General features: G+C 43.9%; 6 protein-coding genes across 8 annotated transcripts in view; 3 read left to right on the top strand and 3 right to left on the bottom strand.

Moving 5' to 3' along the window:
• The window catches only part of LOC106576334 (netrin-4), a 43,250-nt gene extending 16,817 nt beyond the window's left edge, over positions 1-26,433 (bottom strand). The window contains exons 1-3 of the mRNA XM_045699908.2: positions 25,958-26,433; positions 24,709-25,250; positions 2,102-2,374 (exon numbers count right to left, since the gene is read on the bottom strand). Of these exons, the coding sequence (XP_045555864.2) occupies positions 2,102-2,374; positions 24,709-25,250; positions 25,958-26,015 (873 nt within the window). The 5' untranslated portion in view covers positions 26,016-26,433. The remainder of the gene's footprint in view (positions 1-2,101; positions 2,375-24,708; positions 25,251-25,957) is intronic.
• A 4,149-nt stretch (positions 26,434-30,582) lies between these two features.
• LOC106576293 (small nuclear ribonucleoprotein F) lies at positions 30,583-32,403 on the top strand. The gene is made up of 4 exons (XM_014153383.3): positions 30,583-30,710; positions 31,011-31,136; positions 31,552-31,616; positions 32,113-32,403. Exons 1-4 carry the CDS (start codon positions 30,708-30,710, stop codon positions 32,177-32,179), a joined length of 261 nt encoding a protein of 86 aa, XP_014008858.1. The 5' UTR covers positions 30,583-30,707; the 3' UTR covers positions 32,180-32,403.
• A 180-nt stretch (positions 32,404-32,583) lies between these two features.
• Positions 32,584-39,586, top strand: LOC106576292 (putative imidazolonepropionase). The gene is made up of 3 exons (XM_045699907.2): positions 32,584-33,642; positions 33,921-34,790; positions 35,935-39,586. Exons 2-3 carry the CDS (start codon positions 34,632-34,634, stop codon positions 36,097-36,099), a joined length of 324 nt encoding a protein of 107 aa, XP_045555863.1. The 5' UTR covers positions 32,584-33,642; positions 33,921-34,631; the 3' UTR covers positions 36,100-39,586.
• On the bottom strand, positions 39,580-45,498 carry tsn9 (Tetraspanin-9). Of its 2 annotated transcripts, XM_082963280.1 has the most exons (9): positions 45,256-45,498; positions 44,631-44,680; positions 43,394-43,473; positions 43,117-43,308; positions 42,944-43,018; positions 42,728-42,829; positions 41,139-41,270; positions 40,921-41,004; positions 39,580-40,832 (listed from the first exon to the last, which is right to left on the bottom strand). In XM_082963280.1, the coding sequence occupies exons 3-9, from the start codon at positions 43,454-43,456 to the stop codon at positions 40,761-40,763; spliced, it is 720 nt and encodes a 239-aa protein (XP_082819406.1). In that variant the 5' UTR covers positions 43,457-43,473; positions 44,631-44,680; positions 45,256-45,498; the 3' UTR covers positions 39,580-40,760.
• A 143-nt stretch (positions 45,499-45,641) lies between these two features.
• LOC106576290 (endosome/lysosome-associated apoptosis and autophagy regulator family member 2) lies at positions 45,642-59,199 on the bottom strand. 2 transcript variants are annotated; one of them, XM_014153380.3, is made up of 22 exons: positions 58,978-59,199; positions 56,527-56,647; positions 54,214-54,403; positions 53,641-53,788; positions 52,889-52,978; positions 52,678-52,783; positions 52,315-52,464; positions 52,025-52,113; positions 51,679-51,859; positions 51,308-51,436; positions 50,757-50,847; positions 50,514-50,616; positions 49,654-49,791; positions 49,239-49,508; positions 48,761-48,934; positions 48,455-48,644; positions 48,188-48,284; positions 47,665-47,766; positions 47,384-47,510; positions 47,023-47,201; positions 46,555-46,717; positions 45,642-46,352 (listed from the first exon to the last, which is right to left on the bottom strand). In XM_014153380.3, exons 1-22 carry the CDS (start codon positions 59,080-59,082, stop codon positions 46,281-46,283), a joined length of 3,015 nt encoding a protein of 1,004 aa, XP_014008855.1. In that variant the 5' UTR covers positions 59,083-59,199; the 3' UTR covers positions 45,642-46,280. The 2 variants fall into 2 exon arrangements, with proteins under 2 accessions (XP_014008855.1, XP_014008856.1); XM_014153381.3 differs by having other exon boundaries at positions 45,642-46,349.
• Positions 59,200-67,448: 8,249 nt separating this feature from the next.
• On the top strand, positions 67,449-71,052 carry LOC106576288 (kelch-like protein 42). The gene is made up of 3 exons (XM_014153378.3): positions 67,449-68,691; positions 68,836-69,029; positions 69,216-71,052. Exons 1-3 carry the CDS (start codon positions 67,928-67,930, stop codon positions 69,665-69,667), a joined length of 1,410 nt encoding a protein of 469 aa, XP_014008853.1. The 5' UTR covers positions 67,449-67,927; the 3' UTR covers positions 69,668-71,052.
• Positions 71,053-72,089: the final 1,037 nt, after the last annotated feature.

Below are 72,089 nucleotides of genomic sequence, written 5' to 3'. Positions count from 1 at the left end.
TGTCCGGGAGGATGCTGTTGATGTGAGCCATGACCATCCTTTCAAAGTACTTCATGGCTACCGACGTGAGTGATACGGGGCGGTAATCATTTAGGCAGGTTACCTTCGCTTCCTTGGGCACAGGGACTATGGTGGTCTGCTTGAAACATGTAGGTATTACAGACTCGGTCAGGGAGAGGTTGAAAATGTCAGTGAAGACGCTTGACAGTTGTTCTGCGCATGCTTTGAGTGCATGTCCTGGTAATCCGTCTGGTCCAGTGGCTTTGTGAATGTTGACCTGTTTAAAGGTTTGTTCACATCGGCTACCGAGAGCTTTTCCCAAGAGTGTGCAAAGCTGGCATCAAGGCAAAGGGTGGTTAGTTTGAACAATCTCAAATATAAAATATATTTTGATTTGTTTAACACTTTTGGTTATTACATGATTCCATATGTGTTATTTCATAGTTTTGATGTCTTCACTACTATTCTACAATGTAGAAAATAGTACAAATGAAGAAAAACCCTTGAATGAGTAGGTGTTTCCAAACTTTTGACTGGTACTGTATGTGCTGACATATCACCAAGCAGAGCGTGGTGGAATGCGAATGCGCCTCAACCAATGAAAACGTGTGGTGGGCGGGGCCGGTACAGGCCCGACCCCGCCCACAACCGACCCCGCCCCGTTCCATGGCGAGGGGGGTACTTGGAATTTTCAGGACTTTTTGGCGAGTAAAAATATATTCCCATTCAAAATCCTATTTTCCCTTAACCTAACCTAAACCTCAAACCCCTAACCCTAACTCCTAACCTAAAACCCGACCCTAACCGTAACCCTGACCTTAGCCCCAAACACTAAACCTAACCCTTAAGCCTAAAATAGCAATTTAACAAATTCAGAACATGAACAAATTCCTGACTTTTCAAAAGGTTTCTTGTTTTCCTACCTTGTTAGGACATTCTGGTTCTGATTAGGTAGGAAAACATGTACACAAACTCACACCCTCCCGTCTTGTTTGAGTGTGTTTACAGGCTTCTAATCTCTCCTCACTGTCTTGCCGTGATCTGGTTGTTTGGGTTTGGTAGATATGACCGTCCTGGGTCGAAACAGAGACAGAAAACAAACTGCTGATAGAAACAGCAAGAGAGAGAGAGAGAGAGAGAGAGAGAGAGAGAGAGAGAGAGAGAGGGAAAGTACTTATATAACCTCATACCGTCCCATGTCTCAATGCTTGTTTACCCAACTCTCCCTCATATCACACGACACACCGACGTTCCTACAACGTTAGGTCATGTTATGTTGTGATATCACCTAATGTTTTGAATATCAACATTAAAAAGCTTAAAACACATTCTGAGGATGCTTTTGTAGCCTAGATAGAGTCAAGTCCAAACTAAGTTAACTAGGTGTAGCCCACTGGGTTACTAGATAAGCCAGTGATATTATGGGGGAGGATGACAGACAGACACCTCTGATTACAATGGGCTCACACAGAAGAGACAGACTGACCGGCTGCAGCCATACAAGCTCCTAGATACTGTAATACTGCCACAGACACTGCTATTGTGGGCTTAACGCTCATACACAAAGTTATAGTTACCCACAGTCAGACAGACTCTGTGTGTCTATGTCTCTGTCTCTGTGTCTCCAGTGTAAAGGTTCTGTTGTCACACTCATCACACTCACTTTCCCTGCTCTCTGGGCCTGCTGATTGCAATAGAATAGGCGCTCTGCTTCAAAAGGCGTCGGGCGGAACTGCTTGTGGAGACGGCAGAGATAGACGTTCCACAGGCAGTCTGGAAACGCTCGCTGCATCTCTAATGTCCATCTACACACTGTGAATCAGCCATGTCCATTCACACCTTTATCAGCACACACTTTTTGAGACTTCAACGCCATCATTAGCCCAGTGCTGAATCCATATCAACATTTCCTTTGTAATCTGGATCACAGGAAAGGCAGCTCTTTATCTACCCAGACAGAGCAAGCCCAGCACAGGATGTGGGACAGAGAAAGGTGATAGCCCTCATGACTATGCTAATGACTGATACACAAAACGCATGCATGCACACAGACAGTCAGATACACAGACAGAAACACAGACACACACACACACACACTCACCACGTGGTTAGTTCTGTCCCTGACAGGGCGGTAGCCGGGCGCGGGGACACACTGCTCGGCGTGCCCGTTGCAGAAGCAGCTGCCCTTCACGATGAGGTCATAAATGGCGAAGTGCTGGGTGGGCGGGGCTCCAACGGTGGGATCTTTGGCCTGGCAGGGACAGGATTGGCGCTCCAGCAGACGTATGCGCACGTTGGTCACCCTCAGCTGCTCCTGGCCTGCCACGCCATACGGGTCAAGAGATTCCCATTGGGGGAGGGCACGGTAGATCACCTGTCAATCAACCAGTCCAACAGTCAGTCAAAATGATACGAATTAGTGGCACTATGTTATTATGCAAGACTTGGTGACAACACATCTTCTTTTCTGCACCTCTCTCTCGGTTTCTCTTTCTTTCTCCCTCTCTGAGTCTTGCATCCCTAAATTGATGATCCCTTCATATTACCCCCCAGCCCAAGCACAACTGCCATCACCCTGGTGACTGCTCCTATGGCAACCCCTGTATGGCATCCCCTGTGTTCCTGAGAGGGCTGTGTGTTTCTGCCACAGATATCACTGGGGCAGAAGTGTGTTTGTTTAAGGGGAGTTAGTTGTCATTGAGGGAAGTGTGTGATGCTGGGAGGGAGTGTTATTGGAGGAGAGTATGTATTTATTTTTTTATTTTTTTATTTCACCTTTACTTTTACCAGGTAGGCTAGTTGAGAACAAGTTATCATTTACAACTGCGACCTGGCCAAGATAAAGCAAAGCAGTTCGACACATACAACAACACAGAGTTACACATGGAATAAACAAACATACAATCAATAATACAGTAGAGAAATCTATATACAGCATGTGCAAATGAGGTAGGATAAGAGAAGTAAGGCAATAAATAGGCCATGGTGGTGAAGTAATTACAAAATAGCAATTAAACACTGGATTGGTAGAATGTGCAGAAGATGAATGTGCAAGTAGAGATAGTGGGGTGCAAAGGAGCAAGATAAATAAATAAATACAGTATGGGGATGAGGTAGATTGGATGGGCTACTTACAGATGAGCTATGTACAGGTGCAGTGATCTGTGAGCTTGTTCTGACAGCTGGTGCTTAAAGCTAGTGAGGGCGGTAAGAGTCTCCAGCTTTAGTGATTTTTGTAGTTCGTTCCAGTCATTGGCAGCAGAGAACTGGAAGGAGAGGGGGCCAAAGGAAGAATTGGCTTTGGGGGTGACCAGTGAGATATACCTGCTGGAGCGCATGCTACGGGTGGGTGCTGCTATGGTGACCAGTGAGCTGAGATTTTATTTTATTTGACCTTTATTTAACTAGGCAAGTCAGTTAAGAATTCTTATTTTCAATGATGGCCTAGGAACAGTGGGTTAACTGCCTTGTTCAGGGGCAGAACAACAGATTTGTACCTTGTCAGCTCGGGGATTCAAACTTGCAACCTTTCGGTTACTAGCCCAACGCTCTAACCACTAGGCTACACTGCCGCCCCAGATAAGGTGGGGCTTTACCTAGCAGAGACTTGTAGATGACCTGGAGCCAGTGGGTTTGGCGACGAGTATGAAGTGAGGGCCAGCCAACGAGAACGTATAGGTCGCAGTGGTGGGTAGTATATGGGGCTTTGGTGATAAAACGGATGGCACTGTGATAGACTGCATCCAATTTGTTGAGTAGAGTGTTGGAGGCTATTTTGTAAATGACATCGCTGAAGTCGAGGATCGGTAGGATGGTCAGTTTTACGAGGGTATGTTTGGCAACATGAGTGAAGGATGCTTTGTTGCGAAATAGGAAGCCGATTCTAGATTTAATTTTGGATTGGAGATGTTAAATGTGAGTCTGGAAGGAGAGTTTACACTCTAGCCAGACACCTAGGTATTTGTACTTGTCCACATATTCTAAGTCAGAACCGTCCAGTAGTGATGCTGGACGGGCGGGCAGGTGTGGGCAGCGATCGGTTGAAGAGCATGCATTTAGTTTTACTTGCATTTAAGAGCAGTTGGAGGCCACAGAAGGAGAGTTGTATGGCATTGAAGCTCGTCTGGAGGTTAGTGAACACTGTGTCCAAAGAAGGGCCAGAGGTATACAGAATGGTGTCGTCTGCGTAGAGGTGGATCAGAGAATCACCAGCAGCAAGAGCAACATCATTGATGTATACAGAGAAGTATCCCTGACATAGATATCATTGGGTGAGGGGTGTGTGTGTGTGTGTTTTCTGGGGGGTTGACTGTGTGAGTCGAGCCCATGCTGTGTCCCCATTGGCTGTATGGCTGGCCTGGGGTGCGATGGGAGGAGCACTATTAAGTTCCCTGTTGTTGGAATAGGTTACAGAGTCACGGCATTGTGTTCCGCAATTAAGGGAACACAACAAATAGGGCAAGGGGCGCCAGTCCGCGGGAGAGGAGGACGAGACAAAGAGCGGGCGAGAGATGCAGCCCCACATAACTCAGCCCTGGACAAAGGCTCTGCGATAGCCCGGCGACACCGCAGCCACACTGTCCCACACACACACACACCCCACACACAAACACATCCCCAATGGACAATCCCAAACTCCACACACAACATCCAATGAACATTCCCAACTACACACACACTTACCCAATCAACATTCCCAAACCCTGCAAAAATTCCACAAGAGGCCTTCTGGATGCTCCAGCTGCAGGCAGTGGGCACAGACTTCATGCAACCCACACAACGAATGCAAACTCTAACCCACATACAAACAAACAAATCAAGACTCTCATTAAAGTTTTTCGTGCATACGAAATGTCAAGTCATTGTCTGGGTATGCTCTCTCTGTCAAACTATAGAAACAGAGAGAGCAGTCCCACAGAAACCTTAGTCAGGGGAGAGGGTGGCATTTCTACGCTCATAACCTTTTCTTCCTGTTACAGTCTGAAAAACAGTGTAAGACTGGCTTTAACAGCCCTAATTCCATCAAAGCGCTGTGGACTGTATTCTGGTAAACGGGAACAATGGGCATTGATGGAGGGAGAGAGAGAGAGAGAGAGAGAGAGAGAGAGAGAGAGAGAGAGAGAGAGATCGCGAGAGGAGGGGGATGGGCCGTCTCACCTGCAGGACCAACTTCCATCAGGGCAAAGGGCACTTCCTCCCTGACAGACAGACAGAGAGAGAGGGGTGTGTGTGGGGCTGTGTTTGGACGGCTCCCTCCCTAAGAAGATCACAGTCTCTATAACAACTAACACACATTCCTCCAGCCCAGCTGACCTCATAAATAACACAAGGAGCCCTGAGCTCTCCAACAGAGAGACTAACTAGACCTCTTCAGTTAGTACCTCAACTCACAAGCCTCCCTGGTTTCCCCCCATTCAGATGAACATGTTCAGCTCTCAGCACAAGAGATGACATGCTTTTTAATGTTCATCAGATAAAGGAGGGGGAAGCTGAGAATACCTGCTCCCTCACAGTATCGCTCCAAGCTAAGACACACCTCCTCCCTCCTTGCTATCCATCACAGCTAAACACTTATCTGACTAAACACTTAACACTGACTAAACACACACACGCGTGTATATACACACAGACACAAACACACAGTCACCTACTCGACACATAACTGTCACACCAGTTAAGCTCAAACATTCAATACGTAAACACACAGTCACAAACACACAGTCACACAGTCACAAACACACAGTCACACAGTCACATAGTCACAAACACACAGTCACACAGTCACATAGTCACAAACACACAGTCACACAGTCACATAGTCACAAACACACAGTCACACATTCACAAACACACAGTCACACAGTCACATAGTCACAAACACACAGTCACACATTCACAAACACACAGTCACACAGTCACATAGTCACAAACACACAGTCACAAACACACAGTCACACAGTCACATAGTCACAAACACACAGTCACACAGTCACATAGTCACAAACACACAGTCACACAGTCACAAACACACAGTCACAAACACACAGTCACACAGTCACAAACACACAGTCACACAGTCACAAACACACAGTCACAAACACACAGTCACACAGTCGCATAGTCACAAACACACAGTCACACAGTCACAAACACACAGTCACACAGTCACATAGTCACAAACACACAGTCACACAGTCACACAGACACAAACACACAGTCACACAGACACATAGTCACAAACACACAGTCACAAACACACAGTCACACAGTCACATAGTCACAGTCACACAGTCACACAAACACACAGTCACACAGTCACACATTCACACAGTCACACAGCCACAAACACACAGTCACACAGTCACACAGTCACATAGTCACAAACACACAGTCACACAGACACACAGTCACACAGTCACACAGACACAAACACATAGTCACACAGACACAAACAAACAGTCACACAGACACAAACACACAGTCACACAGACACAAACACACAGTCACACAGACACAAACACACAGTCACACAGTCACACAGACACAAACACACAGTCACACAGTCACACAGTCACATAGTCACACAGTCACAAACACACAGTCACACAGACACACAGTCACACAGTCACACAGCCACAAACACACAGTCACATAGTCACAAACACACAGTCACACAGTCACACAGTCACACAGACACACAGTCACACAAACACAAACACATAGTCACACAGACACAAACACACAGTCACACAGACACAAACACACAGTCACACAGACACAAACACACAGTCACACAGTCACACAGACACAAACACACAGTCACACAGTCACACAGTCACACAGTCACAAACACACAGTCACACAGTCACACAGTCACACAGCCACAAACACACAGTCACACAGTCACACAGACACACAGTCACACAGTCACACAGACACAAACACATAGTCACACAGACACAAACACACAGTCACACAGACACAGACACACAGTCACACAGACACAAACACACAGTCACACAGACACAAACACACAGTCACACAGTCACACAGACACAAACACACAGTCACACAGACACAAACACACAGTCACACAGACACAAACACAAACACACAGTCACACAGACACAAACACACAGTCACACAGTCACACAGTCACATAGTCACATAGTCACAAACACACAGTCACACAGTCACACAGTCACAAACACACAGTCACACAGTCACACAGTCACACAGCCACAAACACACAGTCACACAGTCACACAGACACACAGTCACACAGTCACACAGACACAAACACATAGTCACACAGACACAAACACACAGTCACACAGACACAGACACACAGTCACACAGACACAAACACACAGTCACACAGACACAAACACACAGTCACACAGTCACACAGACACAAACACACAGTCACACAGACACAAACACACAGTCACACAGACACAAACACAAACACACAGTCACACAGACACAAACACACAGTCACACAGTCACACAGTCACATAGTCACATAGTCACAAACACACAGTCACACAGTCACACAGTCACATAGTCACAAACACACAGTCACACAGACACACAGTCACACAGTCACACAAACACACAGTCACACAGTCACACAGACACACAGTCACACAGACACAAACACATAGTCACACAGACACAAACACACAGTCACACAGTCAAACAGACACAAACACACAGTCACACAGACACAAACACACAGTCACACAGTCACACAGACACAAACACAAACACACAGTGACACAGACACACAGTCACACAGTCACACAGTCACACAGTCACACAGTCACACAAACACACAGTCATACAGACACAAACACACAGTCACACAGTCACACAGTCACATAGTCACAAACACACAGTCACACAGTCACACAGTCACAGAGTCACATAGTCACAAACACACAGTCACACAGTCACACAGTCATACAGACACACAGTCACACAGTCACACAGTCACACAGACACACAGTCACACAGTCACACAGACACAAACATATAGTCACACAGACACAAACACACAGTCACACAGACACAAACACACAGTTACACAGACACAAACACACAGTCACACAGACACAAACACACAGTCACACAGTCACACAGACACAAACACACAGTCACACAGACACAAACACACAGTCACACAGTCACACAGACACACAGTCACACAGTCACACAAACACACAGTCACACAGACACAAACACACAGTCACACAGACACAAACACACAGTCACACAGTCACACAGACACAAACACAAACACACAGTCACACAGACACAAACACACAGTCACACACTCACACAGTCACATAGTCACAAACACACAGTCACACAGTCACACAGTCACACAGTCACACAGTCACAAACACACAGTCACACAGTCACACAGTCACACAGACACACAGTCACACAGTCACACAGCCACAAACACACAGTCACACAGTCACACAGACACACAGTCACACAGTCACACAGACACAAATACATAGTCACACAGACACAAACACACAGTCACACAGACACAAACACACAGTCACACAGACACAAACACACAGTCACACAGACACAAACACACAGTCACACAGACACAAACACACAGTCACACAGACACAAACACACAGACACACAGTCACACAGACACAAACACAAACACACAGTCACACAGACACAAAGTCACACAGTCACACAGTCACATAGTCACATAGTCACAAACACACAGTCACACAGTCACACAGTCACATAGTCACAAACACACAGTCACACAGTCACACAGACACACAGTCACACAGTCACACAGACACAAACACATAGTCACACAGACACAAACACACAGTCACACAGACACAAACACACAGTCACACAGACACACAGTCACACAGTCACATAGTCACAAACACACAGTCACACAGACACACAGTCACACAGTCACACAGACACAAACACATAGTCACACAGACACAAACACACAGTCACACAGACACAAACACACAGTCACACAGACACAAACACACAGTCACACAGACACAAACACACAGTCACACAGTCACACAGACACAAACACACAGTCACACAGACACAAACACACAGACACACAGTCACACAGACACAAACACAAACACACAGTCACACAGACACAAAGTCACACAGTCACACAGTCACATAGTCACATAGTCACAAACACACAGTCACACAGTCACACAGTCACATAGTCACAAACACACAGTCACACAGTCACACAGACACACAGTCACACAGTCACACAGACACAAACACATAGTCACACAGACACAAACACACAGTCACACAGACACAAACACACAGTCACACAGACACACAGTCACACAGTCACATAGTCACAAACACACAGTCACACAGACACACAGTCACACAGTCACACAGACACAAACACATAGTCACACAGACACAAACACACAGTCACACAGACACAAACACACAGTCACACAGACACAAACACACAGTCACACAGTCACACAGACACAAACACACAGTCACACAGACACAAACACACAGTCACACAGTCACATAGTCACAAACACACAGTCACACAGTCACACAGTCACACAGTCACAAACACACAGTCACACAGTCACACAGTCACAAACACACAGTCACACAGTCACACAGACACACAGTCCCACAGTCACACAGACACAAACACATAGTCACACAGACACAAACACACAGTCACACAGACACAGACACACAGTCACACAGACACAAACACACAGTCACACAGACACAAACACACAGTCACACAGTCACACAGACACAAACACACAGTCACACAGACACAAACACACAGTCACACAGACACAAACACACAGTCACACAGTCACACAGTCACATAGTAACATAGTCACAAACACACAGTCAGACAGTCACACAGTCACATAGTCACAAACACACAGTCACACAGACACACAGTCACACAGTCACACAAACACACAGTCACACAGTCACACAGACACACAGTCACACAGACACAAACACATAGTCACACAGACACAAACACACAGTCACACAGACACAAACACACAGACACAAACACACAGTCACACAGTCAAACAGACACAAACACACAGTCACACAGACACAAACACACAGTCACACAGTCACACAGACACAAACACAAACACACAGTGACACAGACACACAGTCACACAGTCACACAGTCACACAGTCACACAGTCACACAAACACACAGTCATACAGACACAAACACACAGTCACACAGTCACACAGTCACATAGTCACAAACACACAGTCACACAGTCACACAGTCACAGAGTCACATAGTCACAAACACACAGTCACACAGTCATACAGACACACAGTCACACAGTCACACAGTCACACAGACACACAGTCACACAGTCACACAGACACAAACATATAGTCACACAGACACAAACACACAGTCACACAGACACAAACACACAGTTACACAGACACAAACACACAGTCACACAGACACAAACACACAGTCACACAGTCACACAGACACAAACACACAGTCACACAGACACAAACACACAGTCACACAGTCACACAGACACACAGTCACACAGTCACACAAACACACAGTCACACAGACACAAACACACAGTCACACAGACACAAACACACAGTCACACAGTCACACAGACACAAACACAAACACACAGTCACACAGACACATACACACAGTCACACACTCACACAGTCACATAGTCACAAACACACAGTCACACAGTCACACAGTCACAAACACACAGTCACACAGTCACACAGACACACAGTCACACAGTCACACAGCCACAAACACACAGTCACACAGTCACACAGACACACAGTCACACAGTCACACAGACACAAATACATAGTCACACAGACACAAACACACAGTCACACAGACACAAACACACAGTCACACAGACACAAACACACAGTCACACAGACACAAACACACAGTCACACAGTCACACAGACACAAACACACAGTCACACAGACACAAACACACAGACACACAGTCACACAGACACAAACACAAACACACAGTCACACAGACACAAAGTCACACAGTCACACAGTCACATAGTCACATAGTCACAAACACACAGTCACACAGTCACACAGACACACAGTCACACAGTCACACAGACACAAACACATAGTCACACAGACACAAACACACAGTCACACAGACACAAACACACAGTCACACAGACACACAGTCACACAGTCACATAGTCACAAACACACAGTCACACAGACACACAGTCACACAGTCACACAGACACAAACACATAGTCACACAGACACAAACACACAGTCACACAGACACAAACACACAGTCACACAGACACAAACACACAGTCACACAGTCACACAGACACAAACACACAGTCACACAGACACAACCACACAGTCACACAGTCACATAGTCACAAACACACAGTCACACAGTCACAAAGTCACACAGTCACAAACACACAGTCACACAGTCACACAGTCACAAACACACAGTCACACAGTCACACAGACACACAGTCCCACAGTCACACAGACACAAACACATAGTCACACAGACACAAACACACAGTCACACAGACACAGACACACAGTCACACAGACACAAACACACAGTCACACAGACACAAACACACAGTCACACAGTCACACAGACACAAACACACAGTCACACAGACACAAACACACAGTCACACAGACACAAACACACAGTCACACAGTCACACAGTCACATAGTAACATAGTCACAAACACACAGTCAGACAGTCACACAGTCACATAGTCACAAACACACAGTCACACAGACACACAGTCACACAGTCACACAAACACACAGTCACACAGTCACACAGACACACAGTCACACAGACACAAACACATAGTCACACAGACACAAACACACAGTCACACAGACACAAACACACAGACACAAACACACAGTCACACAGTCAAACAGACACAAACACACAGTCACACAGACACAAACACACAGTCACACAGTCACACAGACACAAACACAAACACACAGTGACACAGACACACAGTCACACAGTCACACAGTCACACAGTCACACAAACACACAGTCACACAGACACAAACACACAGTCACACAGTCACATAGTCACAAACACACAGTCACACAGTCACACAGTCACAGAGTCACAAACACACAGTCACACAGTCACACAGTCATACAGACACACAGTCACACAGTCACACAGACACACAGTCACAGAGTCACACAGACACAAACACATAGTCACACAGACACAAACACACAGTCACACAGACACAAACACACAGTTACACAGACACAAACACACAGTCACACAGACACAAACACACAGTTACACAGTCACACAGACACAAACACACAGTCACACAGACACAAACACACAGTCACACAGTCACACAGACACACAGTTACACAGTCACACAAACACACAGTCACACAGACACAAACACACAGTCACACAGACACAAACACACAGTCACACAGACACAAACACACAGTCACACAGTCACACAGACACAAACACAAACACACAGTCACACAGACACAAACACACAGTCACACAGTCACACAGTCACATAGTCACAAACACACAGTCACACAGTCACACAGTCACACAAACACAAACACACAGTCACACAGACACAAACACACAGTCACACAGTCACACAGTCACATAGTCACAAACACACAGTCACACAGTCACACAGTCACACAGTCACAAACACACAGTCACACAGTCACACAGACACACAGTCACACAGTCACACAGCCACAAACACACAGTCACACAGACACACAGTCACACAGACACAAATACATAGTCACACAGACACAAACACACAGTCACAGACACAAACACACAGTCACACAGACACAAACACACAGTCACACAGACACAAACACACAGTCACACAGTCACACAGACACAAACACACAGTCACACAGACACAAACACACAGTCACACAGTCACACAGACACAAACACAAACACACAGTCACACAGACACAAACACACAGTCACACAGTCACACAGTCACACAGTCACATAGTCACATAGTCACAAACACACAGTCACACAGTCACACAGTCACATAGTCACAAACACACAGTCACACAGTCACACAGACACACAGTCACACAGTCACACAGACACAAACACATAGTCACACAGACACAAACACACAGTCACACAGACACAAACACACAGTCACACAGTCAAACAGACACAAACACACAGTCACACAGACACAAACACACAGTCACAAACACACAGTCACACAGTCACAAAGTCACACAGTCACAAACACACAGTCACACAGTCACACAGACACACAGTCACACAGTCACACAGCCACAAACACACAGTCACACAGTCACACAGACACACAGTCACACAGACACAAATACATAGTCACACAGACACAAACACACAGTCACACAGACACAAACACACAGTCACACAGACACAAACACACAGTCACACAGACACAAACACACAGTCACACAGTCACACAGACACAAACACACAGTCACACAGTCACACAGACACAAACACAAACACACAGTCACACAGACACAAACACACAGTCACACAGTCACACAGTCACATAGTCACATAGTCACAAACACACAGTCACACAGTCACATAGTCACAAACACACAGTCACACAGTCACACAGTCACACAGACACACAGTCACACAGTCACACAGACACAAACACATAGTCACCCAGACACAAACACACAGTCACACAGACACAAACACACAGTCACACAGTCAAACAGACACAAACACACAGTCACACAGACACAAACACACAGTCACACAGTCACACAGACACAGACACACAGTCACACAGTCACACAAACACACAGTCACACAGACACAAACACACAGTCACACAGACACAAACACACAGTCACACAGACACAAACACACAGTCACACAGTCACACAGACACAAACACAAACACACAGTCACACAGACACAAACACACAGTCACACAGTCACATAGTCACAAACACACAGTCACACAGTCACACAGTCACACAGCCACAAACACACAGTCACACAGTCACACAGACACACAGTCACACAGTCACACAGACACAAATACATAGTCACACAGACACAAACACACAGTCACACAGACACAAACACACAGTCACACAGACACAAACACACAGTCACACAGACACAAACACACAGTCACACAGTCACACAGACACAAACACACAGTCACACAGACACAAACACACAGTCACACAGTCACACAGACACAAACACACAGTCACACAGACACAAACACACTGTCACACAGTCACACAGTCACATAGTCACATAGTCACAAACACACAGTCACACAGTCACACAGTCACATAGTCACAAACACACAGTCACACAGTCACACAGACACACAGTCACACAGTCACACAGACACAAACACATAGTCACACAGACACAAACACACAGTCACACAGACACAAACACACAGTCACACAGACACACAGTCACACAGTCACATAGTCACAAACACACAGTCACACAGACACACAGTCACACAGTCACACAGACACAAACACATAGTCACACAGACACAAACACACAGTCACACAGACACAAACACACAGTCACACAGACACAAACACACAGTCACACAGTCACACAGACACAAACACACAGTCACACAGACACAAACACACAGTCACACAGTCACATAGTCACAAACACACAGTCACACAGTCACACAGTCACACAGTCACAAACACACAGTCACACAGTCACACAGTCACAAACACACAGTCACACAGTCACACAGACACACAGTCCCACAGTCACACAGACACAAACACATAGTCACACAGACACAAACACACAGTCACACAGACACAGACACACAGTCACACAGACACAAACACACAGTCACACAGACACAAACACACAGTCACACAGTCACACAGACACAAACACACAGTCACACAGACACAAACACACAGTCACACAGACACAAACACACAGTCACACAGTCACACAGTCACATAGTAACATAGTCACAAACACACAGTCAGACAGTCACACAGTCACATAGTCACAAACACACAGTCACACAGACACACAGTCACACAGTCACACAAACACACAGTCACACAGTCACACAGACACACAGTCACACAGACACAAACACATAGTCACACAGACACAAACACACAGTCACACAGACACAAACACACAGACACAAACACACAGTCACACAGTCAAACAGACACAAACACACAGTCACACAGACACAAACACACAGTCACACAGTCACACAGACACAAACACAAACACACAGTGACACAGACACACAGTCACACAGTCACACAGTCACACAGTCACACAGTCACACAAACACACAGTCATACAGACACAAACACACAGTCACACAGTCACACAGTCACATAGTCACAAACACACAGTCACACAGTCACACAGTCACAGAGTCACATAGTCACAAACACACAGTCACACAGTCATACAGACACACAGTCACACAGTCACACAGTCACACAGACACACAGTCACACAGTCACACAGACACAAACATATAGTCACACAGACACAAACACACAGTCACACAGACACAAACACACAGTTACACAGACACAAACACACAGTCACACAGACACAAACACACAGTCACACAGTCACACAGACACAAACACACAGTCACACAGACACAAACACACAGTCACACAGTCACACAGACACACAGTCACACAGTCACACAAACACACAGTCACACAGACACAAACACACAGTCACACAGACACAAACACACAGTCACACAGTCACACAGACACAAACACAAACACACAGTCACACAGACACATACACACAGTCACACACTCACACAGTCACATAGTCACAAACACACAGTCACACAGTCACACAGTCACAAACACACAGTCACACAGTCACACAGACACACAGTCACACAGTCACACAGCCACAAACACACAGTCACACAGTCACACAGACACACAGTCACACAGTCACACAGACACAAATACATAGTCACACAGACACAAACACACAGTCACACAGACACAAACACACAGTCACACAGACACAAACACACAGTCACACAGACACAAACACACAGTCACACAGTCACACAGACACAAACACACAGTCACACAGACACAAACACACAGACACACAGTCACACAGACACAAACACAAACACACAGTCACACAGACACAAAGTCACACAGTCACACAGTCACATAGTCACATAGTCACAAACACACAGTCACACAGTCACACAGACACACAGTCACACAGTCACACAGACACAAACACATAGTCACACAGACACAAACACACAGTCACACAGACACAAACACACAGTCACACAGACACACAGTCACACAGTCACATAGTCACAAACACACAGTCACACAGACACACAGTCACACAGTCACACAGACACAAACACATAGTCACACAGACACAAACACACAGTCACACAGACACAAACACACAGTCACACAGACACAAACACACAGTCACACAGTCACACAGACACAAACACACAGTCACACAGACACAACCACACAGTCACACAGTCACATAGTCACAAACACACAGTCACACAGTCACAAAGTCACACAGTCACAAACACACAGTCACACAGTCACACAGTCACAAACACACAGTCACACAGTCACACAGACACACAGTCCCACAGTCACACAGACACAAACACATAGTCACACAGACACAAACACACAGTCACACAGACACAGACACACAGTCACACAGACACAAACACACAGTCACACAGACACAAACACACAGTCACACAGTCACACAGACACAAACACACAGTCACACAGACACAAACACACAGTCACACAGACACAAACACACAGTCACACAGTCACACAGTCACATAGTAACATAGTCACAAACACACAGTCAGACAGTCACACAGTCACATAGTCACAAACACACAGTCACACAGACACACAGTCACACAGTCACACAAACACACAGTCACACAGTCACACAGACACACAGTCACACAGACACAAACACATAGTCACACAGACACAAACACACAGTCACACAGACACAAACACACAGACACAAACACACAGTCACACAGTCAAACAGACACAAACACACAGTCACACAGACACAAACACACAGTCACACAGTCACACAGACACAAACACAAACACACAGTGACACAGACACACAGTCACACAGTCACACAGTCACACAGTCACACAAACACACAGTCACACAGACACAAACACACAGTCACACAGTCACATAGTCACAAACACACAGTCACACAGTCACACAGTCACAGAGTCACAAACACACAGTCACACAGTCACACAGTCATACAGACACACAGTCACACAGTCACACAGACACACAGTCACAGAGTCACACAGACACAAACACATAGTCACACAGACACAAACACACAGTCACACAGACACAAACACACAGTTACACAGACACAAACACACAGTCACACAGACACAAACACACAGTTACACAGTCACACAGACACAAACACACAGTCACACAGACACAAACACACAGTCACACAGTCACACAGACACACAGTTACACAGTCACACAAACACACAGTCACACAGACACAAACACACAGTCACACAGACACAAACACACAGTCACACAGACACAAACACACAGTCACACAGTCACACAGACACAAACACAAACACACAGTCACACAGACACAAACACACAGTCACACAGTCACACAGTCACATAGTCACAAACACACAGTCACACAGTCACACAGTCACACAAACACAAACACACAGTCACACAGACACAAACACACAGTCACACAGTCACACAGTCACATAGTCACAAACACACAGTCACACAGTCACACAGTCACACAGTCACAAACACACAGTCACACAGTCACACAGACACACAGTCACACAGTCACACAGCCACAAACACACAGTCACACAGACACACAGTCACACAGACACAAATACATAGTCACACAGACACAAACACACAGTCACAGACACAAACACACAGTCACACAGACACAAACACACAGTCACACAGACACAAACACACAGTCACACAGTCACACAGACACAAACACACAGTCACACAGACACAAACACACAGTCACACAGTCACACAGACACAAACACAAACACACAGTCACACAGACACAAACACACAGTCACACAGTCACACAGTCACACAGTCACATAGTCACATAGTCACAAACACACAGTCACACAGTCACACAGTCACATAGTCACAAACACACAGTCACACAGTCACACAGACACACAGTCACACAGTCACACAGACACAAACACATAGTCACACAGACACAAACACACAGTCACACAGACACAAACACACAGTCACACAGTCAAACAGACACAAACACACAGTCACACAGACACAAACACACAGTCACAAACACACAGTCACACAGTCACAAAGTCACACAGTCACAAACACACAGTCACACAGTCACACAGACACACAGTCACACAGTCACACAGCCACAAACACACAGTCACACAGTCACACAGACACACAGTCACACAGACACAAATACATAGTCACACAGACACAAACACACAGTCACACAGACACAAACACACAGTCACACAGACACAAACACACAGTCACACAGACACAAACACACAGTCACACAGTCACACAGACACAAACACACAGTCACACAGTCACACAGACACAAACACAAACACACAGTCACACAGACACAAACACACAGTCACACAGTCACACAGTCACATAGTCACATAGTCACAAACACACAGTCACACAGTCACATAGTCACAAACACACAGTCACACAGTCACACAGTCACACAGACACACAGTCACACAGTCACACAGACACAAACACATAGTCACCCAGACACAAACACACAGTCACACAGACACAAACACACAGTCACACAGTCAAACAGACACAAACACACAGTCACACAGACACAAACACACAGTCACACAGTCACACAGACACAGACACACAGTCACACAGTCACACAAACACACAGTCACACAGACACAAACACACAGTCACACAGACACAAACACACAGTCACACAGACACAAACACACAGTCACACAGTCACACAGACACAAACACAAACACACAGTCACACAGACACAAACACACAGTCACACAGTCACATAGTCACAAACACACAGTCACACAGTCACACAGTCACACAGCCACAAACACACAGTCACACAGTCACACAGACACACAGTCACACAGTCACACAGACACAAATACATAGTCACACAGACACAAACACACAGTCACACAGACACAAACACACAGTCACACAGACACAAACACACAGTCACACAGACACAAACACACAGTCACACAGTCACACAGACACAAACACACAGTCACACAGACACAAACACACAGTCACACAGTCACACAGACACAAACACACAGTCACACAGACACAAACACACTGTCACACAGTCACACAGTCACATAGTCACATAGTCACAAACACACAGTCACACAGTCACACAGTCACATAGTCACAAACACACAGTCACACAGTCACACAGTCACACAGACACACAGTCACACAGTCACACAGTCACACAGTCACACAAACACACAGTCACACAGACACAAACACACAGTCACACAGTCACACAGTCACATAGTCACAAACACACAGTCACACAGTCACACAGTCACACAGTCACATAGTCACAAACACACAGTCACACAGTCACACAGTCACACAGACACACAGACACACAGTCACACAGTCACACAGTCACACAGACACACAGTCACACAGTCACACAGACACAAACACATAGTCACACAGACACAAACACACAGTCACACAGACACAAACACACAGTCACACAGACACAAACACACAGTCACACAGACACACAGACACAAACACACAGTCACACAGACACACAGACACAAACACACAGTCACACAGACACACAGTCACACAAACACACAGACACACAGTCACACAAACACACAGTCACACAGTCACAAACACACAGTCACACAAACACACAGACACACAGTCACACAGACACAAATACATAGTCACACAGACACAAACACACAGTCACACAGACACAAACACACAGTCACACAGACACAAACACACAGTCACACAGACACAAACACACAGTCACACAGACACAAACACACAGTCACACAGTCACACAGACACAAACACACAGTCACACAGACACAAACACACAGTCACACAGTCACACAGACACAAACACAAACACAGAGTCACACAGACACAAACACACAGTCACACAGTCACACAGTCACATAGTCACATAGTCACAAACACACAGTCACACAGTCACATAGTCACAAACACACAGTCACACAGTCACACAGTCACACAGACACACAGTCACACAGTCACACAGTCACACAGTCACACAAACACACAGTCACACAGACACAAACACACAGTCACACAGTCACACAGTCACATAGTCACATAGTCACAAACACACAGTCACACAGTCACATAGTCACAAACACACAGTCACACAGTCACACAGTCACACAGACACACAGACACACAGTCACACAGTCACACAGTCACACAGACACACAGTCACACAGTCACACAGACACAAACACATAGTCACACAGACACAAACACACAGTCACACAGACACAAACACACAGTCACACAGACACAAACACACAGTCACACAGACACACAGACACAAACACACAGTCACACAGACACAAACACACAGTCACACAGTCACACAGACACAAACACACAGTCACACAGTCACACAGACACAAACACACAGTCACACAGACACACAGTCACACAAACACACAGACACACAGTCACACAAACACACAGTCACACAGTCACAAACACACAGTCACACAAACACACAGATGCACAGTTACACAAACACACAGACACACAGTCACACAGACACAAACACACAGTCACACAGACACAAACACACAGTCACACAGACACAAACACACAGTCACACAGACACAAACACACAGTCACACAGTCACACAAACACACAGTCACACAGACACAAACACACAGTCACACAGACACAAACACACAGTCACACAGACACAAACACGCAGTCACACAGACATGCACTTGACAAATCGAGCTAGTTGGTGAAAGCCTGACAGTGTAGGCATATTTGCGTGTGCACCTTGCCCTCTGTATGGACATAAACACACAGAGCACAGCTCTCAGCTCCCATGGTAAAGTACACACACCGTTCTGTACATGCCTTGCTGTCATCACCTCAGACAGGCCACAGACAGTTGAGCTGTCAGTATTATGGTTTAAGTTAATGATGAACATCACAAGATAAATACAGTAGCCATAGCGATAGAGAGAGTGGAGGATGGTTTAGTATAGCAGGCTCTGTGATGAGGAGCTGAAAGGACTCTGGAGTCTGGACCCCTCCCCTGACCTCAGGGTCAACAGGCAGGGGTTAGAGGGTAAAGGTCGTGTTACTATCACAGTGTCTCACTGCTTCCCTCACACACACAAAAACACACAAGCATTCACACACATACATGCATTGCACGCACATCACAACATGACTCAAGTATCTTATAGTAGCTGGGTCCCTCAAATAAACACACACACACTTTCACATGCTCACACTTGCATGGACATACACACACACACACACCACTCACAGGGGAAGACTGCTTTTGGATGTACGATACAGCGGATCATAAAAGATGACAGGATTACATGTAGGCAATCCTACCAGGGAAAAGCCTGTGGAGCAGTACCATTACAGAGTCAACATGCATTACATCAGGGATCATCAACTAGTCATTACAGAGTCAACATGCACTACATCAGGGATCATCAACTAGTCATTACAGAGTCAACATGCACTACATCAGGGATCATCAACTAGATTCATTACAGAGTCAACATGCACTACATCAGGGATCATCAACTAGATTCATTACAGAGTCCACATGCACTACATCAGGGATCATCAACTAGTCATTACAGAGTCAACATGCACTACATCAGGGATCATCAACTAGTCATTACAGAGTCAACATGCACTACATCAGGGATCATCAACTAGTCATTACAGAGTCAACATGCACTACATCAGGGATCATCAACTAGTCATTACAGAGTCAACATGCACTACATCAGGGATCATCAACTAGTCATTACAGAGTCAACATGCACTACATCAGGGATCATCAACTAGTCATTACAGAGTCAACATGCACTACATCAGGGATCATCAACTAGTCATTACAGAGTCAACATGCACTACATCAGGGATCATCAACTAGTCATTACAGAGTCAACATGCACTACATCAGGGATCATCAACTAGATTCATTACAGAGTCAACATGCACTACATCAGGGATCATCAACTAGTCATTACAGAGTCAACATGCACTACATCAGGGATCATCAACTAGTCATTACAGAGTCAACATGCACTACATCAGGGATCATCAACTAGTCATTACAGAGTCAACATGCACTACATCAGGGATCATCAACTAGATTCATTACAGAGTCCACATGCACTACATCAGGGATCATCAACTAGTCATTACAGAGTCAACATGCACTACATCAGGGATCATCAACTAGATTAATTACAGAGTCAACATGCACTACATCAGGGATCATCAACTAGATTCATTACAGAGTCCACATGCACTACATCAGGGATCATCAACTAGATTAATTACAGAGTCAACATGCACTACATCAGGGATCATCAACTAGATTCATTACAGAGTCAACATGCACTACATCAGGGATCATCAACTAGATTCATTACAGAATCAACATGCACTACATCAGGGATCATCAACTAGATTCATTACAGAGTCAACATGCACTACATCAGAGATCATCAACTAGATTCATTACAGAGTCCACATGCACTACATCAGGGATCATCAACTAGATTCATTACAGAGTCCACATGCACTACATCAGGGATCATCAACTAGATTAATTACAGAGTCAACATGCACTACATCAGGGATCATCAACTAGATTCATTACAGAGTCAACATGCACTACATCAGGGATCATCAACTAGATTCATTACAGAGTCAACATGCACTACATCAGGGATCATCAACTAGATTCATTACAGAGTCAACATGCACTACATCAGGGATCATCAACTAGATTCATTACAGAGTCAACATGCACTACATCAGGGATCATCAACTAGATTCATTACAGAGTCCACATGCACTACATCAGGGATCATCAACTAGATTAATTACAGAGTCAACATGCACTACATCAGGGATCATCAACTAGATTCATTACAGAGTCAACATGCACTACATCAGGGATCATCAACTAGATTCATTACAGAGTCAACATGCACTACATCAGGGATCATCAACTAGATTCATTACAGAGTCAACATGCACTACATCAGGGATCATCAACTAGATTCATTACAGAGTCAACATGCACTACATCAGGGATCATCAACTAGATTCAGCCGCAGCCCATTTTTTTCTTAAGCGGATGGTCGGGGGGCCAGATCATAATTGGAAATAATTTGTAGACTGCAAATGAAACGCTAGAAGCCCAAACAGATATAATGTTTGACTAAAACAATCATTTCAAACCTTGCCTACATTTGTTTACGATCACGTGTTTCTCTATTATGCATGGGAATACTTGGGAACAGATTTCCAAAATTAAAATGACTTGGAGCTCTCAGAAAACGTGGGCGGGCAAATAAAACCACCAAATTCGGCCCGTGGGCTGCCAGTTGGGGAACCCTTCACTACATGATCTCCCTGCACTGTGTACTGTTAGTTCTGCCTTGGTAGGAGCTGAAACCCCTCACACACTGTTTCAGTTAGACATCAAGGAGCTGCCAGGAACCCTTTCTTGTCACATAATCCCTACACCCACCTGATAACCACCCTTCTGTAGTAATAACACTATCCCCCGTAGTGCTGCTGCTGGCTTGGGTACTATGGACTACCCAGGCCGTCGAGAGCTGTAGAGAGGTTAGGGTGGGCAGACTGGAGTTCCAGAACAGCACTAACACACCTGACTGAACTCATCACGGTTTTAATTAGTACCTGTATTTAGATTAGAGATCCGTGATTTAAACACACAGGGGAATATGCAGGTTAGCTTTATGAATGGGGGGGAAGTGGAGTGGACACTCCTGTGTGTAGTACAGTAGCCAACATCTATCATCCCTCCTTCCTTCCAGCTGTTCATCCGTTCATAAGTAAGGTGCCATGACAGGACACATCCTGGACGGCTAGAGGTGTGAGTCTGAGCTGCTGTCTGGGCTAACACCTGGTTCTGTCTCAGACAGTCCTGTCTGTCTGTCTCTGTACACACACACACACACACACACACACACACACACACACACACACACACACACACACACACACACACACACACACACACACACACACACACACACACACACACACACACACACACACACACACACACACACACACACACAAAAGCCCTCCTCAATCCCTCCTTACCTCTCCCCTGGTACAGGGGTAAGCTCCAGAGTATTTGGAGGTGCAGGGGGCCCTGTCCAGCACTGCCTTTCCCTCCTCCCGTCCAAAGGTGGCGCTACAGTTCCTGGCATAGTACTGCAATATCTTCCAGGTCTGCCCGAAGTCCTGCGAGCGCTCCAGTGTCATGGCGGTAGGGCGGGGCGAGCGGAACACCATGATCAGGTGGGTGAAGATGAATTCTGCCTCCAGATCCAGCTGCAGAGTCTCAGACTCCACTTCCCCGGACGACTGCCACCAGGTGTTGGGGTGGCGGAAGGAGGAGTCGGCCATGGCTGCAGCCAGGTGGGCCTGCAGGGGGAGGGCCGCGTTGCACTCCCCACACCTGGCCGGGGGGCAGGGCGCTGTGGAGGAGGAGGGGTCAGAGTAGGAGCAGTAGGGCTCAGTGCCCTTGTAGCCACACACGGTCTGGGTCAGGACCCTGCGACCTAGCGCCAGATTGCCCATTCGGGGGTTACACGCCTGGCTCTCACAGCGAGCGGCTACCCCCCCTACACGACCCACATCTATAGGAAGAGAGATAGGACAGGTTATAGGAGACGGGCCGAGGAGGAGGGTGAGGGTGTGTGTGTGTGCGTGTGTATTTAATCTAAACTTGAATCTAAAATCTTGACTTGAACGCTTCAGTGTGGACTTTGACACAGATCAAGTTTTGGGCAGCTATGGGAGGAGGATGTGCACTCCAGACGCGTTCCAGATGCATTGCGTGTGGGATGTAAGAACACTTTCTGGGGTACACTGCCATCTTTAAGAGCCCTCTCCACTGCCAACATCTGTTCACAACGGGGGTTTCATGTTTTTATATAACACAACAATTCTGTTTATAATGTGGGCAGGTATTCGAAATAAATTTTTGGCAGTCAACAATGGATGGTAGCTCACAGTAGCCTTCATTGTTATGGGTCTTTTGAGGTTATTACATAGCTATAAAAACATATCGGTGTATTTGTGTTTCGTTTGAAATCATTCTACATTATAGAGAAAATCTCAATGATATCATGAGACACGAGTTTCACCTCCACACAAATAGAATGTTGACCCGAGGTGGTCAACAGAGCGGAGCGTAAGGAAATACTTTTGTCTCTGTTGCTGCACTTGTCACGCGTATTGTTCGGAGACAGCGGGAACGCTACATTGTTGCACACAATGAATACACTGCCTATGAATCGAATTCAACTAGAAGCAGGTTTTTTTTTAAAGAAAAAATACAAACCTGCAAGAATACCAGATAGTCCAGTGCAGGTAAAAACAGCAAACAAAGTCCACATCATAGTTCCGACCCAAGAGTAAGTGTTCCCAAGAAGAGGTTAGCCTATGAGAGAACTCGAGAGCAGCCTTGTGAATAGGCAACGCGACACCTCGTTGGTGTTATTCAAGTGGCAAATAGATGCAAGATTTCATCCGCGAATGTAAAGCCAAGGTTCAAAGCCAGTGTAGGCTTTACTTTCCCTTTCAATAACAATCAGATATGATCAAAGAAGAACAAAGACCCCAGTTGAACAACACAGCCGGTTCAGACACCCAGGGAAAAGTATTCCATTATTCCGCATTTACTTCTGCAAAAGCCGAGGACTGATTTGCGTTCTCTCGTATTCGTCGGGACCTTCTACCTTAGAGTTAATTTGCTTGCTAATAGCCTGAAGATATACTGTGAGTCTACTATGGAATACTGAGAGAGTGACAGCGGGCTTGCGGCTCCGCCCCGTCTCTTTGCATTTTTCTCTTTAAAGGAACATTCCTGGCAGTCAGGGGCCAGTTAGTGTCAGGTCAGAGCTGGCGCGCTGTGGTCATCCAAACCTCTCCAATCCACAGACACTCATCCGGATAAAAAAAATGAAATGCGGTAAAGTTTACTGACACTTCGTTTAAACAAAACAAAGGAACGCAGAATAACAAAGCCCAGGGTCCAGAATTATTGAGGCTGGTGAGCTGAACGGGATTCACATTGGGGAAATAATTGCCCCCTTTTAGAAAGGAGACTCTAACCACGTTTCCAACCAACCTTTAAATGCGAATAAAGTAGGCCTATGTGTCGGATAAAAAATTGACAACAAGCCTGATGGAAACAGCTAATTTTGTCGGTAAAATATAAGGTTGGATATTTTTGTGTAGGTAAATGTATTATGCGAGAAATGAAGGTGGAAACGCGTTTATGCCCAAATATTGATATAACCATCATATCGAAGTAAACTTGGAGTCGCGGGATGACATGTTTATGTGGTCATCCCACTAGGACTCGGGAAAACATGCAGTTTATTAGGCTACAGATGAAATAAATGATGATGAACTTCACAGGGTGATGAAAGTGCAAGGTGATGAGCTTGATGCTACTTTCCAATAAATATCGAGGATCTTATTCTGGTGATTTGATGAATCCATGCTTGGCTCCCGTTTGACAAATTAAAATAATCTCCCTCTTTTGGCCATAATAATTTTACATGTAGACTGTACCACAACTGTATCTGCGAGCTGGTGGCTAGAGCGCACGAGCCAATACCAGAGTGGGCACATTCGCTTTATAACACATGTTTTGTGACATCAGCAGAGTTGAAAATACAATGGAAACCCATTTAACTTTAAAAATGTTAATCTGTACATGTGAATTTAAACGCAACAGTTATTTTTATGTGCACTATGTCATCACACACAGACTTAGCACAAGTCAATTTGATGAAAAGACATCAAATGCGCATATTTTATTTATGCATATTTTTGAATATTCACAAGAAAATATGTTACCAATTGGATGGAAACCTAGCTAGTGACTCCCTTTAAACTAAAGTAACTGCCCAGTGTTTCCAGATTTCCATGAAATATGACCTATAATAACTTCCAATATGAGTGAAATAGTTTTCCTTTCAAGATTTTTTATTAACTATGTTAAAAAACAGCTTTTCTGTGTTGGAATGGTATGGGCATACCCCAAAAACAGAATGGTGTGTGTGCACTGGGCATTATAAATATTCACGCAAGGAGACCATTGATTGGCCAACTCATCCTCCTCAGGGAGATGACGTCATGTTATATGAGGAAATAGCAAGCATTTTTGAAACATCTGTTTAAGATACAAATTTGAGGTTGGGGTTTTGAAGTGTTTTTTCTCCAATTTATGCTTTGGCCACAAATACGAGTGTAGGATGAGTCAAAGCGATTAATATTAACTATTAAAAGCGAAATTTTTACTGGGCACTTACTTTAAAATTGTGGAGTTTGCGGGCCTCCTGAGTTACACAATGGTCCAAGGCACTGCATCGCAGTGCTAGAGGCGTCACTACAGACCTGGGTTTGATCCCAGGCTGTATCACAACCGGCCGTGATCGGGAGTCTCATAGGGCGACGCACAATTGGCCCAGCATCGTCCGGGTTAGGGGAGGGTTTGGCCGGGCAGGCTTTACTTGGCTCATCGCACTCTAGCGACTCCTTGTGGAGGTCTGGGCGCCTGCAGGCTGACAGTGATTGTCAGTTGAACTGTGTTTCCTCTGACACATTAGTGCGACTGGCTTCCGGGTTAAGCGGGTGGGTGTTAAGAAGCGAGGTTTGGCGGGTCATGTTTCGGAGGACTGGACCTTTGCCTCCCAAGCCTGTTGGGGAGTTGCAGCGATGAGACAAGATCAAAATTGGGGAGAAAAGGGGGTAAAATACAACAACAAAAGAGTTTGGTCACTTGGGTAAATACACTTCTGCATGGGCTGACAATATGCTACTGATAGCCTATCCCGACAAAATCCCAGCTAATTGGAGTAGAATGCAAGCCAATTGAGATTTATTAACTGATCCGTATTACGCAGTACCAATTAATTCATGAACAACTATGCAGAGAAGATAATACCAGGGGTTGGCCTTTTAATTCCTAGATTCATTTTTAATAGCCTACCAAAGTCCTGCTTCCATTTCCAAAGGACTCTTAAAGGGATACTTTGGAATTTTGGCAAAGAGTTCCCCAGAGTCAGACGAACTCGTGGATACCATTTTTAGGTCTCTGTGTCCATTATGAAGAAAGTAAGAGGTAGTTTCGCCAGCCAATGCTAACTTGGAGATACAATGCTAGCATGCAGATACCCATAGACTTCCAGTCATTGCGCTAATGCGAGTTAGCAAGCTCCGCTAGCGCTAATTACCAACTTCCTTCAAACTGCACGCAGAGACATAAAAATGGTATCCACAAGTTCATCTGACTCAGGGAAAGTCGATAAAGGGCATTGCCAAAATCCCCAAATATCCCTTTAATAATGACAGCAATAAATCTTATTGTAGGCCTAATATTATAGGCCCAATCTCAATAATAATATAACTTCTCATCTTGTCGTTAGGCCTATATGAAAGTGTTGTTAGTGACAGTGCTGCTGAGGATATGGGGTTTGCAATAGCATATTCTCTCTCTGCAATAGGCTACACGCTTCCAAATATTGTGAAATTTGAACTAAATCAATAACAAACAGTGTCTGTGTACATGCTGCCCTCGTGTGGTCAGTGCTGGTAATGAGCATAATGAGCCCCCCCCCCCCCCCCCCCCCCCCCCTCCTCCTTTAGCTCAGTGATCTCCTGCTCTAATTCTTTGATAGGCCCTCAACCCGCCTCTTCTCTGCTGCTTTCTGCTTCACCTCAATGAGCCCAGCATGGCTACTCTCCATGGAGCACACCAGAGCAGAGCTGCATACTGTCTAATATCTCTCATTCTCTGATTTGCTGAGAGCTCTCCAGTTCTCCTGGATTATATCCTGCACTTCTGTTTCCATCTTCCCCATGAGTCTTCCTCCCTACATATCTTTTACACAATAGACAATGGGACATGTCAGTGTTATCCTAGGTCATGCATGCAGCAGCTCATGATTAGTGATAGTTTAACTATCCTTTAACAGTATAAGAGTTTTCCCATGATACATACCTAGGTGTATGTCTGTCCATACAACCTGACACACACAAACACATGCACACACACACACACCTGGACATGCTCACACAAAAATATTAACATTGATGTAAGGACATCAGTATTTCAGTAATGTAAAGAGGGTTTAGTGTAATTTCAGAGGAATTTCCACTGAAACCATCCCTTGCTGTTGGAAGTATTATTCATGATCTCAAGTTCAAACTTGCCAAATGGTTTAGTAACAGTCGAACGCTTCAAGACAGAAAAATGAATGAGAGCATTTTCCAGACTGGCAGTGCGTAAAGAGAGCTGCCAGACAGACCCAGATATAACAGTTTCCCTCTATGCCATAAGTTCTTCATGCAATTCCAGACAAAATGTATTCATTTATTGAAAATAAAGAAACATTTTATTTGAAATGAAATACAGATTTAAAATCTTGTTTCAAATAGTTTAATTCAGTCATAATGACCTTGGACACCAGTGGTTTCTATTGATGGGTCACTCCTCCTGGGGCATGGCCCGAAGACTGAGTTTTGGCTTGAAAACATCAATTTGTTTATTTGCGGCGTTACATAGAAATTAGTAACGCTTTAGCTAGGTAGATTACATCCAATGATAGCAAATAAGTCACATCATAGCCCAAAGATTTTGGGGAAGTGGACCGTGGTGCAGTACTCAACACGATACCCACTATAACCGCCAGAGGGCGTCATTGCCCCCATAGTTGTTCAGTTCACTACACATGGGCAGTCTTTTGAATAAAATGCAACCATTTGAAGATGGACATGGATAAGTTTAACAGTTTACTGTCCTTTATTTATCTATAACATTTTCCGTTAAAATATCTGCGGCAATGAGCAATGAACATGAACATTTAAATAATGTCTCTTCATTTTTGCCCCTCCGTACACTAGGTGGCGGTACATAAATAATTCGAGCTCTTTTTCTCAATCGATTAACCTTTGTTTTGGGTCAAAGTTGAAAGGCTCTAGCTTCCTGGTTTCGGCGGCAATGCGTAGAAGTCTGGACGTTTTTGTATCGAACAGATAGTAAAATACTAAGATATAATAGCACCACATTTCGTACAGCAATGGTGAGTGTTGATATGGTTGGTTATAATAAAATTGCCAGGATCTTTTGAAAAGAAAAACGGATTAGCAGTTTGAGTTGGGTGCCTTTTCCCAGCAAGCTAACGTTATCCCATTCATTCATTGCAGTTGCAGTGAATGAGAGGCAAATAAAGTCATGTTGCAGATTGAAATCTAATATGCGTTTCATTGCATGATGATAGACGTCTGTTCTTCCCTACACATGGGTCTGAACGTTCTATTTTGTTCCATTAAATTATTACCCATAACAATAATCCCACCTTCCTATTGCTGTGTGTGTTTAGAGTTTACCTCTGAACCCGAAACCCTTCCTGAACGGCCTGACAGGCAAGCCGGTGATGGTGAAGCTGAAGTGGGGGATGGAGTACAAGGGCTACCTAGTGTCTGTGGACAGCTACATGAACATGCAGGTGAGGGAGCACACCTGGACACGGGTGTTTTTAGCAACGTGGGTGTATTTACATATGCTAGCGTTGCTTTCAATTGAATTTGGTTGCACAAAAACAGTCCGCGGGAAGCCAAAAGTTAAAAACAATCCCATTTCAGCTTACAGTGCCGGTGGGCAGGACGATTGGTCATTATGACTGGGAATTTGAGACAAAGCATTGTATAATTAAACAGACTTTCCAAACGTGGGTCTGTTGTAGACCCACTTCCTATCTGCTTATCTCATATCAAAATAAGTCTCCCACAAGTTATTCATTTTTGTCCACGTATGCCGCAGGTACAAGACTTGTATTTTGCACCTAACCTGGACAGTGTGTGTGCCTGGCGCAAATAAATGCAGATGTAAATTTGTCATGTTTTTGTCATTGGTTTCGACAGTTGGCGAACACAGAAGAGTATGTGGATGGAGCGTTGGCTGGTCACCTTGGAGAAGTACTTGTTAGGTAAATAAGAGCCCTCTTCTGGATTCTCTAAAATGTTGCCTTCTGCCTCTTGTCCTTTACTCCTGAGGTGATCGAGATCGGCAACAACTGCATTCATGAAATACCTACCTCTTTTAGAGCAGTGATCTGGGGTGTATTCATTAGTGTAGACTGCTTCAACAGAAAGTGTTGTGCTACCAAAACAAGTTTCATATTGGACAAGTTCGGGAAGGTACCTCAAAGTCCCACTTTGGCTTGTTTGGTTTGTAGTAAATAATACACAGTTCAAGAAAGGAAGTATTTGTTGAAATCAGATGTTTTCTGCAATAGAATGCAACTCTATATTCTGAAATATTGGTTGAACTGCACGTCAACCCTTTAATGAGTACCAGTAGAAATGTATTCTCCCTGGACTTCTGTGTCCAGCATACTTCTGGTGTGACTGATGCAGATGTTTGATAGTGGCTGTTCTCAGTGTAATTCTCTTTGATCTAAAGTGCGTATTCTCTACCCACAGGTGCAATAATGTTTTGTATATTAGAGGAGTGGAGGAAGAAGAGGAGGATGGAGAAATGAAAGAATGATGGCGAGGATGAGACTTGCAACTGAAGATCTGGATGAGTGTTGTTTTGAATCTTTGTTTTTTCATTTTCACTATGTGGAAAATGGACTCTTGGTAAGAAAGTTAGCTTTATATAGGTGAAACTTTCAAGAGCAATTTTTTTTTTTTTACTGTTTATGATCCAATATGTATTATATCACTGTATAATAAATTGAAAAGATGATGGTTATTGTACCCATTCCTAAACCTGCTGTCTGGTGGTATTATTACAGGTTTGTGAGGGAGGTGATTGATGTGGTGTCTCAACCAAATTAACAAACACTACACATTGAACAGAATTTGTCAATCAATGTACAGTATTCCTAATTTCCAAAGCCCCTCCCAGACTTGCACTTTGAACACCTGTTCTCCACATATTTACTTTTCTCCAAACCGCTAGAAAGTGACAGTTAGGTGACTTACAAAAGTAATTTACATTTTTAAGCTTCATTTCAACTATTTCAAAATGTCTTACAAACTTTTGGTAAAGAACGTGAAACGGGTGGTTTTAATTTGCAACAACGGTGAGAAGTTCCTGACGAAGGAAGGGACGCAAAAGCTGTGTGTGAGAACAGTGGTTTGGTTGTCGGGAGGTAAGTTTTGGCTAAACCAAACGTTTTTCCACCGCAAACTATTGCTTAAAAGAGCTGTGTTTTGTTCGTGCAGCGACGGTCTGATAAAGGATATTGGACTAGCGAGCACCATTGATTTCCAATATGCGGGGTGCACGTTTGATAAAGTAATCGATGCAACTGGCATGCATGTCATTCCAGGCAAGTATCAGTGCAATACACCATCCTGGACAATAGGGGCGGTAGATCTAGGCGTGCACGAAGGCGTAAACATGGTTTGTGCTATCTGGGATCCTTAACCCTAACCATAACCCTTTCCTAATGCTAAACTTAACCCGTACCATTTTAAATGTACATTTCAATGGTGTAGGGACGTCCCAAGGATCCCGGATAGTAAGGGCCGTGTAAACATGCAACCTTGGCCACGTTTATTTGACAAACGTTGTCGAACGGTGCAGATAGAAATGCCATGAATAGGGCTGACGTTATTCCTTATTCTACATGTCAGCACAGGAGGTGGGTGGCACATCAATTGAGGAGGACGGGCTCATGGTAATGGCTGGCGCGGAATCAGTGGAATGGTATCAAACACATGGTTATGAGCCGTTCTCCCCTCCACAGCCTCCTGTGTGTCAGAGAGCCATGTTTGGCCTACCTGGCATATTTGAATGTTCCAAAACGTTTGGTCCTGCCAAATGCTCCCCTGTTCTATTGATACAAATATTTGAATCTTTGGTTTAGTGTTCTATCATGTAGAGAATTAGGTTTTATAGAAATGCAGCTGTGCTCATTGTATTATTACGTTTCAGGATTGGTTGATGCACACACCCACCCCATATGGGCTGGAGACGGGGTTCATGAATTTGCCATGAAGGTAAATATGACTTCCCTTAGTCCTGTCCCCTCTGCCTCAACAGCTTGTAATCTGACTCACCTTTTAGAGTAAAAGTAAAGGTTTATATGGTGTTTACACAAGCAGCCCAATTCTGATCTTTTTTCCACAAATTGGTCTTTTGACCAGTCGCATCAGATCATTTCACACGAGATCTGTTTCAGAGGTGATCTGATTTTTCAAAAGACCAATTAGTGAAAAAGATCAGAATTGGGCTGCCTGTCAAAACGCAGCCTAGCTAATGCTGTGTGTGCCGACAGTTGGCTGGTGCCACTTCCATGGATGTGCACCGTGCCGGAGGAGGGATCCACTTCACAGTGGAGCACACCCGCGCTGCTCTTGCCTCCACCCTGCTGGCCTCTCTGACAGGCAGGCTGGGTCGGATGCAGCGGGCAGGCACCACCCAGGTGGAGTGTAAGACTGGCTCCGGCCTGGAGCTGCAGACAGAGCTGAAGATGCTGGAGGTCATCGAGACGGCCAGACGTACCCTACCAATCAATATTTCGTCTACCTACTGTGGAGCACATGCTGTCCCTAAGTACTGAACACACACTCTCTACACCAATAGTCCCCAACCAGGGGTACTAGAACCCCTGGGGGTACTTGGTCTATCCACAGGGGGTACTTGAGAAGACTCATAACACCATAGACTTGCTGGTAAAATGCACGTGAGGGGGTACTTCAGAGGTACTCTGGTCAGAGCAAAATTCAGTTGATGGTACAGTAACAGAAAAAGGTTGGGAACCACTGCACTACACCATGTTGAACACTCCCCATCCTAAACAGACACCTCAATTCCACCCCGTCGTGACCTCACATTCACCCACACCCATACAGCTAACCCTACTGACTTTAGTCCTCACTAGGTGTTATTAAATACCCACCCCTTCTGATTCTTTCCCAGGGGTAAGACTGTCGCCGAGGCGACAGCAGACATCCTTCAGGTCCAGTTGCCACGGCTGCGTGAGCGTATGTCAGCGGGGGCCCTGAGGGTGGACAACATAGATGTGTTCTGTGAGCAGGGTGTGTTTGACCTGTCCTCCACGCGCTCCATCCTGCAGGCCGGCCTGGACATGGGCCTCAGCATCAACTTCCACGGAGACGAGCTGCACCCCATGAACTCTGCACAGGTACGCATCATCAACCTGCGCCTCTCTACTGTCACTGTGGTAACAACTGGTTTAGTACCTGTACGTATTAAGTGTCTATGGTACTGTCTGTTAGGTTCTAATTCTCAGATTAAAAAACACAACGGACATTTATGAAAGTTTAACCAAGTTTATTCTACCCAGAGGATCAATACAGTGGCATTCAGACAACAACAAAAAATCACATAAGCACTGATATTTAACCGTTCCTCATAGGCTCCTCCTACCTATCTATACAAACATCGTTCTTTACTGCTAGGCAGGACACTAGTGATACGGGTCATAAACCTTTATTTCTCCCTTAAGGTGACCTGACCTGACCTCAACCCCCCTCTACCACTAATCCATGGCTCTCCCCCCTTATCAATGCCTGACCTGACCTCAACCCCCCTCCATCACTAATCCATGGCTCTCCCCCCTTATCAATGCCTGACCTGACCTCAACCCCCCTCCATCACTAATCCATGGCTCTCTCCCCTTATCAATGCCTGACCTGACCTCAACCCCCCTCCATCACTAATCCATGGCTCTCCCCCCTTATCAATGCCTGACCTGACCTCAACCCCCCTCCATCACTAATCCATGGCTCTCCCCCCTTATCAATGCCTGACCTGACCTCAACCCCCCTCCATCACTAATCCATGGCTCTCTCCCCTTATCAATGCCTGACCTGACCTCAACCCCCCTCCATCACTTATCCATGGCTCTCTCCCCTTATCAATGCCTGACCTGACCTCAACCCCCCTCCACCACTAATCCATGGCTCTCTCCCCTTATCAATGCCTGCCACATGTAATCGCTTCCCTGCGCTCAACACATTCCAAGCTTAGTTGCACCCACTATATACCTTCCTCCTATAACCCTTAACTTCTGGTGTAGACCCTCAACCTCAGCACTCCATCAGTGACATGAATAAGTATATTTCATATTCTCAGAACCCAACATGTCCATCTCACTGAACCATTCCTGTATTGTGTGTGTGTGTGTGTGTTTAGGGGGGGGGTAGTTAGGGGGGAAAGATGGAGGGGGCTGTGGGGATAAGTTCAATGGGAGAAGGTAAAAAGCCTATTCCTCTATATAGCGATCCCTCTGTCATCATCTCTTTATCCCTCTCTGTCTATCCCAGCCAGTGGGGATGCACCTGGCGTGTGTCAACATGAGGATGTCCATGCCCGAGGCTCTGACCGCCTCCACCATCAACGCAGCCTACGCCCTGGGACGCTCTCACGCGCACGGCTCCCCGGAGGTCAACAAACACGGCGACCTGCTGGTTCTCAACGCACCACGTTAAAGTTGCCGTCAATAAATACTACTATATTGTAAGAGCTGGCTTCATTTAGTGGTCAGACACCACACTATGGTCCAGCTGACCTTTAAGTCATCTAGCTGCTGAAAGGTTATCTTGTAGCTGTGATGAGGACTGTGCATGGTGTTGTCTAAAATGCAGTAGCTGTGTGAATGGAACCGATTGGTTTGTGTGAGACTGCCTAAGGTTGGGTTGATTGTGTGAGTGAGACTACCTAAAGTTGTGTTGATTGTCTGTGTGTGGCTGACACTTTAGTGTAGACTGACAGTGTTGTGTTGATGGTGTTGTCCGGCGGGTGAGAGCATCTCATCTACCAGTTAGGAGGACACCAGGAACTGATCCACTACGTTGTCATCAGGGGCAACGTCGTTTACAACAACGACAAAACCATGGACTTCCAACTCCAAAATTGGTTTTGGATAATTGTTAACCCAAGCCAGACTCCTTCGCACTTTTCTTGCTCCTCTTTGTATGTTTGACGTTAATAGTTGCAGAAATCTACACAAGTGTAAAAGTTGAGGTTTAAACCCACAAACTCAAGGTTATGTGACAGGGGTTCTAACCATTGAGCCATAAAATCCTGCACGTTCTCTCTTGAACATACAACCTCAGAATCATGAGGCAGAATTCTGTAATATTCTGCAGAATGAGGTGGCATTGTTTCTCCTGGGGCACTCCTGTAACAGTACTAGATGATGATGATAGTTCACTCCTGTAACAGTACTAGATGATGATGATAGTTCACTCCTGTAACAGTTTCTAGATGATAGTTCACACCTGTAACAGTACTAGATGATGATAGTTCACTCCTGTAACAGTACTAGATGATGATAGTTCACTCCTGTAACAGTACTAGATGATGATGATAGTTCACTCCTGTAACAGTACTAGATGATGATGATAGTTCACTCCTGTAACAGTACTAGATGATGCTGATAGTTCACTCCTGTAACAGTACTAGATGATGATGATAGTTCACTCCTGTAACAGTACTAGATGATGATGATAGTTCACTCCTGTAACAGTACTAGATGATGATGATAGTTCACTCCTGTAACAGTACTAGATTATGATGATAGTTCACTCCTGTAACAGTACTAGATTATGATGATAGTTCACTCCTGTAACAGTACTAGATGATGATGATAGTTCACACCTGTAACAGTACTAGATGATGATAGTTCACTCCTGTAACAGTACTAGATGATGATAGTTCACTCCTGTAACAGTACTAGATGATGATAGTTCACTCCTGTAACAGTACTAGATGATGATAGTTCACTCCTGTAACAGTACTAGATGATGATAGTTCACTCCTGTAACAGTACTAGATGATGATGATAGTTCACTCCTGTAACAGTACTAGATGATGCTGATAGTTCACTCCTGTAACAGTACTAGATGATGATGATAGTTCACTCCTGTAACAGTACTAGATGATGATGATAGTTCACTCCTGTAACAGTACTAGATGATGATGATAGTTCACTCCTGTAACAGTACTAGATGATGATGATAGTTCACTCCTGTAACAGTACTAGATTATGATGATAGTTCACTCCTGTAACAGTACTAGATTATGATGATAGTTCACTCCTGTAACAGTACTAGATGATGATGATAGTTCACACCTGTAACAGTACTAGATGATGATAGTTCACTCCTGTAACAGTACTAGATGATGATAGTTCACTCCTGTAACAGTACTAGATGATGATAGTTCACTCCTGTAACAGTACTAGATGATGATAGTTCACTCCAGTAACAGTACTAGATGATGATGATAGTTCACTCCTGTAACAGTACTAGATGATGATAGTTCACTCCTGTAACAGTACTAGATGATGATGATAGTTCACTCCTGTAACAGTTTCTAGATGATAGTTCACACCTGTAACAGTACTAGATGATGATAGTTCACTCCTGTAACAGTACTAGATGATGATAGTTCACTCCTGTAACAGTACTAGATGATGATAGTTCACTCCTGTAACAGTACTAGATGATGATGATAGTTCACTCCTGTAACAGTACTAGATGATGATGATAGTTCACTCCTGTAACAGTACTAGATGATGCTGATAGTTCACTCCTGTAACAGTACTAGATGATGATGATAGTTCACTCCTGTAACAGTACTAGATGATGATAGTTCACTCCTGTAACAGTACTAGATGATGATGATAGTTCACTCCTGTAACAGTACTAGATGATGATGATAGTTCACTCCTGTAACAGTACTAGATTATGATGATAGTTCACTCCTGTAACAGTACTAGATTATGATGATAGTTCACTCCTGTAACAGTACTAGATGATGATGATAGTTCACACCTGTAACAGTACTAGATGATGATAGTTCACTCCTGTAACAGTACTAGATGATGATAGTTCACTCCTGTAACAGTACTAGATGATGATAGTTCACTCCTGTAACAGTACTAGATGATGATAGTTCACTCCTGTAACAGTACTAGATGATGATGATAGTTCACTCCTGTAACAGTACTAGATGATGCTGATAGTTCACTCCTGTAACAGTACTAGATGATGATGATAGTTCACTCCTGTAACAGTACTAGATGATGATGATAGTTCACTCCTGTAACAGTACTAGATGATGATAGTTCACTCCTGTAACAGTACTAGATGATGATGATAGTTCACTCCTGTAACAGTACTAGATTATGATGATAGTTCACTCCTGTAACAGTACTAGATTATGATGATAGTTCACTCCTGTAACAGTACTAGATGATGATGATAGTTCACACCTGTAACAGTACTAGATGATGATAGTTCACTCCTGTAACAGTACTAGATGATGATAGTTCACTCCTGTAACAGTACTAGATGATGATAGTTCACTCCTGTAACAGTACTAGATGATGATAGTTCACTCCAGTAACAGTACTAGATGATGATGATAGTTCACTCCTGTAACAGTACTAGATGATGATAGTTCACTCCTGTAACAGTACTAGATGATGATGATAGTTCACTCCTGTAACAGTTTCTAGATGATAGTTCACACCTGTAACAGTACTAGATGATGATAGTTCACTCCTGTAACAGTACTAGATGATGATAGTTCACTCCAGTAACAGTACTAGATGATGATAGTTCACTCCAGTAACAGTACTAGATGATGATAGTTCACTCCAGTAACAGTACTAGATGATGATAGTTCACTCCTGTAACAGTACTAGATGATGATAGTTCACTCCTGTAACAGTACTAGATGATGATAGTTCACTCCTGTAACAGTACTAGATGATGATAGTTCACTCCTGTAACAGTACTAGATGATGATAGTTCACTCCTGTAACAGTACTAGATGATGATGATAGTTCACTCCTGTAACAGTACTAGATGATGATGATGATAGTTCACTCCTGTAACAGTACTAGATGATGCTTTAGTAAACAGAATTGGAATTTGAACTGAAGGAAAGATGGCCAGCACTTTGACAGAATAAGCTTAATTTTTATTGAACACATCTCAGTAACTGGTTTTACAATAATGCATCATTACAATATAACTGTAATCCATTTAAGGATTTCTAAGGCATGAAACCAAACCTCTTTCCTTCTACTCTTTTTTTTGTGTTCAAGCCATTCATTCTATTCTGGATGACTGAGGGGTGTCCATACACACAATCCAACCTCCCTTCCTCACCCACCCTTAGTCCCAACATAACTGAACTAGGGCCGGGATTCAATCCGACTGCGGGTTGTCGACAATTCAGCTTTTAAAGGGAATTTCCGATTGAGCTATATGCAGCATTTGGGTCCTTCCACAAAATGCTAACATTTTGGGCAGTGTAAATTGGTCAAAATAAACTATTAATTTCACAAAAGCAGTGTCACATTAAGCGGTTAAATAAAAATCCCCTTATGACAGGGAGAATAGACACTTGAATGCAAGCTTCACAAAACTATTGGCTAGAAATGTTTTAACAATTCCAATCTATGGGTAACAGGGATGATGTTTTAATTGACACGCTCAGTTTAAGCACAAAACACCAGAAAACTGCCAAAAAGAGTAGAACAGCTCACCTCCTTTACACTGAGTTGACTGTTTGTTGGAAAAAACTTCTTAAAGGAATAGATTCACCATATATATAAAACAAATTATGTTCACGTAACAGGGTTGGCCTTAAAATGAGGGACAGACATAAATTAATCGCATGAAATAAATAAAAATCTTCAGAAATGACTGTCAAAGCAACAACATAACCAGTTCAACTTTTTAGAGTATCATTTCAATGATGGTTAAAACATGGAGGAATTTTGGGCTGAAGTTGGTTGAAATCTTCCCAGAAGTCGGAAAAACATAACGCGGGACAATGTCAAAATGCTGATTTTTGGCACTTTATTTGTGGAATGACCCATTTACCGTGCATGAGATCACATTTAATTGTTGACAACCCGCAGTCGGATTGAATCCCGATCAAGAACACTGATTATAATAAAGATGATCCTTAAAAAAACATTAATATTGCCTTTGTGCACAAAATGATACAAGGGTGTGTAAATATAAACACTAAATTAAAAGCAGTTTTGTGGCATGTGTGTACGCAGGTTTGTGTCTTTTTAGAGTATAATTTTGTATAAAAGTAATGGGTCTCAAACTCTGTGTGTGTTCTAAGCTTCGTACTTCTTCCCGGATCGGTGGATCTGCTGGTACAAAGTCATGGAGAAGGCCATACCCAGGAGCTGCAGACAGGAAGTCACATCAGTCACACTGCAACAACATCATTACATGCACATCTGTATGTACACACACACACACACACACCCTTACCTGTATGACCAGAACACACATGGCGATGGTTCCCAGCAGGTGTTTATTGTCATCCAGCCACTCCTCCACCTTCTCATAGCAACCCTGACAAGAGAGAAACATACAATCTTGAGAAGTGAAAAAGGACTCTCCTACACATGCAGATACACATGAATACACACACACACTCCTTGATGGGAGGAAGAAGATCAGACATTTTTAAACAAACACAAACTGACCCGTGTCCAGAACTGGTTGGTGGCATTGCGCCCACAGTCCTGGTAGATATCCTGGCAGCAGTGGTCAGGAACCACCTTCTCCTGCAGGGCAGTGTGCCAGTCTGTGTATCCATTCACCCCACAACAATGCCACTGACAGGGAGAGAGGAGACAGTGTTATATATTGCACCTCTCCCTTGATGGAATGCTATGCTATTAGTGTGGGTTTGTATGGTATATCATTAGTAGTTAGGTACCGTACTGTAATGAAAATTTTATGATTAAAGATTTGACTAAATGATTTCACCCTGAAAATGTATAACCGAGTGATTATAAGATGAAGGTACTAATGTGTGTGTGTAGGAAAAGTTTAAGCTTAAGGATTTAGCAATGTAAGCAAGACATTCAAGGAAAAAGGGGAACTGTTAACAGACAGCAGACAACTTGTGACCACTGTGAAACTAATAACAGGAAGAAGGTCTCCCCACCCAGGGAGGGGAGAAACCTTTAGGCTGACAGTAGATTATGTAACATGTTGCAGGATATGATAAGCAATGTATGTGTTGGAGAAGATTTGTAAATAAGCATTGACAGTGTTGAAGAAGAGGAGGAGGCATCTGTAAGGGGTATGACATATGATATGACCAAATGTTAGGTATAAAAGGCTGTGTACATTGTATGATATTCAGAGCTCTCGTGAATAAACTTGGTTGACTATTGTAGGCTGGGCCTCCGTCTGTGTCATTTAACCAGAATCTTACAAACTCTGGGGTGCAGACTGAGTAGTTTAATTGAAGTTCAGTTTATGAACATTGGGAACAAAATTCTCATAACACGTACCTCTGTCTGTATGGTGTTCCAGGCGTTATGGTAGATCATTAGTAGTTAGGTACCGTACCTCTGTCTGTATGGTGTTCCAGGGGTTGTATGGTAGATCATTAGTAGTTAGGTACCGTACCTCTGTCTGTACGGTGTTCCAGGGGTTGTATGGTAGATCATCAGTAGTTAGGTACCGTACCTCTGTCTGGTGTTCCAGGCGTTGTATGGTAGATCATTAGTAGTTAGCTACCGTACCTCTGTCTGTACGGTGTTCCAGGCGTTGTATGGTAGATCATTAGTAGTTAGGTACCGTACCTCTGTCTGTATGGTGTTCCAGGGGTTGTATGGTAGATCATTAGTAGTTAGGTACCGTACCTCTGTCTGGTGTTCCAGGGGTTGTATGGTAGATCATTAGTAGTTAGGTACCGTACCTCTGTCTGTATGGTGTTCCAGGGGTTGTATGGTAGATCATTAGTAGTTAGGTACCGTACCTCTGTCTGTATGGTGTTCCAGGCGTTGTATGGTAGATCATTAGTAGTTAGGTACCGTACCTCTGTCTGTCTGGTGTTCCAGGGGTTGTATGGTAGATCATTAGTAGTTAGGTACCGTACCTCTGTCTGTATGGTGTTCCAGGCGTTGTATGGTAGATCATTAGTAGTTAGGTACCGTACCTCTGTCTGTACGGTGTTCCAGGCGTTGTATGGTAGATCATTAGTAGTTAGGTACCGTACCTCTGTCTGTATGGTGTTCCAGGGGTTGTATGGTAGATCATTAGTAGTTAGGTACCGTACCTCTGTCTGTATGGTGTTCCAGGCGTTGCGGAGGCCAGCGTTGTTGTTGGTGCTGTACAGAGCAAGTCCCTCTTTCAGGTCCTGTCTGGCGTTCTCACTCACCTGCACACACAGTGGATCATGAGAAATGTAGGCAGAGGCACTATGGGTACAGGAACCATAGGTGGAAGGATAACCTGGGGTTGAATTGACAGGAGGCTTCTATGGGAGTCTTACATTGTCTGTGTATACGAAGAACAGGATGAGAAGGATCAGCTCCGCCAACAGAATCACCAACAACGTGATGAAAAACTACAGGGAACAAGTGAGACAAGAGAGCGAGGCAGGTGAGGTTGCCAATGTGCCAAGCAATGTAGTGTGGTGCATCGTGGGTCGTGTAGTTCACTCACACTCAGCAGCAGACACTTGTTCTCCTTGATGGCACCCAGGCAACCCAGGAAGCCTGTAACCATGATGACAGCACCCAGGGTGATGATGAGGTTGGCAGCAGAGATGGAGGGGAAGGATGGCGATAGGGTGGCAAAGCTGCCCTGGGACACAGACAACCACACCCCCACACCCAACAAACCACAGCCCCCCAACTGAAAGAGGCAGAATAAAATATAATGCAGAATCAGAAGATGAATTAGTTTGAAAACCATGTGTATAGTGAGTTTGTTCACCCACCCAGAAGAGCAGGTTGAAGAGGAACAGCATGTATTTGACACAGCAGAGGCAGCCGCGAGCCATGGTCAAGCTGTGACGATCTGCAAATAAAACGGCGGTGTTTATTATGTAAAACTTTTGTGGAGAGTTTGTACGTCTCTCCCTTGCAAATGATCAGCAATCGACTACAATTCAAATGTGACTGAATATCTCGATTACTTCAAACACCGCTCGAACTTGTTTCCTTTTAGTCGTTACAACGGAGTGTATTTCCACAGGCACTAGTAAATAGTACTACTGCACCCACCTCACTTGCGAAACTGTTGTAATTCCTCAAGAAACCACCAGTGCAGCGTTAGCAAAGTAAACAAATTAAAACTCGCTGGTATAGAAGGGTTGGTTGTTCAGCAACGAAATCAACGCTTGCACAACTATAGGGAAAAACACACGGGGTTGGCTTTACATTGCTGTTATGTCAACTGTATTTCGAATTCAATGTTTATTAAAAACATAAATAAATGTGTACAATGAGCACTTGTTGTCTCTCAAATACATCGTTAAAGTTGTTGGTTGGCTTGCGAATTTGGGCCATAGCATTGACATGAAATCTGTCAAAACAAGACATGGTATCAAGAAAACGAGGCTTACGATTCCCCACATGGCACTTGTCATTGTTGCTAGCAATCTGGTCATCCAGAATCACACCACGCTGACTTCTGCCCACACAGAAGCATGCACATTGTTTTCGTGACATTTCCACCTAACCCATCTATTAAAATGTCTAGTTTTTTTGCTCGTCCCTGTCAATTTTTTTTTATTGGTTTATCTCTTGTGAGGGATTACAACAGACTAAGGCCTACATTTCCCCAGGTGAATATACATTTGACACAAAGATGATTAGCTCCTATCCATCTGTTTGACAGGTACCTGTGAAAATATACTCCGCTGTAATTCCTCAACGGAACCACATGAGGGCAGGCAGAGTTTGCTCAAGAATGAAAGTGACTGGAGTCCTATGGACTAAAGTAACGTTTTCATAATTATGTTTGGGAACGTCGTATATACGAGCACAAAGCCAAAACCTCCGGATAGCCCCGCAGAAATAACAGAAAATGCATTTGAAAAACTAAAGAACATACCGAACAATGTTTTGATTTAGTCACTTATTTCATGGGAAAGGGCTGCCCTCTTGGGGTTGTGTTCAGGCATGACAATTGATACTATTTGAACATGTAAACTGTTCTCGTAATAATTTTACCACTTAGATAAGGAATTAGATGGTGCCGTCGAGCCTTCAGCAGGAGGGACCTGTAAGACAAAGCACATACAACTCTTTCATGTAGGCCTACTGTTGTTCTATGTAGTAGTAGTTATGTTCTTCTGGAAATGATTTCCCGAGCCAATAACAGTGTGGTGGGCTCTGACACACACACACAGAGAGAGAAATCTACCATCGCTTTTAGTTCAAATACAGAATAATAAATCAGATTGCACTCCCCTTTCATCTTTTTTTTCTCTACATCACCACCACAGGAAGTGACATTTGGTGAGGATCGAGAAAGAAGCATCGTTGCTCGCTCTAGAATGTGTTATGTTAGTGTTTGAATCTGATAGTGTTATGATGTAAATTCTGTTCAAAGAAAATGTCAACATTGTTTAGCAGCCAGGTCCAATGGTTTTGGCCACACTTCTGATTTGATTCGTTTAACGTTGTAAACATATAACTTTGGTCGTGCGTAAATCTAACAATTTACAAGCATATATTCTCATCAAAGTTTTAGAACATTACACAGACTGGATCGATACCCAGACTGCTGGGGTGATTTTAGACTTGTCCCAAACAGCATGGCCGTGGTATCCAGACCAAAGAGATGATTCCGTACCGTAACTGTACCAGCTCGAGTTCAGCTCATCCTCATTTCAGCAATCTCCTGACTACTGCGACCGACCTCTATCCGGTTTTCCAGCGATAATGCAGAAGTTAACAAATCCAATTGTATTATTTTTGTAGGCTATATTTAAACTTTCCTGCTGTCGTCGATGAATCACAGGCAGAGTATTTTCTTTCAGAAGGGCGGAAACTGGTCTGGAGGCGTGACTGTGGTGGGGAGGAATTATGTTACCGAATGGAACTGCAACGAGAGTATGGGACGTCCTGGGAGATAATGGATTTATTTGTGTGTGTGACTGTGTGTTGGCATTTTTCTTTCATGGTACATTAACTAATAATAATGTGTAGCCTAACAGAACAGAACTGCACACAAATACAAACACGGCCCCAAAGCCAAGTGAGAATTTAATAAAGATGAATCATACCAACATTAATAATTATAAATACTTTAGACATGACTGTACAGATAAACTCCAAATGACAATACAAAATATACAAAAACAGTGACAGTTCCTTTCATTTGCAGCCCTATAATAGCCATAGCAATAAGCAGGGTTGTGTTCCCCTGTGTGGTAGGGATGAGGGTGGGGAGCCAAACCACTTTCCAGTTTCAGTCAGAATCATGGGAACAAGTTCCTTTGCAGAGAAAACTGGAGTGTCTGGAGCCACAATGGAGTCCTCAGGAATAAGCAGAGCCCAAGAGACATGAAGAGGAGTGGAACTCAGTGTCAACTCTACCAACTCTCTCTTCTTCTTTCTCTCTCTCCCTTCCTCTCTTCTTTCTTCTTTCCTCTCTTCTTTCTTTCTCTTTCCCTCTCTCCCTTGCTCTCTCTCCTTCCTTCCTTCCTTCCTTCCTTCCTTCCTTCCTTCCTTCCTTCCTTCCTTCCTTCCTTCCTTCCTTCCTTCCCCTTTCTCTCTCTCTCCTTCCTTCCTTCCTTCCTTCCTTCCTTCCTTCCTTCCTTCCTCTCTCTCTTCTTTCCTCTCTCTTCTTTCCTCTCTCTTCTTTCTTGCTCATCGTTACCCCCAGACCCATCTCTCAGACTGGGATGACTTCAGCTGTACCGACTCACTGCTGTCTCCCTCCCTCTGCTGAAGGATAGAGATACACACAGGGTTAACACAAATCAAATCAAATTTATTTATATAGCCCTTCGTACATCAGCTGATATCTCAAAGTGCTGTACAGAAACCCAGCCTAAAACCCCAAACAGCAAGCAATGCATGTGAAAGAAGCACGAACACACACGGTTATACACACAGGGTTAACACACACACACACACACACACGTACCTTGTTGGCGATGGCCCTGAGCTTGCCGAGCAGTGAGGGTTTGTGGGAGTAGACCACGTCATCCTCAGGCTCCTCCCCCTCGGCCAGGGCACAGCTATCCGCCACTGGCAGCTCACACTCCTTATTGGCTGACATCACCAGCCGAGAATACTTATACTCCAGCCTGATATGGGGCACCATAGTGACACAGAAACACACAGAGATGCAGGATTCAGGAGCGTTGTACTACAGCCTATAGCAGGGCTGTCCAACCCTGTTCCTGGAGAGCTACTGTCCTGTAGGTTTTCACTCACTCCCTCATCTAGCACACCTGATTCTAATAATTAGCTGGTTAAAAAGCTGAATCAGGTTAGTTACAACTGGGGTTGGAGTGAAAGCCGACAGAAGGGTAGCTCTCCAGGAACAGGGTTGGACAGCCCTGGCCTATGGCTGGGATGGTAATTTGATTAACAGGTGTCAGTCAATCACCTCTTGTTCTTCTTCCAGAAATAGAAGGTGAGAGAGACGAGCAGCACAGCTAAGAAGGCCCCGCCCCCTACCCCAGCCTTTAGCCATAGGGCGATGGCCTCACATGGGGCGGAGCTCTTAGCTGGCAGGGACATGCCTTTGGTGCACAGCTTTGGCTCATTCCACACAGACAGAGTCACCTACAGAGAGAAAGAGAGAGAGAGAGGTGAGAGGGAAGGAGGGGGGAAGTGATGGAGAGAGAGTAGAGAAGGAGAGAAAGAGAGAAAGTAGGTTCAATTGAAATACCAAGAGGTGAAAGAGAGAGTAGCATGAGTGTGTAAAAGAAGATGAAGAGAGAGGGAACAGAGGGAGTGTAGGTTACCTGGACCCCTCCCTTGCAGGCCCCCTCTATCTGGTGATAGTCATCCTGGGTGCAGCTGGGACAGGCACTCCCACTCTCCCACAGGAAGTGAAACGTACAGCCGTCACACGTACCTGCAGGGCACGCACTGCACGCACACATGCACACAGGAGAAATGTAGAAGGAGCTAATGAACATTCACACACAAATAATACAGATGTTGAGCAGACAGTCAGACAGGTGATGTTGAGCAGACAGTCAGACAGGTGATGTTGAGCAGACAGTCAGACAGGTGTGTGTACCTGGGCACTGTGAGTTGCCCGCGGTCCGTCTTCTCTGGGTTGCAGCGTATGGTCATGACCGCACTCCGACCACGCTCACAGGATCCAGTCGCCTGAGTAGACCTGAGAAAGAGAGAGTCAAACACAAACACACAAATCAAATTCTATTTGTCACATGCGCCGAATACAACAGGTGTAGACCTTAATGTGAAACGCTTACTTACAAGCCCTTGACCAGCAATGAAGTTCAAGAAAGCGTGAAGAAAATATTTACTGAATAAACTAAAGTTAAAAAAATACAAAGTAACAATAAAATAATGAGGCCATATACAGGGTCAATGTGCGTTGGTACAGGTTAGTCGAGGTCATTTGTACATGTAGGTGTGGGTAAAGTGACTATGCATTGATAATAGACAGCGCGTAGCAGCAGTGTACGAAAAAAAACACACATTTTCAACCCACTTTCAACCACAATGACTGATCTTCACTGGAACCATTCAACTATGAATGCTGTTCTATGGCGTCTAGCTCTACGCTGGCCTACCTGTAGAAGAAGTTGATGTCTGGGATGCCTTTTGAGTTGTCAGAGAAGAGTTCTGGTCTGGCGTTTATTCCGTCTAAATCACTGTCCACTGTCGCTCCTGAGAGAGAGAGACGGAAAGAGATGAAGAAAACAACTTTCAGATGAAATGGTAGAAAATAAATCCGTTTTTAGATCAAGAGTATACTTTGTGCTCTGGCTATATGACTAGTAGTGGTTATGGCACTGTCCTATAATCATTATGAAGGCACTGTTCTACTGCCATCTCACCGACGAAGGTATCAGCCAGACTGATAGACTGGGATGCCAGAGCCATCCTGAAGCCCCGCCCATCCGCAGGAATGATGGTTGATTGACAGATGAAGCTGTCCACTGAGTTGACGAACTGGGTGGAATCACTCCCCATGTCCTTGTTGGCGAGATCGGTGACATTATCTGTGCAGACAGCTGCCATCTTCCCCTGAAACAGAACACACAACGACAACCCTGAGGTATGTGTGTGTTATCTAATGTCCACACAAGCTGATGTGTGCGTGCATGAATGTGTGTGTGTGTGTGCGTGTGTGTGTGTGTTACCTGGTGTCCACACAGGCTGACGTTGAAGACGTGGAGATACTTTGTGCCTTTAGAGGTGAAGCTGGGGCCGATGGTGAGCGAGGCCACGGTGCTCAGAGAGCTCAGGTCAAAGGTCAGGGTGCGGTTGTTCTCCGTGTGACTGAAGGAGCAGTCACTATAGCAACGAGAGTGCTCCTAAGAGGGAGCACAATAGCATCAAGTCAACACACATCGAACAAATAGTGGCTCACATGATACACACATGACAGTACCAATGCTACAAACATTCTTATCCAGAGCAGAGACTGTTAACTGTTCATCTGGATGAGAGTAAAACTCTTAAGTATGGCCCTGAGATTTTAGATTAGGTTATGAGGAATTAATGTTATAAAGTGGTTCTAATGATTATAATGGTTACGTAAGGTTAGTTTGTAAGGTTGTAACTTATGGTTGTATGATGATATGATTTGTGTGTTTGTGTTTGTGTGTAATATAATACCTTGTTGCTCTTACTCCCGGGGCCACAGGGCAGACAAGCATCTTCTCCATATGTGTGGTGACCCGACAGGTATGTGTTGGGGGGGCACTCCTGGCACCGGTTGGTGTCTCTGTCAATGTAGAACCCAGCTGGGCATGGAATACACGACCCAGACCGCTGAGAACTCTGGGATAGGAGGGCGCAGGCCCGGCACGCAGATGCCACGCCATCCTGGACGTTTGTCACGCTCACCGAGTAGAGTATCACCACGTCAGTGATGTACCGCCGTGCCTAGATACACTCACGTAAATATATTATAGTGCACTATGTAAGTGTGTCTGTGTAGTATGTGTGTGTGTGCAGTGTCACTGTGTGTGTGAGAGAGAGTGTATGTGTGTGTGTTTTGTGAGTTTTGTGCGAGTGTGTGTGTACTCACGTCCTGAGCCTGGTTGGTCCTCTGGAAGGCCCAAGTGTATGATACGGATGCGTTCCTGGTCATGATGTGTGTGTAACTCTGTCTCTCCTTACTGCCCTCCCATGACTCCACCACCGTGGTGCTCTTCCTGTTCACATCCTGCAGGGGGCGACACACACACAGGGTTTATATAGCAGCGGATCACTCTAGTTTACAATTTACACAGTGACTGGTTTATCTGAAATCTCACTGCTTTACTGTGATTTAGTTGTGTATATTGTGTACTGTGATTGGTTGTGTTTGTTCAAATATACTTTGGTTTCATTTGGATACATGGGTTGTTTTAACTGAGTCTACTGCAGGGATTATCAACTAGATTCAGCCGCAGGCCGATGTTTTCTTGAGCGGATTGACCACAAGAAGCCCAAACATAATATTTGACTAAAATATAATAACTTCAAACCTTGTGTACATTTGTATACGATCACATATATCTCTCTATTATATGTGGGAATACTTGGGAACAGATTTCCAAAATTAAAATCATTTGTAGCTGATTTGCAGGTGTTTTTACAGTGTTTTGTGTCCAACAATTACATTTTGTATTATTTCTTTGGGCTCAGAAATCTTGGGGGACCGCGGGCCGCCAGTTGGGGAACCCTGTTCTGCTTTATATGGCTTTACTAACAAACATAGATATTGATATGTATTTATCCAATAGCGGGATGAAAGTAGGTCACTCATGTATTGGCTATGTTATACTGGCTATGTTGGGTTGGGTAATATTGATTTACTAGCTAATACACTGTTGATATTGCCAGTAACATTTCCCTGAGATCCTAGACACACACTCGTGCAGATGTGAATGGTCCGACACACACCATCATGAAGTAGAGCTCACAGTCGGCAGAACAGATTGTCTCGAAGACGAAGGTGATCCGGCCAAACTCAGACCCGGTCATCCCAGCAAGTGATGTGGGTAACCTGGCAGAACACACACACACAGGGCCAATAAAAAATGATATTTCACAATAATCATAGCCATGTGTTCATTCTGACCATATGACCTAACCAGGAAAAACATGAGAGCTCTAACAATAATACACAGTCAAGCCAAGACTAACTTGAAGCCAGGGACATGCAGGTTCAGGATGAGGTAATCGTTATCCGAGCCTCCAGCACCGCTGCGGATGTGATCCCCTGCCACCTCCCAGCCTGAACGACAACATATTACTGTGATTACACATTCTATTAAACACACATCTATATTCCTTACAGGGGCGGCAGGTAGCCTAGTTGTTAGAGTGTTGGGCCAGTTACCAAAAGGTTGCTGGATCGAATCCCCGAGTTGACAAGGTAAAAATATGTCATTCTGCCCCTAAACAAGGCAGTTAACCCACTGTTCCCTGGGAGGCCGTCATTGTAAATAAGAATTTGTTCTTAACTGATTTGCCTGGTTAAATAAAGATAAAAAATAAAAAATATTAACAATCTGAGGGACACCACATATCTATTACGCAGACATCTATGATCTCATTAGTCAGAGAGACACAGAGTTATTACATACCCAGCATGATGTCTATATTAGACATATTTACTATTCACCCATGTGTACTACTACATACATATTACACATCTCTTGACCCTAATCACCCGAGACATGTTTCTGTCTCACCGTTCATGTCGTCACATTTGGAGTTGCCCACGTTGAAGCAGGAAGTCTTCATGTTGGAAGGGAGGACGTTCCACCATTTATACTCATACCCCAGTACTGGCTCTGTCCCCGCAGGACACTCCTCACACACTGGGACAGACACACACAACCATCAACAACACATTTCAATATACAGCAATACAGACGTGAGTGGCATGAGTGTGTGTACTGTAAGTGTGTGTATGTGCACTGTTTATGTATATATATATAATATGTGTGTGTGTGTGTGTGTGTGTGTGTGTGTGTGTGTGTGTGTGTGTGTGTGTGTGTGTGTGTGTGTGTGTGTGTGTGTGTGTGTGTGTGTGTGTGTGTGTGTGTGTGTGTGTGTGTACCTGAGGTGCCATCAGAGTGTGTTCCAGGAGGACAGGGGAAGCAGGTGGAGTCGTTGGTGTTGTAGTAACCAGGGTTACAGGGAGGGCAGGCCTCTCTCGCCCCTGTAGGGGGCAGTGCCACAGCGCCCGTCACATTCTCCTCACAGATCCTCGGCTCCACCCACCGGTACATCACCTGCGTCTGTCACCACGGCAGCCACAGCAGTTACATCACAACCATAGAGATACTATACACAGGATGCCTTATGTCTTGTAATCTAATGTATATGACCACCATATGTATATGTATATGACCACCATATGACCTTCTCTCTATATATGCACACTATATGTGTGTGTGACTTACCTTTCCCTCGCTGTCGCAGGCTGTGTGGATCTGAAAGTAATCCTTCTCTGAACACGGAGGCCTCTCCTTACATTGTGACCATCCTTCATCTGAGGGAAAGAGTGAAAGAGAGAGAGACAGTGGGTATTTTAACTGATATCTACTGATACATTTCAATGTGTGTGTGTGTGTGTGTGTGTGTGTGTGTGTGTGTGTGTGTGTGTGTGTGTGTGTGTGTGTGTGTGTGTGTGTGTGTGTGTGTGTGTGTGTGTGTGTGTGCGTGTGTGTGTGTGTGTGTGTCTAGTACATACGTGAGTACTGTGTGTCGGGGCAGGGAGTACAGGAGGCGGCTCCCTTGTTAGACGATGTGTTCCTGGGGCAGGGCTGGCAGGAGGAGGAGCCAGGGGCGGAGCTAAACCAGCCTGGTCGGCACGGGAAACACTCCGAGGTGTAGGCAACACCTAAAGAGACACATTCATTCATTAGGATGTAGATTCGGCTGTCGTCTCACACTGTGGCCTCATTTCCTAGATCTAAGAAGGGCGAGTTCTGGAGTGGGTAAGAACCTGTGATACTACACTGCCTTGACCAACCACATTACAGAGGCATGCAGAATGGGAGAGAGAATATAGGTGAGTGTGAAGATAGGGAGTAGGGGTACGAGCGGTCTTTACCCTCAATCTGGATGTTCCTGAGCAACACTGGTTTAACCATCTTCCCTCCGACCAGGATCCCTGTCGTCCTCCAGTACAGTATGTTAGTGCCAGACTTCAGATTCACCTGAGTCACATGTCACACAATATGTTGCACACAGATTATGTTACACACATCACACACACCAATCATATAACACACACATATCACACACACTGCCTTCCTGCCCACCGTGTGTGTGTCCCACTCTCCGTTGGTGGTGAGTTTGATCCACTTCTGATCGTCTGTCTGGGCCATCTCCTGACACTGCTCGTTCTGGACCTGAACACACGTCACCACGGTAACCACTCAGAATATTCTATCACATGATTCTCTCGCTTTCAATCAGCAGCTGATTCTCCTCACCACAGAAAAGCACTCAATTGCCCACATCTACTGATGTAAAGCCATTGATGTAAAACCCATTGATGTAAAGCCATTGATGTAAAACCCATTGATGTAAAGCCATTGATGTAAAACCCATTGATGTAAACCCATTGATGTAAAACCCATTGATGTAAAACCCATTGATGTAAAACCCATTGATGTAAAACCCATTGATGTAAAGCCATTGATGTAAAACCCATTGATGTAAAACCCATTGATGTAAAACCCATTGATGTAAACCCATTGATGTAAAACCCATTGATGTAAAACCCATTGATGTAAAACCCATTGATGTAAAGCCATTGATGTTAAACCCATTGATGTAAAACCCATTGATGTAAAACCATTGATGTAAAACCCATTGATGTAAAACCCATTGATGTAAAACCTATTGATGTAAAGCCATTGATGTACAAAAATATATCAATGTACAATTAGTCTTCCCTGCTACCGCAAAACAGACCCACTTTTCATCTCTACGTATGTCAACCAGCTAAAAAAAAGGGTAATAAATGAACTGATATAAACTTCAGCAGGGAGGAGAGAGTCAGACTCACATAGAACTCAAAAAAGATGTTGTTGTCAGGGTACTGGTAGCTGAAGGAGACGGAGCCCTGTTTCTCCAGATGCACAGCGTAGACCAGAGACACGGTGCACTCATCACGACTAGACTCCAGATACACACCCTGAGGCGTCCACGATGAGCTACAGTACACAGAGAGAAAGAGAATACAGGACTACTGTGAGTTTGTGTGTGTGACTGAATGTGTAGGACAGGTGTGTGTAGTAAATGTGTGTGTGTGTGTGTGTGTGTGTGTGTGTGTGTGTGTGTGTGTGTGTGTGTGTGTGTGTGTGTGTGTGTGTGTGGGTGTATATATATGTGTGTGTGGGTTTTGGGTTTTACTATTCTTGTGGGGACCAGACGTTCTCACAAGGATAGTAAAACAAAGACAATTTTCACCACAGGGACAAAGGCTATTTTATGTTTATGGTTACAATTAGGGTTAGGGTAAGAGTTAGGAGTTAGGAGTTAAGAGTTAGGTGTTAAGGTTAGGGTTAAGAGTTAGGGTTTTGAATGTGAATCAACTTTTTGGTCCCCACAAGGACAGTAAAACAGACATGTGTGTTACCTATTACAGGCCTGACTCTCCTCTCCACTGGGTCCTGGGTCCATGTAGGTGGCCAGGCTGGTGAAGCCGGCAGGGATAGTGTCCCATTGGTCGAAACGCACCCCACTGCCCAGCGAATAGGAGCCGGCCGCACACGGCGTACATTGCTGAGCAGACATCTCTAGGAATTCTCCCGCCGCACACGAGAACGCTGACAGACAGACAGACGGACAGACGGACAGACAGACAGACAGACAGACAGACAGACAGACAGACAGACAGACAGACAGACAGACAGACAGACAGACAGACAGACAGACAGACAGACAGACAGACAGACAGACAGACAGACAGACAGACAGACAGGGAGACAGGGAGACAGGGAGACAGGGAGACAGGGAGAGAGGAGGGTCACACACACACACAATGTGACAGACTCATTCACACCTAGACAGTACATACAGTTGAAGTCGGAGGTTTACATACACCTTAGCCAACTACATTTAAGCTCAGTTTTCACAATTCCTGACATTTAATCCTAGTAAAAATTCCCTGTCTTAGGTCAGTTAGGATCACCACTTTATTTTAAGAATGTGAAATGTCAGAATAATAGTAAAGAGAATAATTTTTTTCAGCTTTTATTTCTTTCATCACATTCCCAGTGGGTCAGAAGTTTACATACACTCAATTAGTATTTGGTAGCATTGCCTTTAAAATGTTTAACTTGGGTCAAACGTTTCAGGTAGCCTTCCACAAGCTTCCCACAATAAATTGAGTGAATTTTGTCACATTCCTCTGACAGAGCTGGTGTAACTGTGTCAGGTTTGTAGGCCTCCTTGCTCGCACATACTTTTTCAGTTCTGCCCACAAATTTTCTTTGGGATTGAGGTCAGGGCTTTGTGATGGCCACTCCAATACCTTGACTTTGTTGTCCTTAAGCCATTTTGCCACAACTTTAGAAGTATGCTTGGGGTCATTGTCCATTTGGAAGACCGATTTGTGACCAAGCTTTAGCTTCCTGACTGATGTCTTGAGATGTTGCTTCAATATATCCACATAATTGTCCTACCTCATGATGCCATCTATTTTATGAAGTGCACCAGTCCCTCCTGCAGCAAAGCACCCCCACAACATGATGCTGCCACCCCCGTGCTTCACGGTTGGGATGGTGTTCTTCGGCTTGCAAGGCTCCCCCTTTTTCCTCCAAACATAACAATGGTCATTATGGCCAAACAGTTCTATTTTTGTGTCATCAGATCAAAGGACATTTCTCCAAAAAGTACGATCTTTGTCCCCATGTGCAGTTGCAAACCGTAGTCTGGCTTTTTTATGGCGGTTTTGGAGCAGTGGCTTCTTCCTTGCTGAGCGGTCTTTCAGGTTATGTCGATATAGGACTCGTTATTTTACTGTGGATATAGTAACTTTTGTACCTGTTTCCTCCAGCATCTTCACAAGGTCCTTTGCTGTTGTTCTAGGATTGATTTGCACTTTTCGCACCAAACTACGTTAATCTCTAGGAGACAGAATGCGTCTCCTTCCAGAGCGGTATGATGGCTGCGTGGTCCCATGGTGTTTATACTTGCGTACTATTGTTTGTACAGATGAACATGGTACCTTCAGGTGTTTGGAAATTGCTCCCAAGGATGAACCAGACTTGTGGAGGTCCACAATTTTTTTTCTGAGGTCTTGGCTGATTCCTTTTGATTTCCCCATGATGTCAAGCAAAGAGGAACTGAGTTTGAAGGTAGGCCTTGAAATACATCCACAGGTACACCTCCTATTGACTCAAATGATGTCAATTAGCCGATCAGAAGCTTCTAAAGCCATGATATAATTTTCTGGAATTTTCCAAGCTGTTTAAAGGCACAGTCAACTTAGTGTATGTAAACTTCTGACCCACTGGAACTGTGATACAGTGAATTATAAGTTAAATAATCTGTCTGTAAACAATTGTTGGAAAAATTATTTGCGTCATGCACAAAGTAGATGTCCTAACAGACTTGCCAAAACTATAGTTTGTTAACAAGAAATTTGCGGAGTGGTTGAAAAACGAGTTTTAATGACTCCGACCTAAGTGGATGTAAATTTCCGACCTCAACTGTACTCTCTCTCTCTCTCTCTCTCTCTCTCATGAACATACACTGCTATCTTGAACAGTCTCTCTGGAAAAATAGATTCTTATCTAAATGAGGCAAACCTGAATAAATAAAGGTGAAATAAATGTGAATGAACACACACACACACACACACACACACACACACACCACACACACACACACACACACACACACACACACACACACACACACACACACACACACACACAGTACTCACAGCAGTCTGTTCCTCTGGTGGGAGTAGGCAGGGCTGAGCAGGTGCCCAGATTGTGTGGGATGGCCACCCTCCATCGAGACCCTACACTGTCACACTCTGTATACTCATAGTAGTAGTCTGTCTGGAAGATACACAATCACACAGTAGTCATATTAGAGCATGATACACACACTCACTTAGACACACAGTCACAATCAGTCACACATGACCCAGTAGATAAAACAATCTAAGACACACTTAAATCTGCAGTGACAGAACAGGTTGCAAGGATTTCATTTTAGTGAACACCTCCTTGTCACTTCTTTGTCAATGTGCCAGAACACCCATTCACTCCTCATACGCAGTTGTTTTTCAAGACAGCATGCACCAAATGAATCTAATAAGCTGCATAGGCATACTAAACAGCCAACATCAAGTATGATGGAAAGCCAGTGGTAGAGCAGGTTGTCATCAGTGAGGCTGGGCAGATAAGGAAAACAAAATCAGACGGGAAGAACAGAAAGCTCTGTTAATAATTAACAGAGAGTCACCATCATGGTCTCTGAGCAGCTCTGATGACAGAGTCAGAGACTGGGGTCGGCTCTGCTGTATGTTAAGTCAATACTCTGGGTTATTACCGCTCATCTTTGTCTCAGCCATCTGCATTTGTTCTACTGTTTGTTTACTACTAAGTAGTAAGCCAGTTGTGAACAGGTCATTTCAGGTAAAATGACATTATAACTTCTACCGGAAAAAAAACAGTTCATCCACACAACCAAGCATGTGTGTGTGTGAGAGAGAGAACGTTAGAGAGAAAGAGAGAGAGAGAAAGGGAGAGAGAGGGAGGATCCCCACAGAGAAAAGGCATAAGGAGACTTGAGGGCCATCTTGTTTTGGAGGACATGGTGGTTTGTCTCTAAGCATTCTTTCTGCAGCCAGTCATGCAACACTTCACTTCCACCACCATGTTGCTCACCATCCCCATCCCCCATCCTCCCAAACCTTCTGTTCACCCAGCATTGCCATGGCAATCAATCAGGACCACCGACAAACAGCTCACTGCCACCCAAATCATTTTGGCATTCAAAGTGGGTGAGTGTGTGTGTATATACTGACTGTATGAGGGAGGGAGGGAGGGAGGGAGGGAGGGAGGGAGGGAGGGAGGGAGGGAGGGAGGGAGGGAGGGAGGGAGGGAGGGAGGGAGGGAGGGAGGGAGGGAGGGAGGGAGGGAGGGAGGGGGGGAGGGAGGGAGGAGAGGGAGGGAGGGAGAGAGAGAGAGAGAGAGAGAGGGGTGCGGACACACACACGCAAACACACGCATAACAAACTCTCAATAGGTGAGGCCATATGTCAGCTAGATGACAGGTAGCTATAGAAATCCCTTAGTACCATGCCCCATGGCAACCCCTTTCAAGTGGAATGCACCTGCTTACCCCGGAGGCAACTGCAGTCTGGGGAGGGGCTGGTGGGTAAATATTGGTACTGTAGTGGATATGGGGCTTGTGCAGTGGAATTGGAGCTAGATAAAAGGGTATTGAGGTTAATGTGCATAATTTGTCCCCCTATGACACATCATGGTCACCATGGATACAGAGGAGACCATGTTCCAAAAGAGGAGATATTTAGTGCCAGTGTGACCTATCCATCATCCATGAATCCATCATCCATGAATCCATCAGAGTGTGTGTGTGTGTGTGTGTGTGTGTGTGTGTGTGTGTGTGTGTGTGTGTGTGTGTGTGTGTGTGTGTGTGTGTATCTGGCAGTGTAATGGCACACACTCTGGGACACAAATCTGACAGCACTCAATCATTTTCAGATCAAATAATAGAGAAATGGAGAAGGCTGGGACATAGATGGCTTCCAGGCAGCTATTTTCCTTAGAGAGTTGATATCACTGCCATAACAGATCAATCTAACCGGATAATGCAGTGCCAGGGCCCTTGCTGTTCCGCTGTCCTTCCCTCCTCTCTTTTCCTCTTACTCAGCGGTAATATTACTCCCGCACATCGACGGAAGGCAGCACCGACGAGGATGGATGCCAAGTGATCGGCTCAGTGCGCCGCGTCATCATATTATGGAGCCTTATATTTTGTCAACATGCTTAGGATTTAAGCCGGTAAGAAGAATAGGCGACCAACACATTTTAAATCCCACCACAAACAAAGAATGCCCCCATAACATCGTATATCTCCACTCCATTCCACGCCAATAGGCATTTTATAACAATGATTGGCAGAAGGTTGTAGCCTATAATCCTCTGGTTAATGTTCATTCTTGACCCATTTGATAACGTTCGTAACATAAACATGATAAATATGGTTGGGACATAGTCTACTATTAGATTATTACACATTGTGCGTTCAGCGCACTTGGTGTCAATGTCATGGCTAGCTTATTTAATGTAGTTTAAAAAAGTGTTATAAATAACAGTGTGACAGCCACTGCCGCTCGTGTCGAGCTGCGCGCTCTTACCTCATTGCACGGGCGCAGGTTCCTGCTCGCGGACACCCATTGCCGGGCACTGACGATGAATAAAAAACATTTAAGAAAACAGAACCCGCGTGACTCTTCCTTCATCCTCGTTTTGTTTTAAGACAGTCCGTCAAAGGCTTCGGATGAAGACCAAACGCATGAATGACAGTGCGTGATTTTGGTTCTGGTGCCCCGTCGTTATGCATGCGCGCGGTTCTCTCCACCCACTCCGCTACGCTGCACTCAAGATCCATGTCAGAGGCACGCGGCCGACGTCACTCTGCTAAAGCACGGGCTTTGCGTTATCTTAGGACAGTTAATTGACACCGAGGTAAAGTTGGTTTTATATTCACACATTCGGACATTCAACAGACATTCCACAGACATTCATCAGACAATCAACAGACATTCATCAAAAACTATTTACATATGTAAAAAGAAATAACTAATTAACCGTTTGTCAAAGAATCATCAAACTAGATATGATTTATTCTATAAATGTCCAGCATGCTTTTACAACCTTTGTTTTGAATACATATTCCAGTTTTGATTTTAGAGAAATACATAAGATCTACAAAATGCAATTTAAAGCTGTATAAATCAATAACTAATTCACAGTTTGCCACAAAATCCTCAAGCTAGGTATGATTTATTCTATAAATGTCTAGCATACTTTTACAACCTTTGTTTTGAGGAAAAAAAATCCAGTTTTGATTTCATAGAAATACATAAAATCTATAAAATGACATTTAAAGCGGTATAAATCAATAACAATTTCTCTGTTTGTCACAGAAACATCAAACTAGGTATGATTTATTCTATAAATGTCTAGCATACTTTTGCAACCTTTTATTTTGAGTAAACATTCCAGTTCTGATTTGATAGAAATACATAACATCTATAAAATACCATTTAAAGCAGAACTAATCAGTAACGTTTTCACTGGTTATGACAGAAAACTATAACTAGGTATGATTCCTTCTATAAATGTCTAGCATACTATTACAATCTTTTTTTGTAGGAAAAATTTCAGTTTTGATTTCAGTTTTGATTCCAGTTTTGATTTGATAGAAATACAAAAAGTCTATAAAATGCCATTTAAAGCGGTATAAATCAATAACTAATTCATTGTTTGTCACAGAATCATCAAACTAGGTTTGATTTATTCTATAAATGTCTAGTATACTTTTACAACCTTAGCTTTGAGTAAACATTCCAGTTCTGATTTGATAGAAATACATCATATCTATAAAATGCCATTTAAACCAATATATATCAATGACGTTTTCACTGATTATGACAGAAAAATCTAACTCGGTATGATTTATTCTATATATGTCTAGCATACTTTTACAACCTTTTTTTTATTTTATTTTTTTATTTAACCATTATTTAACCAGGTAGGCTAGTTGAGAACAAGTTCTCATTTACTTCTGCGACCTGGCCAAGATAAAGCAAAGCAGTGCGACACAAACAACAACACAGAGTTACACAAGGAATAAACAAAACATACAGTCAATAACACAATAGAAAAAAGTCTATATACAGTGTGTGCAAATTAGGTAAGATAAAGGAGGTAAGGCCATAGTGGCGAAATAATTACAATTTAGCAATTAAACACTGGAGTGATAGAGACTGGAGTGATATATGTGCAGAGATGAATGTGCAAGTAGAGATACTGGGGTGAAAAGGAGCACAAAAAAAAACAGTTTGGGAATGAGGTAGTTGGATGGGCTATTTACAGATGGACTATGTACAGGTGCAGTGATCTGTGAGCTGCTCTGACAGCTGGTGCTTAATGTTAGTGAGGGAGATATGAGTCTCCAGCTTCAGTGATTTTTGCAATTCGTTCCAGTCATTGGCAGCAGAGAACTGGAAGGATAGGCGGCCAAAGGAGGAATTGGCTTTACCTGCTGGAGCGCATGCTGCGGGTGCTGCTATGGGGACCAGTGAGCTGAGATAAGGCGGGGCTTTACCTAGCAAAGACTTATAGATGACCTGGAGCCAGTGGGTTTGGCGACGAATTTGAAGCGAGGGCCAGCCAACGAGAGCATACAGGTCGCAGTGGTGGGTAGTATATGGGGCTTTGGTGACAAAACGGATGGTACTGTGATAGACTGCATCCAATTTGCTGAGTAGAGTGTTGGAGGCTATTTTGTAAATGACATCGCCGAAGTCAAGGATCGGTAGGATAGTCAGTTTTACGAGGGTATGTTTGGCAGCATGAGTGAAGGATGCTTTGTAGCGAAATAGGAAGCCAATTCTAGATTTAATTTTGGATTGGAGATGCTTAATGTGAGTCTGGAAGGAGAGTTTACATTTTTTTACATTTACATTTTAGTCATTTAGCAGACGCTCTTATCCAGAGCGACTTACAAATTGGTGCATTCACTTATAATATCCAGTGGAACAACCACTTTACAATAGTGCATCTAAATCTTTTAAGGGGGGGGGTTAGAAGGATTACTTTATCCTATCCCAGGTATTCCTTGAAGAGGTGGGGTTTCAGGTGTCTCCGGAAGGTGGTGATTGACTCCGCTGTCCTGGCGTCGTGAGGGAGCTTGTTCCACCATTGGGGTGCCAGAGCAGCGAACAGTTTTGACTGGGCTGAGCGGGAACTGTGCTTCCTCAGAGGTAGGGAGGCGAGCAGGCCAGAGGTGGATGAACGGAGTGCCCTTGTTCGGGTGTAGGGCCTGATCAGAGCCTGAAGGTACGGAGGTGCCGTTCCCCTCACAGCTCCGTAGGCAAGCACCATGGTCTTGTAGCGGATGCGAGCTTCGACTGGAAGCCAGTGGAGAGAGCGGAGGAGCCGGGTGACGTGAGAGAACTTGGGAAGGTTGAACACCAGACGGGCTGCGGCGTTCTGGATGAGTTGTAGGGGTTTAATGGCACAGTCTCACCAGACACCTAGGTATTTGTAGATGTCTACATATTCTAAGTCAGAACCGTCCAGAGTAGTGATGCTGGACGGGCGGGCAAGTGCTGGTAGCGATCGGTTGAAGAGCATGCATTTAGTTTTACATTTTTTTTTACATTTTAGTCATTTAGCAGACGCTCTTATCCAGAGCGACTTACAGTAGTGAATGCATACATTTCATACAATTTCATACATTTTTTTTTTTTTTTTCTGTGCTGGCCCCCCGTGGGAAACGAACCCACAACCCTGGCGTTGCAAACACCATGCTCTACCAACTGAGCTACAGGGAAGGCCAGCATTTACTAGCATTTAAGAGCAGTTGGAGGCCACGGAAAGAGAGTTGTATGGCATTGAAGCTCGTCTGGAGGTGAGTTAACACAGTGTCCAAAGAAAGGCCAGAGGTCTACACAATGATTTTGAGGAAAAAAGCTATTTTTGACTTGATAGAAATACATAAAATCTATAAGATGCTATTTAAAGCTGTATAAATCAATAACTAATTCCCCTTTTGTCACAGAAACATAAAACTAGGTATGATTTATTCTATAAATGTCTAGCATACTTTTACAACCTTTGTTTGGGGACAAAATCCAGGTTTTAATTTGATAGAAATACATAAAATCTATAAAATGCCATTTTAAACGATATAAATCAATAACTAATTCACCGTTTGTCACAGAAACATCAAACTAGGTATGATTTATTCTATAAATGTCTTGCATCTAACATCCTTTGTTTTGAATACAAATTCCGGTTTGATTTCATAGAAATACAAAAAGTCTATAAAATGCCATTTAAAGCGGTATAAATCAATAACTAATTCACCGTTTGTCACAGAATCATCAAACTAGGTATTATTTATTCTATAAATGTCTAGTATACTTTTACAACCTTTGCTTTGAGTAAACATTCCAGTTCTGATTTTATAGAAATATATAACATCTCTAAAATGCCATTTAAACCTATATAAATCAATAACGTTTTCACTGAATATGACAGAGTCATCAAGCTAGGTATGATTTATTCTATAAATGTCTAGTATACTTTTATAACCTTTGTTTTGAGGAAAAATTCCAGTTTTGACTTGATATAAATACATAACATCTATGGACTTGATGTATGTAGGAGCAATTTATTTTCGTGAATAGGGTGGTGAACCTAATACACTGGCAACTGAGTGTAGATATTATAAACAACTCCTTTTGAGCAGTGTCTGTCTCTTATACGTTTGATCAATGGGAATAATGGTAAATCTGATCCCCAAGGTCCCCATAGGCTCACTTGGAGAAATAGAGTTGGAGGTAAAGAAAGAAATATGAAACTAGGACATTAAAACACTGGCAGAATTCTTTCATTCACATCCATTCACATAAAATAAGTATTTTAAAGTATAAATACCCTTCTAAGACCACTGTCTTTCTGGACGTTTTAAAAGGTTTGCAAATAGTTCTTTCTGCAAGGAATATGAGTTGAAAGGGATATGGTAATACCTATGTAGTTGACATAGTTTCTCCACTGGTATAATGGGTATAATGTGTGGTAGTTGCACACCTCCCTGCTGAATTATGTAGAGCTGTTTTGGGCCAGGTGATATTTTTTTCATGATCTTTCGTGAAAACCACATTTTTACGTAGGCTTTGTGCTAGCAGTTTAAGAGAGAAAGAGAGCAAATAACATAGGGACAGCCTGGTTGAAGTTTTAGTTTTTAACGGTTAGTGCCAGTAGATTGCAGAGGGGTTCACATACAGTTCAGAGGCAAATCATAATGTATACATATGCGCCATGTTCCAACATATGTTCCATCCACTTCTTATATTAGTGCTTTTTTTGTTATCCACCCTCTGGTATCTTTCAATACCCATGCTAATATATATATATATATATATATATATATATATATATACAGTATATACGTACACTACCGTTCAAAAGTTTGGTGTCACTTAGACATTTTCTGGTTTTTGAAAGAAAAGCAATTTTTTTGGTCCATTCAAATAACATCAAAATGATCAGAAATACAGTGTAGACATTGTTTATGTTGTAAATGACTATTGTAGCTGGAAACAGCAGATTTTTAATGGAATATCTACATAGGCGTACAGAGGCCCATTATCAGCTCGATTACAGGCTCAAAATGGCCAGAAACAAAGAACTTTCTTGGTTAGAGCCAGTTTGCGCTGTTCTGTGAAGGTAGTACACAGCGTTGTACGAGATCTTCAGTTTCTTGGCAATTTCACGCATGGAATCGCCTTCATTTCTCAGAACAAGAATAGACTGACATGTTTCAGAAGAAAGTTCTTTGTTTCTGGCCATTTTGAGCCTGTAATCAAACTCACAAATGCTAGTGCTCCAGATGCTCAACTAGTCTAAAGAAGGCCATTTTTATTGGTTCTTTAGTCAGGACAACAGTTTTCAGCTGTGCTAACATAATTGCAAAAGGGCTTTCTAATGATCAATTAGCCTTTTAAAATGATAAACTTGGATTAGCTAACACAACGTGCCATTGGAACACAGGAGTGATGGTTGCTGATAATGGGCCTCTCTGTACGCCTATGTAGATATTCCATAAAAAATCTGCTGTTTCCAGCTACGATAGTCATTTACAACATTAACAATGTCTACACTGTATTTCTGATCAATTTTATGTTATTTTAATGTACAAAAAAATAGCTTTTCTTTCAAAAACAATGACATTATTAAGTGACCCCAGACTTTTGAACGGTAGTGTATGTTATGGTTCACTCTTAGTTTTCCTTATCTCCACTGTGAAGATGCCCATGTTGATCCTCTTGGTCCATCCACCTGTCTTCTCTGTTAGTCAGGCCTGACCCCTTCATCCCATAGTTTTTTCCCGTAATCTAATTTAATATCTGAAGATGCAGAATGTTATGCCAGGCCCCTTCTAATAGGGTATAACTGACTCGTTAGAACTTTTACCACACGCCCTCTAGACAGACTGCATGCCCTCTATCAAATCAAAACTGGAATTTTTACTCGAAACAAAAGTTATAAAGGTATGCTAGATATTTAGAGAATAAATCATATCTAGTTTGATGTTTCTGTGACAAACAGTGAGTTAGTTATTGATTAATACAGTTTTAAAATGGCATTTGATAGATTTGATGTATTTCCAACAAGTCAAAACTAGAATTGTTACTAAAAAAAAGGTTGTAAAAGTATGCTAGACATTTATAGAATTAATCATATCAAGTTTGATGTTTCTGTGACAAATGGTGAATTAGTTATTGATTTATGCCGCTTTAAATTGCATTTTAAATATTTTATGTATTTCCATCAAATCAAAACTGGAATTTTTATTCAAAACAAATATTGTAAAAGTATGCTAGGCATGTATAGAATAAACCATATATATTTTTATGTTTCTGTGACAATCGATTAATTAGTTATTGATTTTTACAATTTTAAATGGATTTTGGCTAATGTCTGTTGAATGTCTGATGAAAGTCTGAATATATGAATATAAAACCAACTTTACCTCGGTCTAATTGACAGCAGGAACAATTTGTTTTGTTATTAGGTCCACCATCTGTGTATAGACCAATTACCAATAGTGGTCACTGTTAAAATATATTACCGTTTATTTCCATAAATGATTAGGCGAACATAAAAAAATCTTACAGCAGTCCAATGACATGGAATGGGGTGAAGGTTGGTCAAAATGGGGAGGCTAAATAGGCAGACAGATGGTTTAAACATTGGGTCAAGCAGCAGACCCTGGCACCGCACACCACTTTAAATGAAGCACCAGGAAGATACTGAGCTGCTGACTTGTCAGCTAACAACCACACAAAACCAGTTGTAGGCCTATCCTGATTCTCAAGAGAAGTTGTGCCAGATGCAAGATGAGACATCAATGAAGTAGAATGCAAAATGACTGGGGAAATACCAGGCATCATTTTTTATTAACTCTGCAAGTCTTTCAACTATTGACTTTTTTCACAACTGCCACCAGTTTGGCGGCAAAACATTAACAACACAGATATATTGACATAGTAAAATAAATGAAAGTGTGTAAAAAATATATATATAAAGCATATTTTGTGCTGAAACCCTTACATAAAGACCAATGGTATTGACTAAGTTTATGGTAAAAATCCTCTTATTTTATTATTTTATATATTTTACATGTGATAAAACCACACAGAGGTCTTGATATAATTACAGACACCTGTGATAATCTGAAGTACCCAAAAGGGCCACTAGATGTCCTTTGATAAATTACATAAAATCCTTGAAAGTTACCAAAATTCTGGTAGTTTACTGGTAAACTTCGAAAGTTACCACTAATATACCCTCTCTTTGCAACCTTAACCAGAACCTATTTAGGCAGTTTCGCCCTGGAAATTTCTATGCTTTGGTACATGAGAAGGAGGTGCCAGATGGTTGTCTGTAGAGGTGCAGCAAACCACAGTTCTGGGGCAGTGTCTACAACATATGGACACCTGACAGTACAGCTCATAGGTCCCATATAGGGTAGACCCTTTGCAGGGGTGAATATCTGCTGTTAGTCCCAGTCTAAGTAGTGTGGTCTGCCATAGTGTCGTGTCATCACCCATCCCCCCTCCTACCAACACACACGCACACACGCACACACACACACAAGCTGCCTGCCCCTATATATGGCCATCTGCATTCATGAAGAGCGCTATCAGTCATTATCTAGACTTGTACTCCCTCGATGAGTGTTTTTTCCACAGAGCAGAAGGGTGAAGAATGCAGAAAGTCTCTCTGTTTTAACTCTCCCCAAAACCTGCTGTTCCACTTACAGGTGCCCCTGAGAAAGAGAAAAATCGAGCTGCAAAATAGTCATGACAAACAAAAGTATCAGATTCAGCTTCCTACTATTCTACTGTTAAATTGTGATTCAAATATATATCATTGGTACTCCAAAAGGCCTACTCAGCGAAGTGCAAAACAGTTACATATTTCATCACTGGGTGGCAGTAATACACCGTGCTTGCCTCCAGTCCATATCGCCATTATGTTAACAGTAAAATACTGTATCCTACATCAGCCCCCAATAAACATGTTCCTGTTGGGTAGGCTCAGCCTGAGGTTGGCGGCAGGATGAGCTGTGTGTCGGGTGCCACAGAGGCTATATTTTATTTATATAACCTTTATTTAACTAGGCAAGTCAGTTAAGAACAAATTCTTATTTACAATGACGGCCTAGGAACAGTGGGTTAACTGCCTTGTTCAGGGGCAGAACAACAGATTTTTACCTTGTTAGCTCAGGGATTCGATCTAGCAACCTTCCGGTTACTAGTTCACCACTCTAACCACTAGCTACCTGCCACCCTATACACTGTCTTACTTCATTGCAAGTTTATGTTGTTGATAGTTGGAAACTGTTGGTTTTAATGTACCTGGTTCCCTGAAAATTTGGTTAAGCAAAATATAGGAACATGTACTACGGGTGGCTTGCACCTGTCGAGTGCAGGTAGAGTATACCCCAAGCCAGCTGGTGGCAGCAACACATCTTGTACCAATCTGCATGGCATTGTCTTTACACGAAGAAGAAAACGGTGGTTTCCGGCTGAGCAAGCAAGTGACGCAACCCACGGGATCAAAACAGGAAATATGCTGGTCAATTTCTCCTCAAAAACCAACTGCAGCATTCTGCAGATTATCTCGACAATGCAAAGAAAGTGTGTTATCCAGTATATACATCTTAAAAATGACCACATGGTCCTGAAAAACATTATTTGGATGTACGTCGAGATAATACCCGCTGTTTTTGAAAGATAAAGTGGCTAGCTAGATTTCCAAGTCACTCTTAGGCTTTTGCTAGCACACTCAACTGTGTTGAAATGATCCAGGTATCATCCAGACGTATGGGCTGAACATTACCATATATAGGCCTGGTGACTGCGGTGCGACTGGAGTTGCAGACCACCCCTGCGCCTGAGAAATGTAAACTGACAGGCAGTCATTAACAGATCGAGGCCGGAAGAGGACAGTCAACAAAACAGATCACTTGACAACATTATCAAGCTAACCCAACCACTAAACATGTCATCCGAACAAATAATCGTAATTGTCATGGATGACAAAACGTACAACGTCAACAAAGGCAAGTTGATAGAAAAAAGCGACTACTTCCGTGCACTGTACAGCTCTGGGATGCGCGAGTCCAGAGAGGATTCAGTGCAACTGCAGGGGCTGAGTGTGCCAGGGCTCGAGCTGGTCCTGGAGTTTATCAACACCTCCAAAGTGAAAGTAGTCAACGAGACCCTGGAAGACCTCATTGAGACTGCATCTTTTTTGCAAGTCACCTCTATCCTAAAACTCATTTCGTCTGAAATTCGAAAAGAGAATTGTGTGGAACTCTACAGCCTATCTGAGGTATATGGAACTCATGATCTACGCAACGCTTGTCTCAGATATATGAGCTGTCACTACCACCCGATGCTGCGGAGACCAGAGTTCAGCGACTTACCTGTTGCTCTGCGCCACCAGGTTAGAGAGATGCGTATGAAAGGCACGGCCACTCTGGTGGCTATCGGACTCTTCACCTGTTTGGCTCTGGACCTACCAGACCAGGACGAGCCCTGGTCCATGCTGAGGTATGGGGAAGTGGAGCAGCGCTGGAAGCCGCTCGCTAACAACCTGCCCTCTGACATGGTCAATGTGAGAGGCTACGGCTCAGCCGTGTTGGACAACTACCTGTTCATTGTCGGTGGGTACAGAATGACCAGCCAGGAGATCTCAGCGGCACACTGCTACAACCCCTGTAGAAATGAATGGAACCAGGTAGCCCCCCTGAACCAGAAGAGGTCAGTACAGGTCAGCTATATGAATAGATCTCTATGCAGTCAGTCGATGTCTTGATCTTCAATCTGTTTTGATGATGAGCCAGCAAACTACATAGGCTACAGTATGTCTCCATGTTGTTGTATATCCGTCTCTCCTCCGGTCAGGTCCAACTTCAAGCTGCTGGCGGTACGAGGGAAGCTGTATGCAGTGGGAGGCCAGTGTCAGGGCACTGTGGAGTGCTACAGCCCTGAGCAGGACTGGTGGACCTGCGTGTCGTCACTACCCGACCCCCTGGCAGAGTTCTCTGCCTGCGAGTGCCAGGGCATGATCTACGTCATGGGAGGATATACTGCCAGAGGTTAGTGGGGGTGATTGTCATTCCCAGCAGAAGTGAGAACATTTTCTAAAATGTCCAATGTATACACACAGTAGACATAAAGAACTGTAGGCTACACAAATAGTGCTTGTCCATTTGACAAAACATCAACTGGTTCTTAAATTATTTTAACAAATGGTGTTTTTTTTCTCTCTCTGTATCTACTAGACAGGAATACCAGCGTACTCCGCTACTGCCCCACCTCTGACAGTTGGACAGTGTTCCGCTCCTGCTCGGCCCACGTGCGTAAGCAGCAGATGCTCTCGGTGGAAGATACCATCTACCTGGTAGGGGGGTACACCCACGAGCTGGAGCCGGGTCCGGGGCGGCGGGCCAGCCAGACGGAGGACATGCTGACGGTTCAGTCTTATAACGTGACCACGGGGGAGTGGCTCCACCTGAAGGACAACACCTCCAAGTCGGGCCTGAACCTCACGTGCACGCTGCACAACGACGGCGTCTATATTATGTCGCGCGACGTCAGCCTGCCCACCAGCCTGGAGCACCGCGTCTTCCTCAAGTACAACATCTTCTCAGACGCCTGGGAGGCCTTCAGACGCTTCCCCGCGCTGGGCCAGAATATGCTACTCTGCTCCCTCTATCTGCCCAACGTTCTATGAGCGTTGCGGATGGAATGTAGGATGTTTAGTTGATGCCAGTGGTCGTACAGTCCAAAGACTATGTCATATGCCACAAGAGGCTTGTTTGTGCCTGCTGCGGCTACATAGCTCCCATGAAGAGAAGTGGTAACGGTAGAGCTGTAGATGGCTGCAGTAGGACACGGTGTGGCCACATCCCCGTTGGTGGGACAAAATCTAGAAAGACACCGCTTGTTACATTATTTAAACCTTAAAGTAGCTACAAGCACAGGCAAAATAACAATCCTGCATTGTGGGTCAATGTCTAAGTTTGCATAGCAGCATTGGCCTACTATCGAGATCCATTTTCGGATTCTTTGATTAGAAGTAGACTTGAATCATATAGAACATTCCCTATTGTTTACACTGCACATTAAAAATATATCGATATGCAAAAATCTTCGTCTTAGTATTCACTACAAACCTTAAACGCTAATGCAAATTAGTAATAGATTTAATACATGTCATATTGGATATTGAAGAAATTTTGTAGCTAAGAAGTGGCTTTGGTTTTACACTGCCGGTTTTGCAATGGGCGATTTGAAGAATTGAAATAAAATGCTAAGCTGATGCCGGACCACAGTTAATACTGTAACTAAACAAATGTTTTAACTCTTGCGTGTGAAGAAAAATGGTAGAATCATGAGTGGATGAAATTGAGTAATTCATTGACTGGATTTAACTTATGAACATTGTTTAGAAAACAAATGCTAAGCTCAGCAGCAGTACAGTTGAATGAAATGGATAAGGAACGTGCCTTCTCCCTCACCTGGGGGGATTTTGTACAGATGAACAAGAGTTGAATTGTAAGTGACCAACCAAAACTGTGTTTTTTCCCCCCCTTTTCCCTGTTGAATTATCAGGAAAGAGCTTTCACTAGGGTACGTTAAGGACAAATTGATGAAACACAATGAGAATGTAGTTTTGGTTTAAAGGTAGACACTCAGCGATATGAAGCAGAAAAGTAAACAACATAGTAGGTCAATTTCCACAACTAAGAAGCGTAGAAGCCTGAGACTCGACTTCTCAGCTATTTTGGTGCCCTGGCTACCATGCTGTGAACAGCGTGACGCGAACCCGTGCACAGATACTGTGTGTGACTGTCGCTCATCTCTATATCTCCGGTGCTGTTTGTGGCAACGTAACTTTGCTGAGTCTACCTTTAATTAAAGGGGATTTACAAACCTTTTCTCTGGAGATAGACTGTGTTCATACAAGCTTTCTGCTGATAATACAGCTACGTTGTTTGGCTCCTAAAGATGTGTTGGAGTTTGATTAATGTACTGTATATTGTTTTGTCACCTCTGGTTTTGTTCTGACAGATGCCTTGGACTTTGACTTAAAAGAATAAAGAAAATATTCAGGGAGTAGGTGTCGTTCTGTTTTATTGTAAAAACATTGAAACCATGCATTCAGTGATTGTGCCTTTTTGGATGTAGGAGGCTTTGCCTGAAGCTACATAAAATACTTTGAATCACATCTAAACTTTCATAGTCTGGCCATATAAAAGCCTTAAGGATCATTTAGTTATCTTTCTTCCCTGTCTTCGGTTTGGTCCTCGCTTCTGTACATCCAGGTACTTTGTCCTCTCTTTTTTTTATGTAGGGGGAACTAACAGCCTTTCTCCTGAAACGATTCCCCTCTTCCCCTTTGTAGGCAAAACTAGTGGCCTCTATTCCTAAACTATTGCTGTCTTTTCTTTTGTAGGTGGGACTAGGGTCCTCTCTTCCTAAACTATTCTGCTCTTCCCATTCGTTGGTGGGACTAGTGTCCTCTCTGTCTAAATGATTCATCTCTTCCCATGTGTAGGCAGAACTAGCATTCTCTCTAAACTATTCCCCTCTAAACTATTCTTTTACAAAACTATTCCCCTCTTCCCTTTTGGAGGCGGGACTAGCTTTCTCTCTTTCTAAACTATTCTCTTCTAACATTTTGGAGGCAGGACTAGATTCCTCTGTTCCTGAAGGATCTTTTGCCTTGAGGATGTCCACATCAACAGAGAAGACAAACTGATCGTAAGCAGTGTAATCGGTGATATTACACCTTCCCAGTATATCAGCTGCATTGTCAGTCTGTCTGATTGGGGAGAAAGCCCTTATAAACTCTAGGCCTCCGTAGTTCACAGAGGTCCACTCCTTCCCTGGGAAGTCTGGCACAAATGACCCGTCACAGAGGAACCAGTCAGTGATACTGCTGCTCTCGCTATCCCCTTGAGAGCCATGGAACTGGCCCTCCGGAAGAGAGGTCTCGGTCAGGGGAATAGTGGAATGTTCCAGAGAGACACTGTCCCATGTCTGCTTTCTGGGATCCAGGGTTGGTCTAGCTGGAGGGCTATAGTCCAGGGGTAGAGGGTCTGTCTGGAGGTGGGCAAGGTGGAGGAGACCCGAGGCATAAGGATGGCCTG

The sequence above is a fragment of the Salmo salar genome, chromosome 17 (assembly GCF_965601325.2).
Source record: "Salmo salar chromosome 17, fSalSal1, whole genome shotgun sequence".
Lineage (NCBI taxonomy): Eukaryota > Metazoa > Chordata > Actinopteri > Salmoniformes > Salmonidae > Salmo > Salmo salar.
The sequence above is the reverse complement of the archived record's forward strand: the minus strand, read 5'-3'. Positions and strand labels throughout refer to the sequence as shown.

Coding starts and splice junctions, on each gene's coding strand:
- LOC106576293 (XM_014153383.3), top strand. Junction 31,137..31,551: donor ACAGCTACATGAACATGCAG/GTGAGGGAGCAC, acceptor TGGTTTCGACAG/TTGGCGAACACAGAAGAGTA. Junction 31,617..32,112: donor CTTGGAGAAGTACTTGTTAG/GTAAATAAGAGC, acceptor CTCTACCCACAG/GTGCAATAATGTTTTGTATA.
- LOC106576292 (XM_045699907.2), top strand. CDS start 34,632: ATGTCAGCGGGGGCCCTGAGGGTGGACAACATAGATGTGTTCTGTGAG. Junction 34,791..35,934: donor ACCCCATGAACTCTGCACAG/GTACGCATCATC, acceptor TGTCTATCCCAG/CCAGTGGGGATGCACCTGGC.
- tsn9 (XM_082963280.1), bottom strand. CDS start 43,456: ATGGCTCGCGGCTGCCTCTGCTGTGTCAAATACATGCTGTTCCTCTTC. Junction 43,309..43,393: donor TCTTCAACCTGCTCTTCTGG/GTGGGTGAACAA, acceptor TGCCTCTTTCAG/TTGGGGGGCTGTGGTTTGTT. Junction 42,830..42,943: donor TCTTCGTATACACAGACAAT/GTAAGACTCCCA, acceptor CTGTGTGTGCAG/GTGAGTGAGAACGCCAGACA.
- LOC106576290 (XM_014153380.3), bottom strand. CDS start 59,082: ATGAAGGAAGAGTCACGCGGGTTCTGTTTTCTTAAATGTTTTTTATTC. Junction 52,979..53,640: donor ACATCTTTTTTGAGTTCTAT/GTGAGTCTGACT, acceptor ACGTGTGTTCAG/GTCCAGAACGAGCAGTGTCA. Junction 50,848..51,307: donor CAAATGTGACGACATGAACG/GTGAGACAGAAA, acceptor GTTGTCGTTCAG/GCTGGGAGGTGGCAGGGGAT.
- LOC106576288 (XM_014153378.3), top strand. CDS start 67,928: ATGTCATCCGAACAAATAATCGTAATTGTCATGGATGACAAAACGTAC. Junction 68,692..68,835: donor GCCCCCCTGAACCAGAAGAG/GTCAGTACAGGT, acceptor TCCTCCGGTCAG/GTCCAACTTCAAGCTGCTGG. Junction 69,030..69,215: donor GGGAGGATATACTGCCAGAG/GTTAGTGGGGGT, acceptor TGTATCTACTAG/ACAGGAATACCAGCGTACTC.